This window comes from Benincasa hispida, chromosome 4 (assembly GCF_027475165.1).
Source record: "Benincasa hispida cultivar pf3 chromosome 4, pf3_genome.v1.1, whole genome shotgun sequence".
Lineage (NCBI taxonomy): Eukaryota > Viridiplantae > Streptophyta > Magnoliopsida > Cucurbitales > Cucurbitaceae > Benincasa > Benincasa hispida.
In genome coordinates this window covers 2,393,008-2,465,096 of record NC_143481.1, presented here as the reverse complement: position 1 = coordinate 2,465,096, position 72,089 = coordinate 2,393,008, and the positions used below count along the sequence as shown (strand labels likewise).

Sequence of the window (72,089 nt, the reverse complement as noted above, 5' to 3'; positions counted from 1 at the left end):
ACATCCCATCTTCTATGCGTCCAAAACATTAAATGACTCTCAGGAACACTACACCACTACTGAAAAAGAAATGTTGGCTATAGTGTTTGGCATTGAAAAGTTTCGATCTTACTTAGTTGGTGCGTCAACCACCATATACACCAACCACCCAGCCATAAAATTCCTGATGAGTAAAAAAGACGCGAAGTCAAGGTTGATAAAATGGTGTTGCTGCTATAGGAGTTTGATATTGATATCCAGAACAGAAAGGGAATAGAAAATCAGGTGGCTGACCACCTGTCCAGGCTAGAGAATCAAGAAATGCAAGCCCAAGAAGGTGAAATCAAGGACGCATTTCCTGATGAAAGCCTATTTAGAGTTGAAGGCAGTGAACCTTGATATGTAAACATAGTTAATTATTTAACCACCAAGCAATTCCCTGGAAACTTCAACTCTCAGCAAAAGAAGCGGTTAATTCATGACAGCAAGTTTTATTTTTGGGATGAACCATTTCTATATAAACAAGGCCCTGACTCCATAATGCGTCATGCGTTTCGGATGAGGAGATACAACGCATCTTAGCTGAGTGTCATGACTCCCCTTACGGAGGGCATTTCGACGAGCAAAGAACCGCAGCCAAGGTCCTTCAAAGAGGATAGTTTTGGCTCACCCTCTTTAAAGATGCGAGGGTGTTTGTTCGAAAATGTGACCCCTGTCAATGCACCGGGAATATTTCTTCAAGGGATGCAATGCGTTTGAACAATATTCTCGAAGTTGAGCTGTTTGATGTTTGGGGCATAGATTTTATGGGACCTTTTCACAAGTCCTGTGGCCAACAGTACATCCTGCTTGCAGTAGATTATGTATCTAAGTGGGTAGAAGTAGTAGCCTGTGCTAGGAATGATGCATCCACTGTATCTAAATTTCTTACTAGGAACATCTTTACACGCTATGGAACGCTAAAAGCCCTGATAAGCGACAAAGGTATGCACTTCATTAATCGCATCATTTCCAAATTACTTGCAAAATATAATGTCAGGCACAAGATAGCCACTGCCTACCACCCATAAACAAAAGGTCAAGCACAAGTATCAAATCGAGAAATCAAGTCTATCGTGGAGAAAGTCATCAATACAACGTGGAAGGATTGGGCACAGAGGCTGGATGAAGCGCTCTGGGTCTACAGAACTGCTTACAAAACTCCTATAGGTGTATCTTCATACTTTCTTGTATTTGCAAAAGCTTGTCACTTAACTTTAGAGTTGGAGCACAAGGCAGTTTGGGCAGTTAAAAAGCTAAACATGAACTTGGACGCCGCGGGTGCTCAACGCAAATTTTAGCTCAATGAGCTCGAGGAGTGGCGATTGAATGAGTACGAGAACAACAAGCTGTACAAAGAAAAGACAAAGCGTTGGCATGACCAACACATCAGTAAGAAAGAATTTGTTGTTGGCCAAAAAGTTCTATTGTTCAATTCACGTCTGCATTTGTTTCCAGGAAAACTAAAATCAGGTGGTCAGGACCCTTTATCATTAAGACAATCTTTCCATATGGAGATGTGGAAATAACGCGAGAAGATGGCACCAACGCATTCAAAGTAAACGGCCAGAGAGTGAAGCCTTACTTTGAAGATGGACTGGAACGCCAAAAGTCATCTCTCGCACTACGCGAAGCCAATTGAGGCCCGCGTCGAAGTATCCCTGCGTTTGCATCGCCATATATTCCAGGGATGCTTCATTTGTCCTTATCCTTTTGCATTCTGTATTTTAAAATGCGTTTGAGTTTGTTGATTTATTTGTTTAGTTGTTTTAAGATTGTTTTTTGTTTTTGCTTTTATAAAAGTTGGAAACTTGTTTGTTTTTCTTTAAAAGTTGTGTATAATCGAGTTGGGAATAACGGACGCGTTAGACGTAAGTCTAACGCATGATCCAGTTGAAGGGTCGCATCTTGAGAACACAAACACACTCGAGTATTTAGAAATCCGAGACGTTTCTTCAGCTTTACATTTATTACGAATGTCAGGCGCCGCCTGACGTCAGCCACTAATTCTCTCTTAGCCTATAAAAGGACCCAACGATTCAAAGCCTTCTTCTTCTTCATTTTCATTACCCCTCAACCAAAACCCAACACTGCCCCCAAGCCAAGGGCCAAAACACTTGCAAAACCAAAGACGCGTTCGTCATCTACGGCCGCTTCCAAACCCTACACCAAGCCTGCCCCACCACCAGTCATTCCTAACATCACTATGGTGGGTGCAATGCATAATCCACTCCTAGCCTACGTCCACAACGCACCGTTACCAGTCGTGCATCCACCACCTCCACTTTCAATCCAGCCCTTAGCCATCATTTATCCAGTTGAATCAGACGTGTCGAGCTTGTTGGATCGATATGGCAACCCTAGAGGGGGGGGGGGGGAGGAGGGATGAATAGGGTTTAATTAAACCTTTTTTTTCTTTCTAAATTAACCCAATTAAACTAATTAATACACTTTTTATAAATAATAAGAAAAAATCAATTTATACAACAAATAAGATGACAAAAATGTGATAATTTAATTTTATCAAATTTTAGCAAATAAATAAGAACAAACTAAAACATACAATAAATTGCTTAAATTAATTGCAAAAATAAAAAGAAAAGAGTTAGAGAAGAAGACACTGTAATTTTTATAGTGGTTCGATCAAACTCGACCTACTCCACTCCCCAAGCGCCTCTTGAAAATTTGAATAAACTCTATTCGACTCTTTCTACGGATTAGAGCCCAACCGTTACACCACCACTCCTTTTACGGGTTCAAGAGAAAACCCGATCCTTTCCACGGTTTAGGATCAAACCGTTACAAATGTTGGAATTTTTAAAGAACATAATACAACTCTCACTAGAGTGGATTTACAAGTTTAAGCACTCAACAAGTTTATCCTCATAATATAATAACACTCTCTTAAGAATAAGATGAAAAGAAAAATTGGGAACTTAGAGAGAGCAACAATGGAACTTTGGAATTTTGGAGGATTATGAAATGTAAAATTTATTGGTTTAAAATTTGGAGAGGAAGATGATTTATATATGGATGAAATTTTTTTTAGAAACCACAATTAATTTGGACCATTGGATTTTGAAAAAAAAAATCAATGGTGGAGATTTTAAACTAAACTAGTCGTTAGATACAAACAAAATATAATATTAAATTCCTTTTCTTTTAAAATTCATTTTCTTTTTAAAATTAATCCACAAAATAAAAAAACATACCATGTGTAAAAAACTAACCGTTAGACACAAACATAAAATAATATTAAATTTATTTTCCTTTTAATTCATTTTCTTTTTAAATTCATTCTTTTTAAAGTCAATTCAAAAATAAAAAAACATACTATGTGTAAAAAACTAGCCATTAGACACAAACATAAAATAATATTAAATTTATTTTCCTTTTAAATTTCTTTTAAATTTAAATTTTTTTATTTTAAATCAATTCAAAAATCAAAAGTCCATCATATGTTAATCTCTTAATGATCCACCATTCAACCAATATGCTGCCTCATGTCTACATGCAAATGGTCTGGTTATGCCACATCATCCACCACAGTATTTTCTCTATAGATTTGTTTCGGTCATATCGTCTTCGTTTTAGCTCCGATTTGAGTGATTCAAGAGGTGTTGGAATCGTTGTTCCGAGCTCTACGCTATGGGCATATTAAAATACTAAGATTTTTCAGTAATTAAAAATTGAGTTTGTTATCATCAAAACATTGATTAATTAATTAATTTGAGATTAAGGGCCAAAAAGCCAACAGAGCCAACCACCTCATTCTCCCATCATCATATCCTCTCCAGGGACGCCTCATACCCCAGTAAGCACCCCTCCATTTACTCCACCTATACCACCCTCTAATAGTCCTACGTCAGAGCGCAATCTTGAAGAGTTGGCAGAACTGGCTCGACTGGACGAGTAAGAGGTTTTTGGTGCAATCTTGGCGTCCCTTAATCAAAACCAAGAGGAAGAGCAGGTGATGCGTTCAGACCTACCTAACGCATCACTTGAATTAGATGAAGCGGAGCGGTATGCTGTGATGCTTGAAGAGGAACTAAAAGAAGAATTAAGAGAAGAAAGGGAAGAAGAAGATAAAGAAGAAGGGAGAATTGGCCCTGACGCGTCGCAATCACGCCCATCTGAGGCGAATGAAGGGCCTTTAAAATCAAAAAGAGTAACAAGGAAAAGAAGGTTAATATTGGAGGAAGAAGAAGATGAGCAATCTGCATCCGGCCCTGAGGATGCAACGCATGGAAATAGCTCAAGGCATGACGTACTAGAGCAGGAATTGGAAGACTATCAGCCCGCAAGGCAAGGGCAAAGGAAGACGGCTCTCCAAAGGGAATTGGAGAATGAACTAAGAGAGCTGGAAAGGGAAGCCAAAGAGCACACGACAAGAAAATGCAAGGTAACCAACGTGTTACCTAAGAAGACCTCGGGAAGAAGGCGTCAATTTAGTGACATACTCGTAGAAAAGGCTTCTTTCCCGAGCGCCACCCTCTACCAATATACATAACAAAAACAACAAACGCATTGGGGTGGAATCAGTTCTGCATTGGGCTCACCCATATTTGACCCAACCTCGTCCGCATGTTCTACAACAGTGAGTTTGATATGGAGAAGAACACAACTTTTGTTGATGGGGTGCTAGTGCGCATCTCAGCTGACAAGATAAACGAAGTGTTCAACATTGACAGTAATCCGGACGCAGAAGGAAATCGCATCTTAGAGCAGCCAACGCCAAGCCAATTAGAAGATGCGTTAAGGACGGTATCCAAACCTGGAAGCAAATGGCAAACATCGAGAAACGGGGCAAAAATGTTAACTTCCAGGAATTTAACTCCAGACGCGAATTTGTGGTATTACTTGATCAAACGGAGCATCATGCCTACAACGCATGATGAGACATTATCAAAGGAACGCGTCCTGGCTACCTATTGCGTCATGCAGTGCATCCCTTTAGACGTTAGAAGAATTATAAGGGATCAGATCAAGGCCATCAAGACTAAGCCACGAGGGCAACTCTACTTTCCATGGCTGATTTGTGCACTATGCGAACGCGGGGGCATCCCTCTGGGGGATGATCATGAAGATATCGATGGCTTGATAGACATAAAGTTTGAGACGTTTACTTCGCGGTCGCCGCATCAACCTGCCTTACTTGCCAAGGAAATGGCAACCAAGCCTCGATTATCCAACTTATATAGATTACTTGCCAAGTTTGAGACGTTTACTTCGCGGTCGCCGCATCAACGTTCAGATTGTTGAACATAGTGATGAAGCTTCAGAGCACGAAGAACATGAAGTTGAGCTTGAACTTCTGGCTGAAGAAGCGCAACTAACCCTCAATCTTACTTTCTATGACTCATCATTGGCCCCGCCAGAAGGGAGTCCTGATCAAACGCATCAAGAACCAACTCATATAGATTAGGAAATCCCTTATTCCCTACATTCGCCTCCACCAAGTCCAATTCCCAACTTTGTGCCTCCTCCAATAATTTTTTAACCAACTAGGCTAGGGTCAAGCAACGCAGCAAATTTTGAAGACCCAGTTGGAAGAAATGAAGAACCGACACCACCTCAACGCAACACAAACTTAGAAGGGTTGAAAATTTTTATCAGTGACCAGCTCAGACCACTGGCTGTGTCTATCGAAGGTCTTCAGCAACAGAATCGGGTTCTAAGGAATTATCTAAGGCAACAAACAAGACGATGCTAGACCAATTTGTTTACACAATGCAATACATCAATCAGGTCTTGGTTGAAATGTTTGCTCTACCTCCACTGCCTGTCCATCTTAGAAACCCCCTGCGTTTTATGGATGAAGACTCTGAGGAAGAACGCAGAGATGATGCGCCAGCACAATAGAGTTTTAGGGTGTTTGGTTATTTTTGTATTTTGATTTAATTGTTCTTTTGTATCTGCTTGACTTATTTGTTTACTTCATGTGAATTTATGAAAATGAATGAGAAAATTCCTATCATTTTGTTCCTTGCGTTTGACATTGGCATACATGATTTTTATTCTTTAGATATTTTCTAAGTCTTGTGGTTTGCCTGACCTCAATGATATTAACTATATGAAATCTATATGTATAGAGTAGGCGTTAGGAAAATCAACAAAGCTTGAACTTCTCTAAAAAGGTTATGTTTACCTTCTAACGCGTGCAAGCTTAAAGTCTTAAACTCCTTTCAGACTCTTAAAGCTTTTTGAAATTTTGTTTCTCTTTTAGCAATGAGGATTTAGCTCGTCTCCAAATTTGGGATGGGTATAACTCATCTCCAAATTTGGGGATGAGGGAAATTCGAGTCAAGACGCATCAAACGGGTACATCACAAATAAAAGGGAACAAAATAAGAAAAATGTTAAACGCAACTTCTCTGTTATTACTTCAAAAGAAAAACATTAAAATGACATGAGTTTAGTTGGAATAGGTACTTAGCCGTAGTTGGATGCTCGCATGACACCCGTGGGGGCAAGCCAAAACGAAGTTAAGTCTCCTAGACTAACGCGTCCCATATAACTCCTCTATCTAGTCTGAAGAAATTATATCTCGAAACGCATGAATATTAGATATGAGTTTAGTTGTGAAGGACTCTCACTCGTAGTTAGATGCTCGCATGACACCTGTGGGGGAAAGCCAAAACGAAAGTGGGATACCTGGAACAACGCATGGGTAAGTGGGTTCATAATTTTTTTTTTCTTTTTATCCGATATTTATTTTTTAAAAAAGAGCATCTAACGCATTGCTGGTTTAGAAAAAAAAAAAAGGGAATGTTTTGAGAAATAAAAGAAGTTGTGATAAAAGGCTTGCTGTACCTAAAACTAAACATTAGTCCTTTTAGAAAAGAGTCAATCTGAGTTATATTTTCCAAACTCTTATCTCAAGCTTATGGCTGAATATGATGTGAGGCGAACTTTGCACACTTAAGACAAAGGAGATAACAAAGAACTATTTTGGAATGCTTGAGGACAAACATTGTTCAAATTTGGGGGTGGTGATAACTTGTAGAAATACAAGTTATTTTTGCTTTTAAGTTGGAACAACTAAGGTTTTTAATGATAGATTCTCCTCATTTTTATAAGAAACGCATGTATTTATTCAAACATTAGCAAACTCATGAAAAAGAAGTTTTATTACTAAATATCTCGGCACTAACGCATTGTATTGTAGGATTTCAATGCAAGAATTAACGCTAACGCATTAGACAAGTGCCACAGGAAAAGCTCTAACGCATGGGCCATGCGTCGGAGGGAGTTCAACGCAGAGAAGATTCATTGCCCTAGGCTGATTGTGTCACATCACCACTTACAAGTATAGGCACCTACAACAGCAACGTCTGAAAAGCTTCCATGCAGCAGGTGACGTCTGAAAAGCTTCCACGCAGCAGGCGGCATCTGAAAAGCTTTCGAGAGTCAGGCGGCTAATCAGGGCATGGACTTTAATGCCAACCAGGGCATGGACTTTAATGCTGCCCATTCACCAAGTGGACATGACCAACGCCTATAAATAAATGAAGTCCCTCCAGAGTCAAAAAGTTTAGAAATTATCAAGATCCTTACTCTTTGTATATTGTAGTCGTAGTTTTTGTTCTTAGAAGCTGTGTTGTGGTGCCAGACGATCAGAAGGGTTGAGAACCACCACCACCGCCGGCCAGGGAGCGGAGAAAGCCACTCTTGAGAAAGACACTTCATCCAATTTCTATATAAGTGATTGCACACAATAAGATTGAGCCAAAGAAATACAAGAGATTGTATTCTTTGGCTTGACTTAGTTTCCTTCATCTTATTTATCGATTTCACTTCATTTGATTAAATATTGCTTTTGTAAAGACTCTCTGTTTCTTAATAAAATTCATATTTTTGATCCATCATAATTGCCATTGTTTATTTCTTGTTTATGTTGAACGCATTAATACTTTATGCCAAACTTCATTCCAACACTCAAGCCAACTTGACAAATTGGTAAAAAGCATCTTTAACTTAGATTGTTCGAAAGAATAACTAAGCTGCATCAAGTAGGACGCCTAGTACAACTAGAGATAGACTTACTAGTGTCTATTACATTCTGTGTTAGACGCATGCATCCTAGAGATAGGTTTTGTATGTTATTCGCATTGAGAAATGTTGAATGAAGTCTAACGCATGAACAAAAGATGAGCAAATCACTCCATCTCATCCATATCACATCCTGGTTTGTGTACATTCATCTTAGACCGACGCGTTCACTTACATTAAACTCCATCTCACATGATCCATCACTAACTACTAGACTCTTTTGCATTTCTTGCACAAGCACATCAATTTAGTGTAAATAACACATTTCTCACATTTATTTAGGAAAATCCCTACAGTAGATACAACGTAAGGTCTACGTTTGGTTAACTGAATCCCTGAGTTCGACCCTGGACTTACTAGGAACCTAAATTAAATTTATACTTGGGTCTGGTTTAGGAAAACTTGAACGTCATTAGAAGGAGTTGTGTGTGTTCTATTGCATATATCTGACGCCCCAACGCGTTACATTTACTTAAACGCATCAAAGCATAAACGCATCACTTACACTTAGAACTTATTCTTCCAATTTAGTTTATACAATACACTCCTAGAGCGAATCACGATAGCAACGAACAGTTATCACACTGTTGATTGGTTGATATGGATACAAAAATATATGTAGTAAAAAGAGTGCAGTTGTCGGTCTTTAGTGGAGTGCCCAAAAGTTAATGGATGATGAATCCCATGAATAAAGAGTTTAGTCAGTTATTCACATACCATTGGAGCTTGAAGCTACAGGTCCATAAGGTCCCCTTGGTAGCTCAATGGATTCAAGTTGAGAATCAGTTTTTGGGGTTAGTTTGAAGTGTTCAAATCAACAAGAGAAAATTCAATTATATATGATATAATTTGTGTGATGTATGAGATACATCAAGTGGAGGATTAATGTAAATATAATTTACATTAAGTATCATAAAATAGAAAAAGAACTATGATTCATATGTTTCATGAGATGAAATATTAAAACTATAGATTATAAATATAATATGGTAAGTTGATTATCATATTTATTTATAATATATTAATTATTTGATATTAAATCTTTTTCTCTAATAATCGATTGAGTGAGAGGTTATTGGTGGTTTTATGGTAACCGTGAGATAAAAGAAAAAATCTTTTCCTAAATTTAGAGAGTTGCCTCATTCGAAAAGTAACTCACGGAAAAGCTATTAAGTGAAAGTGTTTCACTAAGCAATAGTTGTGTAGAGATTAGACGATCTGAAGCTTTGACCATGCGATAGTCATTCAGCTGGTCGTAGCTAAACGATCGCGTGACTTTGTTTATACGATAGGCTGTTATTTACTATAAGATCGAGCACATCGTCTATACGATAGACAGCTTTCTATCTCCCACTTGTTCGATTGTCTACACGATCGTTGTTCTCCAGGCTCTTCCTCAAGCAGAGCCCACAACTCTTGGATTCTTGCACTGAGAATACCAAGGTAACCATTGTGGTGGTGTCCTCACTCACATCGTGAATTGAGTGTGACTCGATTGGTTTCGTGGATGTTGTTCGTTGTGGTCGTGTTGTTGCTCGTGTTGTACCAGTCATTGTGTTCGAGCGTTGCTGTTCTTGGACGCTTGGAGATTGATCGAGGGATTCGTGAAGAATGTTTCTTCAAAGGTATGCATACTCTATCCCTTGATACTCTTGTTAACATGCTATAATTCGTGTTGACCTGTTAGTTTCTGTTCTTGTATTGTAATTGATTATATTCAATTTCGAATGGAACTTGGAACGATCCTTCCGTTGCTCATGGAAATCCTCATGCTTGATTTCCTTCAGTCTTGGCTAAGAAGCATGAGCCCATGGTCACAGCTCGTGAGATCATGGAGTCTCTAAGGGGAATGTTCGGACAACCATCTTCATAACCCAGGTATGACACACTGAAATACATCTTCAATGCCCGTATGCAAGAAGAGGCATCTATTCGAGAACATGTTCTCAACATGATGATCCACTTCAACGTGGTGGAGATGAATGGGTCAAACATCGATGAAGCCAGTCAAGTTAGCTTCATATTGGAAACTTTACCTGAAAGTTTCCTGTATTTCTGTAGCAATGTCGTTTTGAACAAAATTGACTACAACCTGACCACCCTGCTCAATGTGCAACAGACCTTCCAATTCTTGTTGAAAAGCAAGGAGAAGAAGGGTGAAGCAAATGTTGTTTCATCTTCCAAAAAGTTCCATAAAGTTTCAACCTTTGGAACTAAGTCTGTACCTTCTTCCTTCGGCATAAAAAACTGAAAGAAGAATAAGGTTAGAAAGGGGAAGGCTAACCCCGTAGTTGCTGCAAATATGGGTAGACAACCCATCAAGAATGAAAAAGGAAAATGTTTCCATTGCAACCAAGATGGACATTGGAAGAGAAACTGCCCTAAATAGGCCAAACAAGGTAAACGTGATTTGTTTGTATTGGAAATCTGTTTAGTAGAGAATGATGATTCTGCCTGGATTATTGACTCTGGGGCCACTAACCATGTTTGTTTTTCATTTCAGGGAATTAGTTCCTGGTGGCAACTAGATGCTGGCGAGATAACGATGCGAGTTGAAACCAGATACGTCGTCTCGGTTGTGGTAGTGGGAAATCTCTAGTTAACTTTATAGAACAAATTTCTTGTATTAAAAGATGTATTTGTAGTTCCTAACTTAAAAAGGAACTTAGCTTCTGTAAAGTGTTTGCTAGAACATTTTTATAATACCAACTTTCTTTCCAATAAAGTGTTTATTTCTAAGAATGGCGTTGATATTTGTTCTGCAAAACTGGAAAATAATCTTTATGTGCTAAGACCATTGGTAACTAATGCCCTCCATAACATTGAGTTGTTTAAAACTATTGTAACTCAATATAAAAAACTTAAAATTTCTCCTAAGGAAAATGCCTAACTTTGGCACCTAAGATTAAGACATATCAATCTCAATAGGATTGAAAGGTTGGTAAAGAATGGACTTCAAAGCGAGTTAGAAAAAAAATATTTACTTGTGTGTGAGTCATGCCTTGAAGGCAAGATGACTAAGAGACCTTTTACTAGAAAAGATCACAGGGCCAAAGAACCTTTAGAGCTAATATATTCAGACCTTTGTGGTCCGATGAATATAAAAGCTAGGGGAGGTTATGAATTTTTCATCACTTTTACTAATGATTATTCAAGATATGGGTACGTTTATGCAACATAAGTCTGAATCTTTTGAAAAGTTCAAAGAATTCAAGGCTGAAGTTGAAAATGCATTAAATAGAACGATTAAAACATTTCAATCTGATCGAGGTGAAGAGTTTATGGATTTATCATTCCAAAACTATATGATAGTGAAGGATCTCTTATTCAAGAGAACTAGTGAGCAGAAGCAAGATCTTTCCAAGTCCATTTGTGAAAGAATAAACGCATTCACGAACATAAAAGAACAGTTATGCATTATAGAGAAAATTACAGCACGCTTTCTTACTAAAACAAAGGGAATTGAGAGACGTACCTTTGAAGAACTCTTCTTCACGTATTCCCTTGATCTACACTAGTCAGAGGCAAAGACACGAGGAGCAATCGTCTGGAAAACACTCGCTCTTGCTATGCAATCGTCTAGCAAAATCTCCCTATTGTTACAATCACGAACTGTTGATCCTTGAACGACAACCTTTGACACTACCACTCAGTAACCTTGGTATTCTCGGAGTGAGAATCCAGGAGGTGTGGTCTCTGTGTGAATTTGGTAGATGGAAAGAGGATGTATACGATCAAGCTACACGATCAAGTAAGTGGGAGAAAGGTATGGTCTATCATATAGATAGTGGGTACTCAATCGTCTAGCAATCTCTCGCTCTCGTGAGCAATCGTCTAGCAATTTCTCGCTCTTGTGAGTAATCATCTAGCAATATCTCGCTCCTGTGAGCAATCGTCAAGGAATCTCTTTAGCAAATCTTACTCGATCGTTTAGTCCCTCAAATGGGCTATCATATAGCCTCTCGTGAGCGATCGATTAGTAATGCAAGAATGAAGCGATCATTCATAAAATGGAAACTCTTTTCATTTTATTCTTCAGTTATTAAAACTGAAAATAACTTCCCACTTTCACGGTTAATGGAGAAAATAAATAACCAACTAAACAATTATCTTATAATTTTTTTTTATTATAAATAAATATAATAACTAACTTATCATATTATATTTATAACCAATAGTTTTAATATCACATCATATGTAATATTTAAACCATAGTTTTTTTCTCCTTTATTCAATATAAATCATATTTATATCAATTCCTCCAATTAATGTATATAATACATCAAATCAATTATATCATATATAATTGAACCAATTTAATTATATCATATATAATCAAATTCCCTATTGTTAATTTGACCAGTTCAAACTAATCAAAAAATTGATTGTCAACTTGAATCCATTGAGCTACCAAGGGGACCTTATAGACCTGCAGTTTGAAGCTCCAACAGAATGTGAATAACTGACTAAACTCTTTAATAATGATATCCACCATATGTTAACTATCAGACACTTTACTAAAGATCGACAACTGCACTCTTCTCACTACATATATATTTCTGTGTCTATTGGATATAACCAATCAACAGTACGATAACCCTTCACAGATCGCTCGAAGTACAGTTGAGCCAATTTACCGTTTTGCCCCTATAGTTACATCTAACTTCTTAAGTACCACTAATTTCTCTAATGAAAAATACATCATTGTCCTACTATGAGTGAACACTTCTTGGGCCATGAGAAAATGTGTGGCACCACATCATTCAAGCCCCGGAATCAACCCTTAAGAGAACAATCTATCTACTTACCCCTGCTTCGGAGAAGGAGTGAATTCCATCTTGTGTACTTGAGTTCCCAGCTCCCGAATCCCCAAAGTGGTAGGTTTGAGTTGGCAATCTGGCCATTCGCACCCATGCAAATCAAAGGACCGCCCTCATAGGCAGGAGTTCCCAACTCACTCAAGATTAAGGTCAATGTTACCTATGGTCATTCTAGTGAAATGAAAGTCTCTGTCATGAACAACATTATATAACGAGACTAAACATTTCGTGGTCCGGTCTTATACAAACTCTTTTGTATAGGATACCCTCGCTTGCATGTCTCCATATGAATCATCAAGATCAAACCATCTGTAGCACTTTACAACACTTGTAACATCTACAAAGTAGGCCGTACCCGAAGTGTCACCAGGATAAGGTTTCCCTCCTTTATCCATATACTATAGACAATTTAGGTTATCACCTAGGCATGATCCATGTCTCCACATATATGCTTAAGTTACAACGATAACCAGGGATCTTAGTTTATTGGTTTGTAGTTAATGCAATTAAAATATCCCATATTTTATAGACAACAATGAAGAAAATATTTCATATTATTACATCATAAATGTTTGTTCATACACGTGTTTACAAACTACAAAACCCTACGAGATTTAAGACATCAACCCCAACAATTTCCCATTTGTCCTAAAGCAAGTGGGTGTACAGGATAAAACAAGTACAAAACAATAAACTAGGGTACTAAGGCCTAATACAAAATCTCTCACTTGCCCTAGTCCAGCCGTGGACGGTACCGTAGACCCATGCTCTGTAGGTGACCCTAAAGAACTGTAGCCATGAGAGACTTCGTAAACGGGTCAGCAATGTTGTGCTCTAAAGCTATCTTCGTGACTATCATGTCCCCTCGATGCATAATCTCACGGATGAGATGATACTTTTTCTCTATATGTTTGATGCGCTTATGACTTCTAAGTTCCCTGGAGTTCGTCACAGCCTCACTATTATCACAATAAAGAGTGATGGGCCTAGATATGTCTGGAACAACTTCCAGATCAGTTAGAAACTCCTTGAGCCAAACGACCTCCTTAGCAACTTCACAAGCTGCTACATACTCGGTCTCCATCGTGGAGTTAGCGATGCACCCTGCTTAAGGCATCACCAAACTACAGCCCCTCCGTTAAGAGTGAACACTGATCCTGAAGTGGATTTTCGAGAATCCTTATCAGTCTGAAAATCAGAGTTCGTGTATCCAGTAAGGATCAAATCCTTAGATCTATACACAAGCATGTAGTCCCTCATTCTCCGAAGATACTTGAGGATGTTCTTAACGGCAGTCCAGTGACCTTGTCCTGGATTAGACTTATATCTACTGACTACCCCCACAGTGAGGAGATGTCAGGTCGAGTACATAACATCGCATACATCAAACTGCCAACGACAGATGCATAGGGGACCCGTTTCATTTTCTCAATCTCTTGAGGTGTCTTAGGACACTGTTTCTTAGACAATGTAACTCCATGTCGAAAAGGCAGTAGGCACCTTTTAGAGTTCTGCATCGAATACTTGATCAACATCTTGTCAATGTACGATGCTTGAGACAACGCTAGCACTTTGTTCTTTCGATCCCAAAAGATCTAAATACCAAAAACAAACTGAGCCTCTCCCAAATGTTTCATTAGAATTGGGTCGCTAGTCAGTTCTTAACTGAAGTCAGTAAACCTACATCATTCCCAATGAGTAGGATATCATCTACATACAACACTAGGAAAACTACTAAATTATTGATGATTTTCTTGTTGACACAAGATTCATTAACGTTTTGGTGAAAGCCGTAAGATTTTATTGCAGTATCAAACCTTATATTTCAAGATTGAGACGCCTGTTTCAGTCCACAAATGGACCGATTGAGCTTGCAAACCTGTTGCTCTTGACCTTGGGCGATGAATCCCTCGGGCCGCACCATATAAATGGTCTCCTCAAGATTACCCTTCAAAAAGGCAGTCTTGACATCCATTTTCCATATCTCATAGTCATAATATGAGGCAATGGACAAGAGAATGCGGATAGACTTAAGCATTGCAATAGGTGAGAAAGTTTCCTCATAGTCAACTCCCTCCACCTGGGTATAACCCTTTGCCACAAGTCTAGCCTCGAAGATTTGCACCTTCCCAGCAGCACCCTGTTTTCTCTTGTAGATCCATTTACAACCTATAGGTTTAATCCCATCAGGTTAATCTACAAGATCCCATATTGAGTTGAAGCACATAGACTCCATCTTGAGATCCATGGCTTTGACCCATTCATCCCGGTCAATGATAACGGGCAGAAATGCACGTTATTACAGTACTAAGTTCTTAAACAATGTCGGTTTGCGTTGATAAAATATGTTAGATTGCGTCTAAAAAGCATTAAGTTTATAACATTGCGGTCGCATGCGTTCATTGCATAGGAATAATTAATTTTTGTGTTTTTATGCAGAATATGTGTTGACGCAAGGCGAAAAGAGCGATCACAAGAGATCAACGGATGAACATAGCATTACCGCTTTGCGGTGATTTATGTTCGCAAACATCTGCTCAAAAAGGATTGCCACATAGAGCCGACGCAACTTGGTGGGCGCATCTGTGTGAAAGGCATAATTAATCACGATGGGAAAGAAAGTTGATGATGGTCGAATCCGAATTAAGTTGATGGCCGCTAACAATAACAAGTACATTCAGCTTTTCGGTGACAACTATTCGGTGCATCAGTAAAGGAATTAAAGCCATCCCATCTGTGCAATCATAAGAGAGAAGCTGCCTTTCATCCCGGAAGCTCTATAAATACCGAAGGCATCCTTCAGAAAAGGAGTTCGGAGAGTTAGAGAATTTTCCCTGAGAGAGTTTAGCCTTGTCCTTAGATTTTCTTTCATTTTTACGGCGGAGTAAGGGAAGAAGAGAGACGCTGGAAGATCGCTCAGGAAAACTCAAGAGAGAACCCGGAGGTGTAGAAGCAGAGAGCGGGCCGACTCTCGTGAGAGCGAAATTATCTTTTGAACACGAGTAGAAGGACAGTGTAAAAGGCTGGGCAACAAGAGATTACTACCGGGCTCTTTATTCTCTTCTTACATTGTTATTTTGTACTTCAACTTTATATTTATACAATGGAAGTTCTTATTCTACATCTGTTCACTCTCTTAGCACACATGAGTAGTTAAACTTGTCGAATGGGTTGAGAAGAATTAAGCTAACATGACCTAGGAAGTTCATTGCTTGTGATTATCTTGTATTATGTTATGCCAAACATCCCTTTAGAGCTACTCGAGAGAGAGTCTAAAGAAAGAACCTAAGACTTAAGAGAGCTAGGTTAGAATCTAGACTCGAGAGAGCAAGATTAGAACTGCATAAAAAAGAGATAGAGACTTAGAGATAAGCTCTATTTGCCAACCTGCATCGCATGCAACCTCGAGATGGGTATGATATTATGTGGTCACCTTATTTGTGTATATGTCATTTTGTCAACGCATAAATGAGAATAGAGGCTTATGTGTAGGTCCTATAGACTTATCGCATATATCGCATGCGTTCTAGCCTTAGAAGTCGTGGCATTCGCACCGAGAAGTGGTTTACTGTTGTATGCATGTTGCATGATCGCATAGCATGAACGCATCCTAGGAAGTGTTAATCGAAACTTTTCTCAACCCGTTCACTGCATACTCATCGCATCTTTCGTTTTATCAACTCTTTTCGAACTCCACCACATTTGTTTATTTTCATTACTGCAACAAACAAAACCAACATTTATTTGTGTTATTAGTTATCGCAAAGTTTTCCTAAAAATTACCACCATAACCTGTTTTTCCAAGTCCCTGAGTTCGACCCTGGACTTACCAGGAAACTCAGTGGGGTTTACACTTGGATTCCACTAAGAAAACTTGACTGCTCAACGCATTTTCATCATCGTATTTCATCCATAATTCCACATCATAAAATAACACATCAAGGTTTTGGCGCTATTGTCGGGGACTTCGACAAAATAGTGTACTAACGATAATTTTTCTGATTTCTTTGCAGACTCTCAATCTCTGGTGAATTATGACCCGAAGATTGAGAGAACATTTCGACGCAGACTACTAACAACAAGAGAGAACACCAAGAATAGCGGAACAATCGGAAGCAAGGGCCACAAACGCGAACAATATAATGGCCAACCCCATCCTTCTGGCGAATGACCACAATAGACCCATTCGGGACTATGCATTGCCCAACCTCTATGATTTCTCTCCAGGAATCATGAGACCAGTGTTAAATGGATCGAGGTTTGAAATGAAGCTGGTAATGTTGCAGATGATTGAGGCTACTGGGCAGTTTGGAGGGAGGCGTGGCGAAGACCCGCACACCCACCTCCGGAGCTTCATAGAAATTTACAACACTTTTGTGTTCCCGAATATCTCCACCGAGGAAGTCCGACTCACTTTGTTCCCATTCTCTTTATTCAATCAAGCAAGAAAATGGGCATATTCTCTCGAACTGGTGGAAATAACCTTGTGGGAACAAGTCGTCGAAAATTTTATGAAGAAGTATTTCCCACCAACCGAGAATGCTAGGAGAAGGAAATTAATAACAAATTTTGAACAAGAAGATGATGAATCGCTCAGCGATGCCTGGGCGAGGTTCAAGCGACTGGTAAGAAACTGTCCACATAATGGCTTACCAGACTGCCTACAAATGAAGATTTTTTACCAGGGACTGGATCCCTCTTCACAGACCGTTGCCAATGCGGCAGCCGTTGGTGGTCTGCTAGACAAAACATATGAGGAGACAAAGAGTATACTTGATCGCATTTCGAAAAACCACGAGGATTGGCGGGAAAGCGATCAAAGATTAAGAATTAAAGATAATGATACAAACAACGAGGCCATCGCATCCTTGCAAAATCAAATGACTGCAATGATGAGTTTGATACAAGGCATCACCATTAATAACACAGGAACGAAGAAAGGGTAAGTCAACGCAATTGCTCAAACGACTGCAAGTTGTGTCATTTGCGAAGAAACTCACTCGATGGAAGAATGGCCAGCAAACCTGCAATCAATATGCTTCATAAAGAATAATCCCTATTTCGATAATATAACCTCGGGTGGAGAAACCGCTCAAATTTTACGTGGAAAAATCAATAACAAAGCTTCCAACCAGTGGCGCAAAAAAGAGGGCCACCCAGATTTTTTTTGCAAAACAACGGTCCAACGCATAGTCAAGCTAGCAACTCGCAAACACCGCAATCTTCGTCCTTAGAGAGCTTGTTGAAGCAGTTCATTGTGAAAAACAAATCAGTGCTTCAGAATCAAGCAACATCCATTTGAAATCTAGAAATTCAACCAGGACAAATTGTAGGCGAGCTGAAAAATAGACCGCAAGGAGCATTGCCGAGCTTAACTGAGTCCCCTGCAATGCTGGGGGTACCGGGAAGGAACAATGCTTAGCAGTCTCCTTGCTAAGTAATAACATGACTGTGGAAGTAGGGGAGGAGCCCATCGAAACCAACTTGAATATGGTGACAACCGAAGACCCGTTGACCTATAGTTCAGAAAAGCCCAAGAAAATGAATCCCGAAGTTGCATCCATCCTCAAGCCTTCAGAACATGAGACAGAAGAAGTCCAGCTACTACCATCTCCGCAAAGATTGAAAGAAAACAAAATGATGAAGAAAAGATCGCAATAGTGGCCGCAACGCAAAATGTTATGATCCCACTAAAAATGGGCGACCCAGCAATCTTCACGATACCATGCTCCATTGGAGGGGTCTACAGTGGCCAAGCAATATGCGATCTTGGGGCAAGCATAAACATAATGTCATTATCAATCTTCAAACCATTGAGTATTTGGACACTCACACTCACAATAGAGACTATCCTGCTTATGGACAGATCCCGAATACATCCTGAAGGAGAACTGAAAAATGTTGCAATCTCAATTGATAAGTTCATCTTGCTAGCAGACTTCCTCATTTTGGATTATAAAGCAGACAAAGATGCGCCCATAATATTGGGACGACCATTCCTTTCGATCGGTCGTGCTCAAATTGATGTATGCAAGGGTGAGATTGTAATGAACATTCATGGGGAAAAGCTCCAGATTAAGGCAATCAAGATCTCAGAGGACAAAGAAAAGAGGGAAAAGCCACCATGGACGTGAAAAGACCAGCTTCGAATAAGCAGTCCCTGAGTTATTATATAACTCAACCTCACTAGGGACGCAAACTTTTGAATATCCTTTCTCTACATCAATACTTCATGAACTTTTAGCATCTTAATTTTGTCTATTATCGCATATCTATTCTTTCTTTATATTCTAAAAAAAAAAAACAATCGTGTTGAACGATTGCGGTAAAAGATTTTGTTTTGTTTAAAATCATTTGACCCTCTCACTGTTTTTCTTGAAAACGATCGAGGTGTAGGATTGCAGAGGTATTACATGAAAAAGCAACTTATCTTATTTCGTCACCGCAATCCATAGAAGACAGATCGCCGCAAAGAAGGATGCATCAGCACACAATGCGAGCGACAGTGCAAATTTGGGAGTTGTATTCTTCGTTAACTTTATTTCAAATTTTGCACCATCGCATCGCATTTTGATTTTAAAAGTTTTATCACCGTATCTTCTTTGACTACCACAATCATTTAATATTGATAAATTTAATAAGTCGCCGCATGCTGTTTCTTTGCCAATTACGATTTCAATGATGAAACACATGCTTCTATTTTTCGTATATACTAGAGTCAAGTTAATCTTAGAAAAGTCACCTCATGAAATATTTCTAGAAGTTAGGGGTCTGCTAGCTTTCTTTCAAACTCTCTTTACGAAGCTTTCTAAGAACATCGCATGACTTCTTTCAATCTTTTGGCAATGAGGACATTGCCGCGTTTTAAATTTGGGGGTGAGGTATTTATTTTCGACCTTGCTATTTTGAAAAAAAAAATTGAGAATAACAACTCCATTGTCAACGCAATAGGGAAACCGATGTTGATAAGAGTTAAGTTGTGAAGGGCACTTATCTGTAGTTAGATGTCCGTATGACACACGTGGGGGTAAGCCAAAATGAAATTAAGTCGCCAGGATCAACGCATAAATACAATGATCACAACTCCGCTGCCAAGAATGTGTGATTTTAGTCTGAGAAAGAGCGCATTGCTCGTGGTTGGATGTCCGCATGACACATGTGGGGGCAAGCCAAAATGAAGGCAAGGCACTTGGATTAGCGCAAGGTCAGAAAAAAATAATAATATCAAGAAATATGCAAGGATAAAAATCATTTGACACCTCAGTGGAAAAGTTTTCTTTTTGAAATAATCATGCGATATCCCAGAAGTTAGTAAAGTCCTTTTGAAGGTTAAGCTTGCGATCCCTAGGTCTTAGAAATATTTTCAGAGGAGACTTGAATAAGACTTGAGGAAATTTTGGTGATAAGATTGGAATGAAGTATCTTTGAGAAATCTAGAAAAAGAGAATTGCGGTCGACTTGCTAAAGGAAATCTTTAGCTTATGCTTGAGGAAAAACATTGTTTAAATTTGGAGGTGTGATAACGGGCAGAAATGCACGTTATTATAGTGCTAAGTTCTTAAACAATGCTAGCTTGCGTTGATAAAATATGTTAGATTGCATCTAAAAAGCATTAAGTTTATAACATTGCGGTTGCATGCGTTCATTACATAGGAACTGTTAATTTTTGTGTTTTTATGCAAAATATGCATTGACGCAAGGCGAAAAGAGCGATCACAAGAGATCAACGAACGAACATAGCATTACCGCAAGGCTTTGTGGTGATTTATGTTCGCAAACATATGCTCAAGAAGGATTGACACATAGAGCCGACGCAACTTGGTGGGCACATCTGAGTGAAAGGCATAATTAACCACGATGGGACAGAAAGCTGATGACTATCGAATCCGAATTAAGTTGACAGCCGCTAATGATAATAAGTACATTCAGCTTTTCGGCACATCAGTCAAGGAATTAAAGCCATCCCATCTGTGCAATCATAAGAGCGAAGCTGCCTTTCACCCCGGAAGCTCTATAAATACCAAAGGCATCCATCAGACAAGGAGTTCGGAGAGTTAGAGACTTTTCCCTTAGATAGTTTAGCCTTGTTCTTAGATTTTATTTTATTTTTAAGGCGAAACAAGGGAAGAGTAGAGACACCGGAAGATCGCTCAGGGCAACTCGAGAGAGAACCCGGAGGTGTAGAAGTAGAGAGCGGGCCGACTCTCGCGAGAGCGAGATTATCTTTTGAACACGAGTAGAAATACAGTGTAAAAGCCTGGGCAGCAAGAGATTGCTATCAGGCTCTTTATTCTCTTCTTGCATTGTTATTTTGTACTTCAACTTTATATTTATACAATGGAAGTTCTTATTCTACATCTGTTCACTCTTTTAGCACGCATGAGTAGCTAAACTTGTCGAATGGGTTGAGAAGAACTAAGCTCACATGACCTAGGAAGTTCATTGTTTGCGATTATTTTGTGTTATGTTATGCCAAACATCCCTTTAGAGCTACTCAAGAGAGAGTCTAAAGAAAGAACCTAAGAGAGAGAGCAAGGTTAGAATCTAGACTCAAGAAAGCAAGATTAGAACTGCATAAACAAGAGATAGAGACTTAGAGATAAGCTCTGTTTGCCAACCTACATCGCATGCACCCTAGAGATAGGTATGATATTATGTGGTCACCTTATTTGTGTATGTGTCATTTTGTCAACGCATAAATGAGAATAGAGGCTTATGTGTAGGTTCTATAGACTTATCGCATATATCGCATGCGTTCTAGCCTTAGAAGCCGTGGCATTCACACCGAGAGGTGGTTTACTGTTGTATGCATGTTGCATGATCGCATAGAATGAATGCATCCTTGGAAGTGTTAGCCGAAACTTTTCTCAACCCGTTCACCGCATACTCATAGCATCTTCCATTTTATCAACTTTTTTCGAACTCCGCCGCATTTGTTTGTTTTCATTACCGCAACAAACAAAACCAACACTTATTTGAGTTACCAGTTACCGCAAAGTTTTCCTAAAAATTACCACCACAACCTGTTTTCCTAAGTCCCTGAGTTCGACCCTGGACTTACCAGGAAACTCAGTGGGTTTACACTTGGATTCCACTGAGAAAACTTGAGTGCTCAACGTATTTTCATCATTGCATTTCATCCATAATTCCACATCATAAAATAACGCATCAAACAACATCCTCCATTGCTTTCTTATAAGACAATGGATTCTTAACCTCGCCATTGGCTACCATAGCCAAGATTTCAATGAAACCTATATAGCGAACAGGTGGGTTTGTAACCCTCCCACTACGTTGAGGTTCTTTCAACGCTACTAGATGAACTTCTATCAACAACTCTTGTTGAAGTTTTCAGTAGTTTCGTTGGAAAGTTCACGCAACATGATTTTACTATGTGGATTGTGCTCCCTCATATGATCCTCCTCAACCCTTAAGGGAGTAATCTATCTACTTACCCCTGTTTCAGGGAAGGAGTGAATTCCATCTTGTGTAGATGAGTTTCCAGCTCCTCAATCAGATGAATCCCCAAAGTGGTAGATTTGAGTTGGCAATCTGGCCACCCGTACCCATATAAATCAAAGGACTGCCCTCATAGGCAGGAGTTTCCCAACTCACTCAGGATTAAGGTCATGTTACCTATGGTCATCTTAGGTAAATTAAAGTATCTATCATGAACGATGTTATATAACAAAACTAAACATTTCATGGTCCGATCATATACAAACTCCTTTGTATAGGATAACTTCGCTCGCATGTCTCCACATGAATGATCAAGTTCAGACCATCTGTAGCACTTTACAATACTTGTAACATCTACAAAGCAGGCCGTATCCGTAGTATCACAAGGATAAGGTTTTCCTCCTTTATTCATATATTACAAACCATTGAGGTTATCACTTAAGGCATGATCCACTTGTATGTCTCCACATACATGCTTAAGTTACAACAATAACCAGAGATCTTAGTTCATTGGTTTGTGGTTAATGCAATTAAAATATCCCATATTTCATGGACAATAGTGAAGAAAATATCTCATATTATTACATCACAAATGTCTATTCATACACGTGTTTACAAACTACAAGACCCTATGAGATTTAGAGCATCAACTCAATCTCCAACTTGTTCTAAAGTGAGTGGGTGTACAAGATAAAACAAGTAGAAAATAATAAACTAGGGCCCTAAGGCCCAGTATAAAATCTCCCACTTGCTCTAGTCTAGCGCAGACGGTCCCATATACCCATGCTCTGTAGGTGACCCTAAAAAATGTAGCCGTGAGAGCCTTCATAATTATCTTCGTGACTATCACGTCCCCTCGATGTAGAATCTCACGGATGATATGATACTTCTGCTTTATACGTTTTTCGCGCTTGTGACTTCTAGGCTCCCTGGAGTTCGCCATAGACCATTATTATCACAATAAAAGATGATGGGCCTAGACATGTTTGGAACAACTTTCAGATTAGTCGGGAACTTTTTAAGCCAAACGACCTCCTTAGCAGCTTCACGAACCGCTACATACTCAGTCTTCATCGTGGAGTCAACGATGCACCCCTGCTTAATGATTCGTCAAACTACAACCCCTCCGTTAATAGTGAACATTGATCCTGGAGTGGATTTCTGAGAATCCTTATCAGGCTGAAAATTAGAGTTTGTGTATCCACTAAGGATCAAATCCTTAGATTTATACATAAGCATGTAGTCCCTCGTTCTCCAAAGATACATGAGGATGTTCTTGATGGCAGTCCAGTGGGCCTGTCCTGGATTAAACTGATATCTATTAACTATCCCCACAACGTAGCAGATGTCAGGTCGAGTACATAACATTGCATACATTAAACTGCCAAAGCCAGATGCATGGGATCCATTTCATTTCCTCAACCTCTTGAGGTGTCTAAGGACACTATTCCTTAGATAATGTAACTCCATACCGGAAAGGCAGTAGGCCCCTTTTGGAGTTCTACATCGAGTACTTGATCAACATCTTGTCAATGTATGATACCTGAGACAATGCTAGCACTTTGTTCTTTCGATCCTAAAAGATCTAAATACCAAGAACAAATTGAGTCTCTCCCAAATCTTCAGACTGACTTTTTTACTAGCACTTTGTACTTGATCAACTCTTACTTTATAATGTTGTTTACTGTTTAAGATCGACTATTTTATAGTGATTACCTAGGTAACTTAACCTTAATCCTGAGCTAACTACGAACTCCTGTTTATTCAGGATTATCCTTAGATTTTCATAAGTGAGGGTTGACTCAACAGCACCAGCTCAATAAGCCTCCCATTTCAGGGGTATGACTGGGTAGATTGCTGGAGACATAGGGTGCAAGATGGAATTCGCTCCTACCCACTTTTAGGGATAGTAGAGAGGTTGTTCCCTTAAGTACTGACTCCGGATCTTGAACAAGGGGCCCTACCCACTAATTGGCCTGAGAGGGACTCGATTTGTTGATCGGATCACAAACCAATTGTTCATTAGAGGATTAGTGGGACTTAAGGAACAAGAGGTAATCTCGGGGGGTAAAACAGCCTTTTGACCCAACCGTTATTACAAACAACCTGTGAATGGTTAACTTACTAATTATGGTTATATCGAGTGGACACAATATACCTATAGTGAGGGGAGTGAAACTACTGGGCTTTAGTGGAGTGACCCAGTAGTTAATGAATGGGGGTTAATTTGGTGTAAAGAATTTAGCCAATTAATCTCGATCGTTGGAGTCCATGATCTATAGGTCCATTAGGTCCCCCTACTAGTTCATAAATAGATTAGTCTTAGAATAGAGTGATAAGTTGATTTGAAACGTTTAAATTCGAATTAAGGGAATTAGTAATTATATGTGATATAATTACACATTTAATTTTGGAATTAAACGTAATTGGAGAATCGATTAATATATAAATATGATTTAAATATTAATTTCACGAGTAGGGATTCATGGTAATGGAATTGATGATTTAATATTTGATATTAAATTAATAGAATTAATTAAATTATTTAATTAATTATTAATTATTAATTTTATTAGAAAATTGATTATTGAATTAATTTTTGTAAAATGAAATTTTAATTTTAATTAAAGAATTAAAATTTTAAAAAGTATTGATTTTGAAAATCAATTTCAAAATAAAAAAGGGAATTTGAAAATTAAGAAAAATCCCAATGTGGGATTTTCTCACTTTCAAGCAAGAAGGTTAGTCACCTTCTTACACATAATTCCACCACCAAATTCAAAGAGTACCTGGAATCACTTCAAGTGATCAGCTTTGCATGAGAGTCATGTAATAAAATCACTATTGATTGAATGGAAAAGAAGATCCAATTGTTGAATTGTTGAGTTTTTGAAGGTTGAAGAAGTTGTTCTTCAACAAACTTAAAAACCAGAAAACCTCTCCTTCGATTTCCCTAAGTTCAAGCTTGTTTTGAGTCCCACAACTCAATCTAAGGCTCCTAGAGACTAGTAGGGAAGCTCCAGTGGTGGTCCACAGCAAGATTGGGAGAAGATTGCAGTTAAATATCGAGTTTGAAGAGGATCTTCAAAGGTATGTAATGAAACCCTCTTAATACCCCATGAATATGCTTAATTTGATGTCAAAATTGAGGAATTAGAATGCTTAATGATCCTGTTTTCTTCTGTTGCATGTTTCTGTAAACTAACACTAAGAAGTAACTACCTCTTGTTCCTTTGCGGTAGCCTACAAAAAGGCATAGTTCTGAACGAGATTCTAATTTATAAGGATTTGCCTCAAGCACATGTGCTAGGCAACCCAAATTCTAAAATGATGTAAACTAGCTTTACAAACATTCCATAATTCCAAAGGTGTTCTGGCAACACTTTTGGATGGAACACAATTCATAATGTATGCTGCAGTCTGTACTGCAAAACCCCAAAACAAATTAGGTAAGGAAGCGTAACTCATAATAGACCGAACCATGTCCAACAGGTTTCGATTTCTCCTTTCTGATACACCATTTTATTGAGGTGTGTCAAGTGTTGAGAGTTAAGATACAATTCCATATTCTATTAAATAGTTCTTGAATGTTAGATCCAAAAACTCTCCACCTCGATCAGATCAAAGTGTCTTAATTATTTTATTTAATGCATTTTCAACTTCTTCCTTGAACACTTTGAACTTTTCAAAGGATTTAGACTTATGTTGCATTAAATAAACATACCCATATCTTGAATAATCATCAGTAAAGATGATGAAATATTCAAACCCACCTCTTTCTTTTACATTTATCGGACCACAAAGGTTTGAACTAGCTCTAAGGATTCTTTGGCCTTATGACCTTTTCCAGTAAAAGGTCTTTTAGTCATTTTGCATTCAAGGCATGACTCACACATAAGTAAAGAATTTTCGTTTAACTCGCTTAGAAGTCCATTCTTCACCAACCTCTCAATCCTATTGAGATTTATGTGCCATAATCTCAGGTGCCAAAGTTGGACATTTTCTTTAAGAGAAATTTTAAGTCTTTTATGTTGAGTTACCACAGTTTTAAATATTTAAGTGTTATGGAGGGATTTAGTTGCTAACGGTCTTAGTACATATAAATTATTTTCCAGTTCAGTTGAATAAATACTGACACCATTCTTAGAAATAAACACTTTATTTACAAAGAAGTTTATACAATATGATTGTTCAAGTAAACACTTTACAGAAATTAGGTTCCTTTTCAAACCAAGAACTACATATACATTTTCTAACAAAATATATCTATTATGTAAAGGTAATTGGAGACCTCTTACTGCCACAGCTGAGACAACGTGGCCAGTTCCAACCTGCATCGTCATCTCCCCAGCTTTCAGTTGACACCAGAAACTAATTTCCTAAAATGAAGAACAAACGTGGTTAGTGGCATCCAAATAAATTATCCAGGCTGAATCATCATTCTCCACCAAACAGGTTTCCAAAACAAGCAAATCATATTCACCTTGCTTGGCCTTCTTCTTTTCTGCCAAGTCTTTGGGACAGTTCCTCTTTCAATGTCTCTCCTGGTTGCAATGGAAATAGATTCCCTTTGCAACCTTGGTTTTCTTGCCTTTTTGGGTAGCAGCTGGTGGGTTGCATTCCCTTTTCCACCTTTATTCTTCTTCCACTTTTTGGTATCGAAAGAAAAAGGCACAAACTTTGTCCCAGAGGTCGAACCTCTATGGAACTTTGGTGACGAAAAATTAGCCGTCAAAGACTTGATGACTAAAATTAAGTAAACGCAATATGCGATGCATGTCTTAAGGTATGTGTTGATTCTCATGCGTTGGTGGTCATGCATTGAAGTGATACTATGCGTTAACGAATGTATGCGATGACCATGCATTCCTGTCACAAGTTTTCTTACGCTCACGCTAAGTATAATGCAAACGCAAGTTTATCGGGTGATCTGAGGTCGAACTCAGGGACTTGTAACTAAATGCTATGCCGTAATGTGTTTGTGGCGGTTGAATAAAAGAATGATGGGGTTTTATGCTACAACTACTCCTACTCATATCTAACAGACAACGCAATGAGAAGTACAATGAGAGGTAGAGACACGACAACTATTGACGTGAAGTAAATGGATGAAAAATAGATAAAATGTGAAGATGTCTTCATCGCAACCCTTAAGAGTGACCGTAAGGGCAACCTCAGCCAACGCAAGCTATGCAATCATGCTACACACACTTGTGCCTAAATCTAGGATGTATGCGGTGTGTGTGTGAAATGTCGAGATGACCGCATATCGCCACCATATCCTACTTTTTTGGACGCATGCAATATCCTCTCCGTAGGGTGCATATGCTGTGTAATAGCAAACAAAGCTTATTCCTAGGTTCCCCATTCTTGCTTATGCGTTCCAGTTCGCTCTCTCGAGTCTTAGATTTGGGTTTTAGACTACTCTTCCAAGTATGCCTAAATGATGAATGATGCGCTCATAAGACAAGGTAACCGCATACACTTGGCTGATTCAAGATTATTCCTATCTCTAGTGAACAATAGCTTACATTGCTTGATGCGACCAGCCACTTACTCTCTCGGGAAATTAGTTGTTGCTGACTTTACTCATAGACAAGCATTATGTTCGTCTATAGACAGGCGTTGCTATAGCTTCACACCAAGCAAATAAGGTTTTCTCACACACTCACGCAACGCATACCTCTCGGTAGTTTGCTACATGCTTCATATCTCTAATCTGCATGACTAAGTATGTGATACTCTAGCAATCTCATTAATGCAATGAAAGTTAAGGATGCTGAGTAAAGAAAGATGAAGATGGAATCGAAGGAAACATAGAAATGCATTGAACACACAATGTATTAATTTCTTAATCCAAAATGTAATACAATACAATATAGGAAAAGAAGAGAAAAGGGAAGGACCAGCTGGAAGCAATGTCTTACTTCCAGCAGATGTGTGTCAAGGCTGCCGGTGGTGTCATGGAAGGACGATGGAGTTGACTTTCTCGAGATCTAACTCCAGCGAAGGCTTCAGTTGTCACTCGGAATGGATGAAAGAGATGAAGAACTCTCAAGCTTTCTTCCAACGTGCTTGTCTAGATCACAAGGATCTGCCCAAAGGCCGGAACTTGAATGAATTGAAATTCTACTCAGCGGCTTCTATTTATAGAGCTTGATCGCCGACAGCATTAATGAACCTGCTCTGATTTTGACATTCGTGGTGTGTTGGTCCTTTTCTGAATCTCTATTACTAACGGCATGGTAGGTGAAATGTCAACATCATCTTTTGGATTTCCCGAGATATGTGTTGATACCTTCATTCCACCAACCTTGCATTCATCCCACTATTATGGTTATTGTGTAGCCACAATCGTGCAGTGACCGCATTCGCTTAATTACCGTAACTTCTACACGATGAATGCAATCGCTTGACGATCACAACTCCTATGCGATGGATGCATGCGGTTGATTACCGTAATACCCATGCATTGATCGTATGCGTTCACCTTTGCGATGGAGAGTTTCTCCGCATGCGGTCATCTATGCGGTAGCCCAGCTTCCGTGTTTGCGTCCACTTCCTGCGTTAGCTACAAAAATAGACAATTGAATGCAGAATAATGCATAATAATGGGTTAGCTGAGATTCTAAATGTTGAACGCCGCAAACTCATTTTCTCATGAATTCCTAACATAATTGCTGCATATTCTGCTTAACAACCCTCATGATTCTAAATAAAAGGTCTAAGATGACATGCATTTCTGCATGTCATCAAACTTCTTAGAGGATGAAGCAAAATTTGCTTCACCCTTCTCTTCTTTGGTTTTCATCAAGGACTGGAAGGTCTGTAGCTCATTGAACAAGGTGGTCAGGTTGTAGTCAATCTTGTTCATGATAGCACTGCTACGAAACTATAGGAAACTTTCAGATAAAAATTCCAGAATGAAGGTAACCTGACTGGCTTCATCAATACAGACCCATTCATCTCTGCCATGTTGAAGTGGACCATCATGTTGAGAACATGTTCTCAAACAAATACCCCTTCTTGCATAAGGGCATTGAAGATGTGTTTGAGAGCGTCGTGGCTGAGCTGTGCGGACGGTTTTCTGAATATTCTCCTCAAGGACTCTATAATCTCAAGAGCCATTAGTATGGGCTAATGCTTCTTGGCCAAGAATTCGAAAAGGATTGTCAAGATCTATGCTCGGGCCTTCTCGTTTGCCCGTATCCATTGCTCGTATGCTTCCCGAACTTTTTGAGCAGCACTGAGAGCTAGAATAGGAGAACAATCCTCCATGAGGACAAAATAAAGGTCATCGATGATAAGGATGTGTTGATCATATTTTTTTCAAGAAGTGTAGTTTTTGCCTGTTAATTTGTTAGCAGCGAGTAAATTTAGTGTAGCGGAAGTCATATTGAAAATATTGTTGAAACCATACAAATTATTTATAATTAGTCTATTTGCATTAACCATCAAGACAACCAATCAATTTTTTAGCAAAATAGTTTAATGTACCTAAGTAACATCTATTTGCAATGATGTTTCAGTAAGACAGGACAAAAGTCACCGTAGGATGATCATGTGCCCCTTCACTGAAATAAGATAATCTCAACAAATAGACAGAACAACTCTTTGTTACTATAACTATCAGCCACCATTGTCCGGTCCATAATTTGTTAAACTCACTTAACAAATCTTGTAAGTGTAACCCTCCATTTTAGGTCCTAGAGTTTCGCCCCAATGAGCCAACCATAGGGAAAAATTGATTGAGACATGAAAGTAAAGTAACCCTAATCGTTGCTGGAGTTTGAATAAAGCATCATGCAAAAATGTCATCCTATAGGGGACACTCAGTGCCACAAAGCCATGCATGAAACTTTACTTCAAACTAATGAGAGACCGAGGGATATGTTGTCAAACATCCTGCTCCATCTTACTATAAACACTCTCTCTATTCATCTTGATATTGATCTATACAAATGCCATCCGTAGGGGACATTTAAGGTGCCTCGAGGTCGTGTATAGATTTCACGGTGTGAACTTTAAGGGAGAAATGTGAAGATGATAAAATGAAGTATCATGTACCCTATTTTCCTCTCACTGAGCGTTTTACTTAGGGTTAATTAACTTAGAAAAAATCGGCTACTGATTTTTAACTAAGTGAAAGTTTAATTTGCCCAAAAACAATACTTGTCTTTGAATAGTTAAACAATTTTGAATAAGGTCTATTAAACTCTTTAACAAACTTTAATCAAACTTGCATGCTTATAACAAATCTATCTAATTCACCTTTCTAGGTAAGTTCACAGGTAGGGGTGTTACGTTTCCATCAGCTTAAATACCCTAGCCTAGACAAAACTAGCATTAGACAAAAAGTCCCTTATAGATACATTTGTAACAAAGTTAATCTTTTATTATGAATCAATTTAAACATATTAAACCGATAAAAAGATTAAACTTAAATTTCTAATCTCATTAGAAATATGATCTTAGGTCTATTTAAATCATGTTTTAAAACAATTTTAAAAGATGATTTTAGCCTAAGGTTTGCATGCAACTCTGAATTATTGCTTTTAATTTCTAATTTCATTTTATTATAACAATTATAAACAAAAGAAATAAATTAAAACCATACATTACATGCTTTGACATGCTTTAGTAAATTATAACATTTATAAATTATCTAAGGTAGTGTCATACATCATGCAATTTTATTTCATTACTAACATATATGACATTTATATAAATAGTTAATGAAACAAACCATAGCATACATCCATACATACATTGAACTATATATTATAACAATTATAATATAAATGATGTATGAATATGCTATTAATTCATGCATGCACATATTATAACATTTATATTATATGATACATGAGCATGCTATAAAATTAAATCATGCATCTAAAATTATAACATTTGTAATATGATGCATGAAATTAATGAATAACCTATGGTGGGATTGTATACTATATGACATACGATATGCCATATAAATATAAATAAAAATCATACATCAAATGCATAATTAATAAATAAAAAGATTATTGGACCTCGATTGGACACTAAACAAATTAATTAAATTAATATAACTCTTATATATATTAATTTAATTAACCAAAGAATCTAATTGTTACAAGAATAAGTGTCAACCAATTCAAAAATAAGTGAATCGGGCTTTGAACCGCTCGAACCAGACTAGAAACCGGTCTAGATGAACCCAAACTGCTAGAACCGGAGAACCCACGAACCGAACTGGACTAGCAGACTACGAACCACGCGTGAACTGGAGCTGAAACGCGTGAAAACACCATCTCGGAGCATCGCGACGCCGTGCCCTAGCGTCACGACACTACAAAGTTTTCCTTCGTTTGCCACATTGCAGCATCATGATGATAGGACATAGCGTCACAACACTACGAAGTTTTCCTTTGTTTGCTACATTGCAGCGTCATGATGACAGGACATAGCGTCACGACACTACTGTACAATCATCCACTGTACAGTTTCGAATAGGTTCGAAACTCCATCATTTTTTGTCTCGTTTTCTCCAGAATTCGGGCAGGAACATCACGATCGACTCAATGACGATTAATACAGATTCAATAGTGAAATTATGCCAAAAAAACATGGGCCTTTACATACCAAAAGTAAATACAAAGTAATTAAACATAGTATCAATCCAGAAATTATCCAACAATTTCAAAAACAACCATCAAAACAACATCACATGAATAAATTGACAGATTGTTAAATCCCAACATAAACTGTAAAAACAATTTCGAAATTTTGGAAAAATTGGGTCATCAACCTGGCTCTGATACCAATTAAAGGATCCAATTAAGGGTCATCGAGCAAAAGCAGATCGTCCCAATTCTCTAAAATTTTCCAGAATGTAGAATTTTATAGTAACATACATTATGCATCTAAAATAGAAACTTACAGCATGCTAGAAAAAGAATTATAGAAAATTAAAATAGGGTTCATAACCCATATCTTTGAAGAATGATCTTTAATAGATTCCCTTGAACTGAAGAACACCACCACAAAGAAAACTCTGTATTATCTAGGTGAGAATCCAGGAGTTTGTGTGTGCTCTGGCTATTTTGGAAGTGGGAGATTCAGAGAGTAGAGAGGAGGAGATTGGGAAAATAGTACATAACGTTTTTATATCCCTTTCTTTTTCTCTGTAAAGGCCTCTGTGAAAAACAAAGAAAAATGATGAAGATCAACAACCACCCAATTCTTTGAGAGAAAGAGGGGGAGGGAGTTACAACTCCCTCCCAAAAAATGTTCTTTTAAAAAAATTAAAAAAATTAAAAAAAATTAATTTTAACAAAAAAATTTAATATATATTTATATGATAACAACTTTATCATATAATATATATTAAACTATATGTTATATCAAATATAACATATAAACTATAGTTTAATATTGTATCCAATACAATATAACCTATAGTTAATTCTCTCAATAACGATATTTAATATAAATCCCATTTATATTAAATTTAATTATATGAATCAAATTCACATAGTTCAACTATGACCAAACACCTCTTAGGCCAGGAGAGGATGTGACGTCACATTGTTCAAACCCTAGAATCAGCTTTTAAGAGAGCAATTTATCTATTTACAACATTGGGGAAAGAGTGGATTCCTTCTTGTGTAGTTGTGTTCCCAACTCCTCGATTAGACGAATCCCCAAAATGGAGGCTTGTTGAGTCCGCGATCTGGCGACTCCCACCCATACAAATCAAAAGACCACCTTCACAGGCAAGAGTTCACAACTCATTTAGGATTCAGGTCATGTTACCTATGGTCATCCTGGTGAAATTTAAGTCTCTATTATGAACGACATTATATAATAAGACTAAACATTTCGTGGTCCAATCTTATACAAACTTCTTTGTATAGAATATCCCCCTCACATGCCTCTACGTGAATGATTAGGATCAGATCATTTGTAGCACTTTACAACAATTGTAACATCTATAAAGTGGGTCATACTCTAGATATATGTTTAAGCTACAAGATAACCTTTACAGAGAAAAAGAAAGGGATACAAAAATCTTTTCAACAATTGTAACGTTTTTGTATCCATCTACTACAAACCATTTAGGTTATCACTTAAACATGATCCACTCATATGTCTCTACATATATGTTTAAGCTACAAGATAACCTTGGATGTTGGTTTATTGGTTTGTGGTTAATACAACTAATTTTAACATAATATATTAAATATTGTATTACATAAATAAATAAAATATTTGTACAATCAATTAAAATTATAGGACCCTACGAGATTTAGGGCATCAACCCTAACACTACATTGCTCATCAACATGGTCGAGGTGATAAGGCTTCAATTACTTATGTGGATGATAGGATGAATTTCCATCTACAATGGTAATTGCACCCAATAAGAGGCTTTCCCAACCTTTTCGATGATTTCCACCGGTTCTTCATAGCTCCTCACAGTGTGTCATTCTCTTTGGTCTTGCAATCGAAATGTTCTTGGCGTAATCTTACCCGAACTGCCCCTGGTAGGAACTCTCGGCATCTTAGCTTCATTTTCCTCCTTTTTGGAGGCAGAGACTTGTTTTAGTTGTCCGACTCGACAATGTGATACTTTTCCAAGACACGAAGAATGTCTTGAGGGGCTTTCCCTTCCATGGTTTCAACTGACTCGTGGATAAGCTCCTTCTCCAATTGGAGGGTTGAGATCATCTTTATCACATTTGGCTATTTCCTGGCATGCACAACAATGACATAGACCCTGTGATCACTAAGCATTTAGCGAGGGGTATCAGTATTATCTTGTGCTCGAGTTAAGAATTCCATCCCCAATACCATGTCAAAGTCATCCATCTTAACTATCACGAAATCGATAGGGTCACTCCAATCCCCCAATTTTACGTATGTTCACTTTACCATTCCTGTAATAGGCATGGTCGCAGAGTTCACTGCTTTCATTTTCCTTACGCCTCCTTTCCAACGAAGATTCAACCATCTGACTTCTGTTTCAGACATAAAGTTATGGATGGCTCTAGAGTCAATTTTGGTACTCTTGGCCGATTTATGGTTGACCCAAGCATCTATGTACATCAATCCGTCCTTTTGGGGTTCCTTTATTTCTCTCATTTTCTTCTGGAGGGCAGCTAAGAATCTGGCCCCAACTCGTGGGGTTTCATCTTCCTCTTCTTGTATATTATCGTTCTCTATATGAACAACTTTTCCTTTCGAGTTTGAGGCTAATGAGGCTTGAAAGACGTTAAAGGCTGCTCGTTTCAGACATTTGCTTGCCTTGTGCTACCCCTTGCATATATAACAGGATAGAGAGCAATAAAAATTCTGTTGATTTGGTCCCCACCATGTATTTCTAGTCTTATGTTGAAGTGGTTTACCATCCCCAGTAGTGTCTCTATCTCCCTCACTATTTCTCGATGGGCTTGAGCAGTTGCTCTTATTCCCTCTAGTTGGGGATCTCGAATGTTTCCGCATCTCTTGAGATTCATCAGTTAAGTCGAACAATCGTTTAGTCGCTGTGTACGCGACTAGGAGATCATGTATTCTTTGTTCATATAATTTTGTTTTCGCCCACAATTTCAGACCTTCGACAAAATAGAAAACTTTTTCTTTTTCGGACATATCTTGTATGTCCAACATCAGCCTGAAAAATTATTTCACATAGTCCCTAATAGTGTCAGTATGTTTCAATTCTCATAGCTTACGTCTTGCCAAAATTTCAACATTTTCGGGAAAGAACTAAGAACACAATTCCTGTTTTAGTTTCTCTCACATGGTGCATCGACCCTCTCGGATGTCCATGAAACGGGACCTTCACCATAACTTGGCATCCTCTGCTAGATGCATCGTCGCCAAAGTGATCTTTGACTCTTCAGTAGTTGTGTTCGTAGCTTTGAAATCCCACTCCATATCAGAGATAAAATTTTCTAGCACTTTCGCATCACGAGCCCTACAGAAGGTCTTAGGCTCAAGTACTTTTGCTCTATTGAACTGCACCCTCAGCTGGGGCTTGGTTTCTCACCGCTCTCATGGTGAGGTTAACTCTTGCACTGATGTCCACAATCTCTACCTGGACAACATTGAGAGTGGCTCGAAAGTCTTTGGATAACTCCATCTGAATTTTCGCTTTCTGTGAGCTGTCTAGTTCTTTGACATGCTCTTCCATAAGGGCAACATAGGCAGACGAGCCATCCCCACGCTTGAAATTACCAATTCTCATAGCTTTTGCTTCTAAGGTCTCAACCCTTGTTAACAATTCCTTGATGAACATCCCGTTCAAGTGACCAGCCACCTTGTCGATTCCATTAGCCTTGTAAGAGATTTCTTGTAATCGAGTTTCTAGGAATCGAACTTGATTAAAGACTTCTATTAGATAGAGCATTTACTCTTCTATCTCGATCAATCGGTCAACATGGGACTTGTCCAACTGCTCTGTAATAGACATTATCACATCTTCTCAACTTAGCCAACTTGACTCTAATGCCAATTGTCACAATCGCACTATCGTAAAAGTCTCAAGGAAATTGTGTGGCACTTTTATTCGCCCTCGAACAAGTTAACTGATCCAAATTCGAATAGTCGATGGCATAATGAGTATCGCAACCTCTACCCCCGTTCTTGAGAAAATATTTTAGAAAACGGGTTGAAAGAAAAACGTTTTTGCAAATGTTTGATAGCATGATTGCGCAATGAAGATTAGTCGTATAGCTAGAAAGCAATAAAAGGGTCAACAACGCTTTATAACATTCAACTCTCAGATGTGAAGATAAGACAACTAGTCATACGTCTACATAGTGCATTCTGAACAAAAAAACATCTACCACCCATGTATATGGAAATGGACGAGCAGTCATACACTAAGAAAAGTACATAGAAAGTAAACTAACTAGCAAAATAAAATACATAGGATGGAAGCATGGTAAAAAGAGGTGGAGGCGGACATGCGACCATGGGCAACACGCCTTGGGCAAGTATGACCGTGACATATGACATCCAATTAATCTGAAAAAAAAAAAATTGACACCTAAAAAGTTTATAATATTTATTTGTATATTATTTGTTACTTGATTGTGCATGAGTCGATCAAATATTTTTCAGTATATTAGCAACTTATTTGCCGACTGTTCAAAGACAGCTAATACACCACTCCATCTAAAATTAAAAAATATACAATTAATTTATTTTATTATATAAAAAGATAACAAAATAAATATATAAATAAAATAATACCTAACATTGAGTGGACGATGATTTGGGACCTGTAACTGGACTTATGGTGCTATAATTTTAAATCTTTCATAAGTCTATACTTGTAGCAGTATCAAGGCTCCGCTATTTCCAACGCTTGTGTATTATAGCTTGACAAAGTTCTCTATAAAGCCATACAAGATAGGCCCCACCCCACGAGTACGTACCAATACGCTCGAAATTAGACAGCGGTGGGAGAAACATAAGATGTACCAGAGTGTTCGACCTGTACACGATTTAGGGTAGTCGTGGACCCTGTCCATGATTACTAGACAATGCTGCATGCTTGTAGACGTGGCAGTTTATGAGTGTTGTCACTACTAGATGTGGCAGATTCACGTGGTGTGAAGAAAGTCGTGGACCTTATCCACGATTTAGGGCTAATCGTGTACAAGATCCACGATTACACTACCCCATTTTTGTCAATAATTTCAGTTCAGCTCTATTTTTGTTAATAATTATTAAAATAACGTTATTTTAAAAAATATTCCTTGGTTTGAAAATTGAAAACACTTCTAAAATTTAGACAACGATACAAAGAAATCAATAGGTGGATGTAGTGTTTATGATCTTAATTTTCAAAAACTAAAAACTAATTTCGTTTTTTGTTTTTGGTTTTTGAAAATTAAGACTATAGACACTACTTCTACCTCTAAATTTCTTTTTTGTTATCTAGTTATTACCAATGGTTTAGAAAACTAAACTAAAATTTAAAAACTAAAAAAAGTAATTATTAAAAACTTGTTTTTGTTTTTGAAATTTGGTTAAGAATTCAACTATTATACTTAACAAATATGCAAATTATTGTAAAAAAAAAAAAAAAAAAAGAGAGAGAAAATAAGCTTAATTTTAAAAAACTAAAAATGAAAAATGAAATGATTACCAATAGAGACCCAAATAATTATTACATATGGCTTAAATGATTTATCAAACAAGATCTATATAATTTTTTTTTTTTTTTGGATAACATGTGAGGTAAGGATTAAATCTCTACCTTCAAGATTGATAATGTTTGTCAATTGAGTTATACTCATGTTATCAAGGACACCTATTTAATTAAAATATAAAATAATATTATATAACATAACAATTTTTAATGTGGAATATGAAGGGGATAGTTATGGGTGTGATGTCGCTGAAGTTAAGAACGAAGATCGAAATTCATGACACCCTTTGTTTTTTTTTTTTTTTTATAATTATTTTACCACTTATTTTAAGCGTGTGTCAGAAACTTCCATCCCACAGTATACGTGGCCCACGTTCCAAACCGTCTGTCACTTTATCTTACCCGCAAATTCTTCCTATTATTATTATTATTATTTTGCAACTATCAATGTATACTTATAAATTTTGATGATTAATTGTTGTATTAATTTAAACAAGATTAGTAGTATCAATTTAAACCTCGAAATTGTATCAACTTGGAGTTCATAAACATATTAATTTAAATCCTAAACTTTCATAACTTTATTTAAGTAAAATATAATAGATGATTTAAATTGATATAATTATTAATTTGAGATTTAAGTTGATACATTTATGAAAATTTATGATTTAAATTGATGTAATTATTAGTTTAGTGTTTAAATTGATACAGTCCAAAATTCAAAAGTGTAAATTGATACTTATTTATTTTTACAAAATAGTTTGTTTTAATAGTAGATCGTGAACCCTTTTCAATTATTTTGTTAGTTAAAATATCATTTTCAACCCCTCTAAATTTCTTTCTATTCTATTTATTTTAAATACTTATCTTTAGAATTGTATTATTAACCCGTCGTAGATTTAGTACATATAATTATGGGGTGTTTGGATTGACTAGAGAATAAAGTAATTTTTAAAAAGATCATTTTTATTTAAATTCTAAAATAAATTTTGAAAATGTTTTAAAAGTTATTTCAAGTAATACACTTTTTTTTAAATGATTTATTTTTAAAATTAAATATTTGAAAAGTTAATCCAAATATATGGTTAGTTTATTATTAATATTTTCAAAACAAATTAATTTGTACAAGCATTTTTTTTTAATTTTAGAAATATATTTTTCAAGGTTATTTTCTTTCAAAAAATATTATTAATATTACTTAATCAATTTTTTTTAAAAAATGACTTTTATAAATTATGTTTAAAATTTATGAAAAATCTAATTATTAAATTAAAGTTTTATTGAAAATATAGAGAGTAAATTTGGATTATTGAAAATTTCAAACCACAAGATGTAGACTAAAATCAAGGTATATAAAGAGCAAAATTTTATTTTGGTATTTTTTTTTTTTAAAAAAAAATCCTACTTTGATCATAAATTTACATTTTAGTCTAAACATTCAAAATAACTATTTTAATCCTTAAATTAAAGAAAAAAACAATTATTTTTTCACCAGTTTTCATAATTACTATTTTAGTCTTTGAAAAATCATTTTGGTTATCATTATAGTACTCTTTAATTAAAAAAAAAAAAAATAGAATTACCAAATACTCTTATTGTCTATGTGGTTTAAATACATGCCCATATTAACACGAAGCCATGCTATCAATTTAAAACTAATGCATTTATTTCAATTACATTTATCAAACTCTCTTTTATTTATTATTATTATTATTATTGTGTTCTATAATTATACACGTACCTACTAAAAGTCTAAAACTAATTAAAATTGAAGAATTTAATAAACATGTGAACGTATATAAATATGTAGCTCAACAAAACTTTCCTTTTTCCAATGAAACCTATATATTTGAAACTATTTAGCCATATTTCAAATAGGCCGGTGAAGAGAGTGGAAAAAGAGGAAGGAAAAAATAAAAAATAAAAAATCAATTTGATAATGTGCTTTTTCAATTTAGTCGGTGTAATTTTAAAGGTTATTTTCAAATAAAAAAAATGAATCAACTTATTTATAAATATAACAAGACGTGACTGATCATGATAGACTGTGATAGACTACTATAATCTATAACTTAGTGATAGAAGTCTATAATAGTCTATTACGGTAAACATTGAAAATGTTTTTAATAGTTTTACCATTTAAAATAATTACCATAATTTTAAATATCCAAATCTAATCTTCATATTTTTAATAAATCTTAAATTTAACTAGATTGTTCTTTGGATTTTTTCAAATATAGAAAAATGAATAAAAATATTTATAAAATATATCAAAATTTCGTAATCGATAAATGATAGACAATGATATATGTTGATAAACTTCTAGCATTATCCATAAGTGACATTGATATACACTTATTTATAAGTATCTGAAATTTTGTTATATTACTTAAATATTTTAAGCAACTTTGTCATTTAAAATAATTTCCCTCATTTATTTATTATACATTTTAAAAACATATTTTATACATGATATTGTTAATACTATTTAAATAATTTCGATAACATTAACTGTGAGTAAATAAAACTAAAATAACGAGACAAGAATGATTTTTAATTTTAAAAAAATATTAAACCAATTAAATAATAAGATTTCAGAAACAAAATAGGCAGTTTGATTCAGATCGGATTCGAGCCACGTGTCGGATCTTTAAATAGCATTTCAAAATCGACGCCCCTAAAGTTTTCACCTTCAAACCCCCAACTCCTTCCCCGTTTTTCTATAATCATTTTTTCCCTCGTTTTTCTCTGCTCCGCCCTTTGCCGTTGGCTGTGTCGGAGACCACCGGAGGACCGCCGTCTCTGCCTCTTAACACACGCCGCCTCCCCCATTCCGCTTTACGCCATCGTGTTTCTCCGGTGTTAGCCAACGGCTTGTATTCTCAATATCCTCTCAACGCCCTCCATTTTTTGATTTCCGATTATATTAACTCAATTCGCTCTCTACGATTGCTGAATTTCTTCATTTGCATTTTGGTTGATTCATCTTCATTTTTTTTTCGTTTCTGGGATTGGTGTTTAGTTTTTGTTCGGCAATAATGAACGGTCATGATACGGAGCCGTTGGTGTACGTTCACGGCGACCTCGATTTGAAGATCATTGAGGCGCGCCGTTTGCCTAATATGGATTTGCTATCGGAACGTATTAGGCGGTTTTTTACTGTTTTTAGTTCTTGTCAGAAACCGTTTTCCAAGAAGAAGGATAAGGAGGATCACCAGCACCACCGGAAGATTATTACTAGTGATCCTTACGTCACCGTCTGTCTTGCTGGAGCGACGGTTGCTCGGACACGAGTTATTTCGAACTCGCAGAACCCTATCTGGAATGAGCACTTCAAAATCCCTCTTGCTCATCCGGTCTCGCAGGTGGAGTTTCATGTCAAGGATAACGATGTGTTTGGTGCGGATTTGATTGGTATTGCAACAGTCCCTGCGCGCAGAGTTCTTTCTGGCGAAACCATAGATGATTGGTTTCCGATTATCGGTTCATTTGGGAAACCGCCGAAGCCGGATTCGGCTGTGCGTTTGGAAATGAAATTCACAAAGTGCGAGGACAATCCTCTGTACCGTTATGGCATTGCGGCCGATCCCGAACATTTTGGCGTTCGGAATTGCTATTTTCCGATACGGCATGGGGGTTCAATAACGCTTTATCAGGACGCACACATTCCTGATTCCATGTTGGAGAAGATTGAATTGGAAAATGGATTGTATCAGCATGAGAATTGCTGGGAGGATATATGCCATGCAATTTTGGAGGCTCACCATTTAGTATACATCGCCGGTTGGTCCATATATCATAAGGTGAAGCTGGTGAGAGAGCCTTCAAAGCCGTTGCCTAATGGTGGGAATTTGAACTTGGGAGAGTTGCTCAAGTACAAGTCACAAGAAGGGGTGCGAGTCTTGTTATTGGTTTGGGATGACAAGACTTCCCACAGCAAATTCTTCATTAATACGGTGCGCGTTCTATTAAATCCATGCCTTTTTTTTTCCTCTTATTTTGGTGGCATTGTTCAAAATGAAGGAACTCTGCTTTGCGAGATGCCATCCTTCTGTTTTCTCTGTTATGTATGAGCGTAGTTAGTATCATCTCCAAGTCAATCTGGGCTACGCATGAGATGCAATTATGGAACTTAGGTGTGCGTGCATGCGTATGTTTTTTTGAGAATGCAACGGAAAACTGGGCGAGACCAGTACATTTTAGGTGGGTTTGTGCTCTGTATGGCATCTGGCTTGTGAAATTTCTCAAATTTGCCAGTTTATAAGTAAGACACTAGTCACAAATTCCAATCATGTTCCCTTGTAACATTTATTGGACAGTAAAAAACGAGATTCATGTTATTAATTTTAGTCCTAGAAGTTGTGCATGCAGTTCTAATGTTTCAGGTATTAACTGATGTCTCGGTTAGCACATTCCTTACTATCAGGGATCCCGATAAAGAGTTTGTGGCTAATGCTGATGGTAGCTAATATGAATCTTTTATGTAGAACTAAAGATGAATAACAGCTGTGTTCTTTAACAACAAAGGAAAAATAATCCATGAAGAAATTCCTTGGTGGTAAAGGACGAATATCAGTCATATGTGAAGAAGCTCAGCGTCTTCTAGTTTCTTGTATTTCCCTTTTGTGGATTATTTGACATCATCATACCATGTTAATGCCTTGTAAGATGGTTGTTCTGATGGTTTTTAAATTTGAATTTTAATTGCAGACAGGAGTGATGCAAACTCATGATGAGGAGACCCGGAAGTTTTTCAAGCACTCTTCTGTGTCATGTGTGCTGTCACCCCGATATGCCAGCAGTAAGCTTAGCATTTTTAAGCAACAGGCACGCTTTATACCATGGTTCAGTTACATGTTGGTCTTCACCAATTTCCCCCCGCTTTGAATCATATTAAATTGTTGTCCTATGGTAGTCTCACTTTGTTTAATGTAAAAATCATTGAATTTCTTGAGGAAAATGATTCATTAGTTGTAGTTCACTCTCCCTCTTGCCAGTTGCACCATTTAGATTTAAAATTTTAGTAATACCCCTCTTAATGGATTTATTTGGAAGGTTGATAAAATAAATATCTGATGCAGATTTTGATTATTTGTTTTAACTTACTGCTTTGAGGAATGTACTCTTGGGTCACATCACAATAGTGAGGACTTTGTGGTATGCTCATACTTAACCTAGTTTCTCCTTTCGTGCAATGTCTGGCTGAGAAAGTAAGCTTTTCTATCTCACTGAAGAAAGAGAATCGTCATAAGAGCTTGGTGACACAATTTGTAGATCTTTCAGGAGGCATTATATAATGATGAAAACACCATTTATGAGTTATGTATTTTCACTTGCCTTGGAATATCGAGTAGTTTTATATCAACCTATTGAGTGCATTTTCGATAGAGAAGGGTTGCCATGCTTTCTTGTGAACTTAGGTTGACTTGGGTGTGGGTTGGATCATTTCAGGGAGGTGGGGGATCCCTGAAGTAGTTTTAATCCTTACCTTGTGAATTCATCGATTTTTCTCCTCCCTCCATGCCATATCCCCTCCTACTTTTTACCGCTTTGACTTTGTTATGTTATCAACTCAGGGGTGGGGTGGATTGGATGATGGGAGTGGGACACACTGATCTTTTTTGCCTTCCCCATGCCATATCCCTTCTCTATACATTTCCTGCCTCAATTTGAAATCTAGTCATTATAACTGGTGGACTTTCTTCTGTCCACTATTATTTATTTAATTATTATTATTATTCTTTTGGGGGGTGGGGGGTAAATCTCTTCTCTATTGACTTGGATCTTTGAAATTTTATGGGGGAAAAGTTTCTGGAGATGATGTACATTATTATGAGCAATGCACTGAACTTCTTTATCTCATTCTTCAGGTTGTTGGAACGCTTTTCACCCATCACCAGAAGTGCGTGATTGTGGATACACAAGCATCTGGAAATTACCGGAAGATAAGTTCTTTTATTGGAGGACTTGACCTTTGTGATGGCCGTTACGATACTCCCGAGCATCGGTTGCTAAAAGATCTTGACACTGTATTTGATAATGATTATCATAATCCAACTTTTTCTGTGAGTGCCTGCTGTAATTAGAGCATTTGTTAGTTTAGTCCTCAAGTTGTGCAACCTACGAAAAGTAATTGATGCTCTTGCAGACTTAACTAATTTCTCTTGTAAATCATCTGACAGGGAGGTACTAAGGGTCCTCGGCAGCCATGGCATGATTTACATTGCAAAATTGAAGGGCCTGCGGCATATGATGTGCTTACTAACTTTGAACAACGATGGCGGAAAGCCACAAAATGGTCTGAATTAGGTCAGCGGTTCAAAAGAGTATCACATTGGCATGAAGATGCTTTAATAAAGTTGGAACGCATATCTTGGATACTTAGTCCATCTCAGTCAGTCCCCAATGATGATCCTATGTTATGGGTTTCCAAGGAAAATGATCCTGACCATTGGCATGTTCAGGTTGATGATTGTAAATTCTGACGTGGATCTTATGCAACTTCTGGATTTTAATAATAATGACCGGGTGAACAATTCTTCATTTGATAGGTTTTCCGATCCATAGATTCAGGATCTTTGAAAGGATTTCCCAAAGATGTTTTTCAAGCTGAGTTGCAGGTCTGCTGTTTTCTTGTTTGAGTAAATTAACAAATGTATTTTTCACATTGATTGCTCTAGAGTACTCGACTGCCTTTACTTCTGAATTATGTCTAAATTGTTTGTGCTGTATATTTTCGTTTTGGTTATTAATCGTGATGTTCTCTCTTTGCAGAATCTGGTTTGTGCAAAAAATTTGGTTATTGACAAGAGTATTCAAACAGCATATATTCAAGCAATAAGATCTGCCCAACACTTCATATACATTGAGAATCAGTATTTTCTTGGATCATCGTTTGCCTGGCCTTCGTACAAAGAAGCAGGTTTTACTACCACCAATAAAGCATATACTTTAGTTTGGGTAACGTGTCTTAGTCTGACATATACATTGATACTTTTGACACTTTGACGCATAGTGGATTTTAAAACTAGTGTGTGCGATCTTTTATTTTTATGATCGTCAGAAACACTTTCTTTCGAACATGGATATGCAGAAGTATATAAGAGAATAAAATGTTAATGAGCAAAAACTTGGTAGTTAAGTGACATAATTATTTGTTGAATTATTTTTCTTACTCGATGAAACTCTTTCTGACAGAGTTTGCATTGATTTTCAAGGGGTCTAAATAACTTTTTTCCTTTTTCCTTTTCATTAAATTATCTGGGATGCAGGTGCTGATAATCTTATTCCTATGGAGTTGGCGTTGAAGATTGCTAGTAAGATAAGAGCCAATGAGAGGTTTGCTGTCTACATTGTGATACCAATGTGGCCTGAAGGGGCTCCCACTTCTGTTTCTGTGCAAGAAATCCTGTTTTGGCAGGTAATGAGGTTAGATGTCATTGTTTTGTATTATAATCTTGCAATAGTCGTACCCTTTTGTAAGAAGCGAATAGATTTGTGAATTTTGAGGACACCTTCATGCTGTTGAATTTTTGGTTGCCTCGAGTTTGCTCATCTAGTATAAAAAGTAAACTTCAACAAGCTGGTTTGACCTCCTTAAATTTGAAATTACTGTCATATTTCCAGGGTCAGACAATCCAAATGATGTATGAAGTCATTGGACGAGAGTTGAAATACAAGAATCTTGAGAACGCTCATCCCTCAGACTACTTAAACTTTTACTGTCTTGGCAATAGGGAACCACACGAGGACTTAACATGTTCCTCTGGTCATTGTTCCAAGAGCGAAGACATGGTAATCACGTGTTCTGAAACTTCTGTGTTTTTCATATGAGTACATAGAGATGAACTTAGAAACTCATTCATTTCTATGCTGGCTAAGTTAACCAAACATGTCGAGTTGGCATATTAAACAAATGCTTCTCTGATTTCATAAATGGTCAAATGGTCTAGCCTCGGCCTAATTGGCGTGCCATGCTGCAGGGAATATAAATTTTAGTTCTACAGTCACTGCAAACTAGTTTATTGTGTCCTGAGAACATATAATTCTCAATTTTCAGGTTTCAGACTCGCAAAAGTTCCGTAGATTCATGATATATGTGCATGCGAAAGGAATGATTGTTGACGATGAGTATGTAATAGTAGGGTCAGCAAATATAAATCAAAGATCAATGGCTGGTTCAAGGGACACTGAGATTGCCATGGGTGCATATCAACCCACTTACACATGGGGTAAGAAGAAACAACATCCACGAGGCCAGGTTTGCTCACAACTCTGTCTGAAAATTCAATGGATAAAGACCATCCCAAGTATTTCGAATGACATTTAACTAAATTGATGTCTATGTCACAGATTTATGGCTATAGAATGTCGCTCTGGGCTGAACATTTGGGAAACATAGACGATTGCTTCAAGGAGCCAGAAAGTTTGACTTGTGTGAACGCAGTCAACAAGATAGCTGAAGATAACTGGAAGAAATACACAGCAACAGAATATACGCCATTGCAAGGGCACCTCCTTAAGTACCCGATCGAGGTCAGCAAAAGTGGGAAGATAGGTCCGTTAACTGGACACGAGACCTTCCCTGACTTTGGTGGTAAGGTCCTTGGAGCTCGATCTAACCTCCCTGATGCTCTTACTACATAAGCTTTTACTCTTCTCGTGGCTTCTTATCAATTTGACTTCTATTTTGAGTTCAATTCTCTTCACTTTCAAGCATGGGAAAGAGAGGCGTATTTGTTCAAGGATGGAGCAGAAACAAAGCCCTAGTAAATTCTTCAACCAATTCTCATAACTTCTCTTTGTTATTAACATTGTTTATAACCATCAAAGGGTCAATTATTCACTTCCCTGATTTGTTTAATTGTATTCAAAGGTATCCCTACGTTCATTCCTTCATAACCTTGGGGGAAAATGTATCTAATTTTATTTATTTTAAGCTATACTCTTTTTAGGGTCTGTTTGGGGTTTTGTTAAAAAATATAATATTTTTTCAAACTATTGACAAAAATAGGGTATATGAGAAAGTATTTTTAAAAATAGGTGGATCTTGAAACTTTTGACAAAAGTAGGGTAGTGAAATGGTGTACGGGGTAATTGCCATGTGGCAAAATCGTGTACGGGGTACACGATTACCGTTTAATTCAGTCAGTACCACGTCAACTGACTTAGTTGACCGGTCACATGGAAACACGTGGACCGGGTCCACGGTTGTCATAATTGTGGTCTCAGTCCACGCTTTTTTTTTAAATAGTTTGACTAATTATTATTTTTTAATTGGAGATGTACAACAATATTAAAACTTTAGGAACGGGTCCACAAATTCCTTCATTATTAAACATAATTATATATTTAATTTACAATTAAAAATATAATTATTTTGCATTCATATTAAAAAAAAAATGTCATGATATTAAAGAAGATTTACAATTAGTTTTTTAATTTACAATTTGAAAATGAAAGTTTACATGAAATTTAAAAACGACCCTCTGGCCCTTACTCCTCATGGGGTTGTCTTCGTGTCCCTCTAAATTAGGTTCTGTTGTCATTTACGATGAATACGTCGTCTTGTTTGTTGAATAATACCTTCTATGTTGACCAATGTTTGGGGTAAGTTGTGTTGGACTGAATATTGTTGTACATAAAATTATTCTGTACAATGAAAAAAATAAATATTAAACAATATTCATATCATATATATAGAAAATGTCTGATTTTAAATCTCTTACCATGCAGTAATAGTAAGTGCCGTCAAGATAAATCGTCTCGTGATTGAATTGTACCCGAAAAAGTAGTCATCTGATACAGTTGACCCATTTGTTAATTCTCTTTGTGCACAACGATCATGTCGTCCATGCTAGTAAGAATATATTCCGTGTGGATTCGATGCCAGTTTACCTCTCAAATCAATATGGTGTAGTGCTAAGAGTATATAGGACAACGAAGGTATTGTTTGTCGCAGACCGACTGTCTCAACACTATCTAGATGATGTTACTCTACTATATGGAAGCATATAAGATGGCTAACGGTCAACTAGATGTTTCACCATCACGACAGTAATTAGGTAGAGATGACCAAATCTGTTGTGTATGGCGTCCAAATAATTTGATTAAAAAAAAAAAAAAAGATAAGTGTACATCCAAAATGTTTTAAATATTCATTTATATATATATATATTTGTTACCTGATTATGGATTAGTTTGTCAAATATTTTTCAGTACACTAGCAACATATTCACTGACTGTTCAGAGGCAGCTAATACATCACTCCATCTAAAATTATAAAAAATACAATTAATTTATATTCTTACATAAAATGATAATGAAATAAATATATAAATGAAATAATACCGTGGACGATGATCTGGAGTTTGTAACTGGATTTGTGGTGCTATAATTGGAAATCTATCATAAACACATGTAGTAGTATCAGTGGCCCTGCTATTTCCAATGCTTGTGCATTGGTAGCCCGACAAAGTTCTCTATACAACCATGCAAAACATGTACCACCCCACGAGTATGTACATTCGAAATCAGACAGTAGTGGGAGGAACATGAGATGCACTAGAGTATTTAACTTGTCAGTGAACAAAAATCCTCTAATAAGTTGTATGATGTATGCTCGTGCATACCTACGTCTGCTGATGTTGTCGGCATCGGGAGGTAATTCTGGAAACTGGGACGCCAACTAGGGGATACTCAATCTTGATCCTTTCAGATCATCTGGTAGAACGTCTAAGAGATTTTCACAAACGTTCTTCTAGTCATATTGTAGTAAACCTGTCAATGGTTGCCCATCCATTCGTAACCTAAACTGTATGGCTACATCCTGCAGCGTGATTGTACATTCCCCACAAGGCAGGTGAAATGTATGGGTTTCAGATCTCTAACGCTCAACTAAAGCAGTAATAAGGTGCCAATCAAGTTGTGGATAAAACCGATTTGTGCAACCCCAAGAAAACCTGCCTGTTCAACGTAGGGAATAATGCGGTGATCAAAAGGGATAGTATATTATGCAGACGCCTCCCTTCTCCGATAACTCAAAACTACTGTGGAAGAACTATCCCATACTGATTGTGAACGATGCTTATTTTGTTGATATAATTGTATAGAATTAGAAGGACCAGACTCCATTACCTAAGAAGTTCAAATTACATTACATAATAAAATCCATCTCATAAAAGATACATAAAAAGTACATAAAAAGATACAATTACATAAAAAATATAAGTACGTAAAAGATACAATCACATGAAAAATATAAGTACATAAAAAATACGATTACATAAAAAATACAAGTAAAAAAAAAAGATACACCTAATGACTCGAAGACAAAGCACCTAATGTACGTTGTGGACAAGTACGTCTGTTATATCATTCTCTCTTGAAAATTGTACGTCGAACTTTTTGGCCTGCCTCTCTCCAATCCATTTCATATTTTTTGGCCGATCCTGTTCTCTTAATAAGTCCGCATTTGGACGAACTTCTGTAAATGATAATTCTAGTCAATAATCTGGGTATTCTATTGGATGGAAGCGGCCTTCATAACGTCGCTTGAAATTGGACAATTTGTAGCATTCATCAATAAGTGGTATGTATATCATACGCATGTAATTACAAACTGCAATTACAAAAGAGCATGGAATCTTGAATGACTGCCACTTATTACAAGAACATGTTCCTTCTTTCAAGCTCAAAACTTGGGTATGTTGTCCTTTATAGAGGAAATCATACTCATGCCAATTTGTACTTCAAAAGTTTGACTTTCCCTGTCAATAGATGTCATCATATGCACAGATGCTCGTTTTTCCCACCTCTTAAGTTTTCTTGGGGCATTTTCTGTATACATGTCCCCACGATCGAGTGTTTCACTGATTTCTTGTCTTCGACATTCAAAATACAGTATTGTGTGATAAAATATTAGCCTAACCAAAGAAATAATGGTAACATTTTAGCACTTTTGAAAACACCATTCATGCATTCAGATGCATTGCTTGTCATCCACATATAGCGATACCCACCGTCATGTGATTGGGTCCATTTTTCCAAGTTAATATCTGAAAAATATTCAAGGCATTCAGGGTGCAATTGTTTCAATTCTTTCATGCACCGAATGAACTTGCGCCTTTGGTGTTGATTTTCTGCCTTAAATACCAAATCTTTTAGTTGCTTTAATTTATATTTCGTATTGAAATTGTTGGCAACATGGCGAAGACAATATCGATGGTACGCTCTAGATTCACTCCAATCAATTTTCTCATTATTAATTGCAGTAAGAATGCCCTTATGTCTTTCAGAAATCAAGCAAATACTATATATTTGGGTAACATATTCACACAATGCCTACAAAAAACATGAACAACTGGATGAATTTTCACCTTCAACAATAGCAAAAGCAAGGGGAATTATATACCCGTTTGCATCAATACATAAGGCGGTCAATAATTTTCCCTTATACTTTCCGTAGAGATGAGTTCCATCGATATGGATTAATGACCTACAATGTTTGAACTCTTCTCTTGTAGGACCAAAAAACTCGACCAAAAATAGTCATACCTGGCACATCAAAGGGAAGGAAAAACCAATATGTTCATGTTCCTAGATTGTAATGAACAAGAGCACTCAACCAATACGAAAGCTTTGAATATGATTTCTCCCAATCACCAAACACAACAATCAAACGCTTTTCTCTTGGCTTGCCACACCCGTCTATAATTAACATCATATCCATATTGTTTTTTTAATTGCTTCTTGGAGTAGGGCCACAGGTACTCCAGAATCAACTATAACCAAATTTTGGATTTCAATACTCATAAAATTTAAACCAAGCTGTGAATGATCCTGTGTCAATTCTGAAAACAAACATGAGTGTTCCCCTTGAAGTTTGTTGATTTCAAACATCCCATGAGTTTTACGCCGACATGCCCGTAACCGCACAATCATCACTCCATGATTTACATCTAACATACCAAAGATCTTGATTTGATTCCACTACAATAATTTTGTAGTGTTCTGTCACACAATATTTTTTTACAGCAAGCTGTAAATCTTCTTTAGTATTAAACAATTCTTTTTGTATTAAACTACAATTATCTACACCTATATTCCTTTCTTCCAAAGTAGACCCTAGTTCACATGTTGAATTTGTAATTCCGACGATACCAACTCAAGATCATGTTCGTTTCCAAATAATTCATCAACTTCTCATTTCCAAGTTCAAGAATAACTAAATCTCGACATATTTATATACATTTAAATCAGCAAAAATCTAAGATTCATAAACTATACATTTAAATCAGCCAAAATCTAAAATCCATAAACTATTCATTTAAATCAGCCAAAATAAAAACAAAATAATATATCCATGAATCATACATTAATTCAACCCAAATGCAAACAAAATAATATATATATCAACCAATCTTCATTTTTATAAACATATACATATATTTCTAGATTCAATCCAACAAATAAATCATGGATCCATAAATTACATATTAAGTTCAGCTAAAATGCAAACAAAATGATATATATGTGAAGATTATATATTGGAAAACAACGTAGGAAATTTTTTTACCACAATCAAAGAGAGGCAGAAGCTTTTGGACGAACGATTGGACGATTTATCAAGTACACGATTTAAAAACCTATTTTCTTTAATCCTTTCAATCCTACCTATTTTTGTCAACATATATTAAAATAACATTATTTAAAAAAATTCTCTGTTTGGAAATGATTTATTAGATGCTTGAGAACTTTTTTTTATTATATTTTGTTTGCATTTTGAAACTTTTTTGTTTTTGTTTGAAAAACTTGGACGTTGAACGTTGTCCAATGCAGTAAACCAGGTTGTCCAAGGCCGTAAACCAAGATTGTTGCTGGCTAGTTGAGAAGTCTGATCAGATGATTAGAATCAGTCTGGGTATGTACAACGTTGGAGGTCCTAATCTCTCTCCATTCTTCGCAACTTCTTACTTAATGCTCATAAATATTATTTAAACATTTCATTATCCAAAACCTTTTACTTTGCTTCTTCTTTTCAATTTCCTCTTTTGATGCAACTGGACAATTAAGATCAAAGGGAAGGATTTGAAACAATTTTCTACATCCATTTCTATTATGAGACTTTTCGAAATCATTAATCATGTATCTACGAATTTTAACACAGTCTAAATTATTTAAAAAATATAGGATTTCGATTTTGAATTAAACAGTAAAGCCATTTTCTATAGGTGATCTCAATTCAAAATTTTGGTCGGTCACTATTTTGGCATGTTGGTTGGTAATATTTTACTTTACTTTCATCTTGCTCAACTTAATGCTGGATCAAATTTCATCCTTTAATAAATTTAAAACATTAACATAATCTTAATAGCAGATACTAAAATAAAAAAATAGAAAGATTAAATCATTACAAATTAAAATATATCTAAATGGTAAACGGTTACAAATGGACAAGTTGTATAGCAAGATTAAGTCGTTGCGGACAAAAGTTCACTTAACCTATTTAGTTTTTTCTACCATTTAAAATGCTACTTACCTCTATTAAAATAGTTAGATCAACATTTTTTTTCTGTTTTTTCCACGAGAAAAAGTAACATCATTATAATCTAGAAATTGACTACAACCTTCTTATCACCCACACCCATGACATAACGACATAAAGATTCAATGCAATACGGCGCCGTTTCCCTGTTCGGAGTACACAATATAAGTCTCAATCGCCGCCGTGTTAAACCCATTGAAGTTGGATCCCGCTGCCGCCGTGTAAGCTCCCATCTTCGGAAAAACCAGCCAATCTCCCACCTCCAACTCCGGCAGCTGCTGTCCGGTCAAAACAGTGTCCAAAGCGTCGCACGTGGGGCCGAACACGGTGGACTCGTACATTCTCCCTCCGCCGCACGTGGGATTTTTCCAGTTCGATTTCATTGCCAACGGCCTGCAAGTCACCGTCGCATGATCATATAGTATACAGTTCATTGACCCATAAATCCCGTCGTTAATCCAATACTCCCTTAGATCTCCCCTCACTCGTTTTCCGATGATGCTCACGGCCAGAGTGAACGCCGATTCCGCAAAAAATCGCCCTGGTTCAGCCATGAGAGTGACATTCAGTTCCGCCGGAAAATACTCTTTGAGGGCCGAATTTACTGTCACAGCTGCTTCTTCGAATTGGGGTCCGGCGGTGAATCCGCCGCCTATGTTAAGCACATTCATTGGCGGCAGACCAAGTCGGACCGCTGTCTCGAAAACACCTCTCGCAGCGGAGATGGCGGCTGAATAAGCCCCTGTTTCAGTAGCCCCACTTCCAATGTGAAATGACACGCCAACGACGGGGAGTTCAGCCGATTTAGCAGCTTCAAGAAGAGGGATAATTTCTTCCGGTAGCGCGCCGTATTTGTTTCCCAATGGGCACCGAGCGCCGCCGTCGTCGGATGGTTTGATCCGAATCAACAAAGCAGATTTCGGGTGGCAGCGACGAATCTTCTCGATCTCGTCGACAGAATCAAAAGTTGTGAGGTTAACACCGACGGCGGCGGCAAATTCGATGTGGGATTCGGGTTTGCAAGGATTGGCAAAGACGACTCGGTCAGGGGAGACGCCGAGGGCTAAAACAGATTGGATTTCGGCCCGACTGGCGCAGTCGAAATTGGAGCCAAGGGCGGCCATGGCGGCGAGGAGGGCCGGGTTGGGGTTGCATTTAACGGCATAGAAAGGGCGGACGGTGGGAAGGGACTGAGACCAGTGGTCGAAGAGGGTGGCGACGACGGCCAAGTCGAAGACGTAGAAAGGTTCATTGGGACTTTTGAGAGCATTGGATTGGAGGAAATGGAGGAGGCCATGTTGGGAAATGGGAGTGATGGATTTAGGGTTTAGGCCTGGTGCGTTTTGGAGAAGGTGGAGCTTCTTTTTTGGGTTCGCCGGAGCGGCGAGAAGCTGGTCGACGGCCATGGCGCCGGGGGAAGAAGCAGAGTCTGGGACTTTGAAACAGAGGAGGGAAGAAGGAAATATATATAAATAAGGAATTTTGAATGAGTTTCAAAATTGTCGGCTTATTTTATTATTTTTTTTAAGAGATATTGGAATTAACGGTGAGGTTGATAATATGAACATTATGTCATTTGAGTTATGCTTTTGTTGATAATTATAGACTTATTTTTTTGAGAAAGTTTGATTCAAATAAAACTTGCCTCCCACGTTGACTAATTTTTACCAATTCTTACCCTTCAAACCCAATTACTCCATGATCAAACCCTAATCCATAGTCCTAGGGGCATTTGGGACAAAAAGTGGGTTATGAATTGTGATAAGTTGTGAACTCCTCGGCCATCCTAAGGGTGTGATAGATCAAAAAATCGAACTGACCAACTAGTCGATTGATTGGAAAAGAAGAGAGGTTGGTTGGTGTTGGTTTGGAAAAATTCCAAACAAAAAAGATTAAAAAAAAATTAGAGAATAAAACTAACCAAATCGATCAGTCGACTGACTTTTACTCCTCGACGGTCGATGTCAGGTTGAACATTTACTAAATTGACCATAGTCGATCACCGAACTGTGTTCACCCGTAGACCACTCTAATAAAGCATAAAAATAAATTTTTTTAAAAAAAATTTAAAATTGTGAGTCCGTGAACTCCTAATTCAAATTAAGAATTAGTACATAATTTCACTTCTCTCTCACCCTTGGATCAAACATCTATTTTTCTATCCTATTAATCTACTTTGATTAGTAAGATTATTTTGTTAGGTTAAATTATAAGTAAATGTATCCAAATTCAATTTCATGTCAAATAGTTCAATGATTCAAGTTATAATTTACTCTACATGTTACTTCTATTAAGTAAATGGCAAGTTTAGTTTCTAAATGTTTATATGTCTATTTTGTCTCTAAACTTTAAAAAATATCTTATATGTCATTGAATTTTTATGTGTTTCTACTGAGTTTTTGAACCTTAAAGTCTCTAAACTTTCGATTTTGCCCACATCTATAAATTTTCAATTTGGTGTCTAATAATTTTTTGACCTATTCGATATAATTTTCTTTTAAATTTACGTTTCTACTAAACACAAAAGTTTATTATATGAACGAGAAATCAAATTGAAAGCTCAAGATTTATTAGACACCAAATTAAAAGTTCAGGGATCCATTATACACACTTTAAAATTCAGAGAACTTTATGCACAAACTTTAAAATTTGGTGTATGTTTCGTAGACAATTTGAAAAAATATGAGATTATGAAAAGAGAGTTATATTTCATGTTTTAAAATATTTGTTTGGTAGCAGATTTAGAAATTGATCCTAATTTTAATTATTATTCAAAATGTGTTTGTTATAATATATTTATAAATCGTAAAACTAATCATAGTAGGTTGAATATAAATTAACTATTATCAATTAAGTTATGAAGATGGTTTATGTTAACAATTTTATATATTTTTTTATTTTGTAATATTGTATAATTTATAATACATATATTTTAATTCAATGGTCAAATAAAGCTTCACTCTCCATGAATTTTTCTAGTAGTACCATACTCACATTGTTTACACTATAAACATTTCTTCATTAATATTAATGGATCCCACATTAATGACAGCATGTCCACCCTATTATCAAAAGAATTTTAAATTGTCCATTCCTCTCAACTTTTATACAGCCAAACATGTCTTAATGTCTTAGTCAAAGACACATGTTAACTAATTGACTTATGGTTGAATGATAAAACTGTAGAAACATGAAAATAAAAGAACAAAAGAATATATGCTATTGGAAGGACTCTCCATCTTCAAAATAAAAATACAAAAAATGTTTATAAACTTTGAGTAAAATATATACTTTCCATTGAACATAAATGTATTAAGGAGAATACATTTCAATAGAAAAATGATACAAAAAAGTTTCGTGTTAGACTGGTTGGCAGCGGCATGTGGTTTGAGACTTTTGGTCTTTTTAGTTCTATTTTTCTCCCTTCTCTCCCAATTTTTCTACCTTTGTTCAAAATTGAATATATTGTTCACTTTATGAATAAAATGGCATACAACTTTGAACCTCTTTATAGTCTTACCATCCATTAAAGCCTCTTGGATTCATCCTATTGATTGAAGAAAAATTGAAGGGTTGGTATTACAGATAAAAAAAAGATCATTAGGTCCATTAAAAATTCGTTCTTGGTTAAAAAATATTATTTTAGTTCGCATATTTTGAAATCTTTTTCAATTATAGTCTCAAAGGAAGAATGAGCCTATATCATCAGTCAGCACATCTAAGTCATCGAAGTCTATCACAATCAGTGAGCCTATATCATCAGTGCTTGGGAATAATCCAATAACAAACTCTGTTATGAAAGATTCCTCGTGGTTATAGGTTGTCCAATTATATTGTGCCATCTCCTTCTCTTCAATCAATAAGATTATGAAGAAATCATTGAGCAATTCTCTTCTTCACAAAGATTAATTCCTTGATTGAAAATGTTGTCATATGAATTCAAGTAGACACCCTAGAAATCGTGTAGGAAATTAAATTGAAATCAATTATACAATCATCTAATCTTTTGAAAATTGAAAAAAAAAATTGAAAACGGTAAGGATTGTGGAGACAAAACTCCCCATTGATGATACACATGCATACACTAATTATTTCTGATCAAAGTCAAAATTGAAGAAGGTTTTTCTTTATTTTTTATTTTTTTAAATTTTGGCGTGAGTCACCAAATTGGGCAGGGCTCATTTTGTTTCACTCAAGTCTTCTTATATATATATGACGAGAGAAATAACGAATTTTAAAGTTTCATTTGTAAAAATGCAAAAATATTTCAAAATTATAAAAATAGCAAAACAAATTTATATAATAGAAAATACTAATTAGTAAATGAAAAAACTGAAAAAACTAACCTACCACAACAAAATTTAAGTACAAACGAGAATGCAAAGATACACTAATAAAGTCTAGCTAAATAAATTTAAAATCACCCAATATGGGCCTTTAACGCTTCCAGCTGCCTATAGAACGAGGGAAGATGACGACCAGATGAGATGATGGAGGCCACTAGAAACAATGTTGGACTTCCTCCAAGGTGAGAAAGAGCAAAGTTGATTGTACTAGTAAAAGGAAGAGTAAAGTTGATTGTACTAGTGAAGTTGTGGTTGACAAGTGAGTATTTGAAGGAATTACAACTTCATGACGATGAAACTATTGAAAATATGATTGCGTTTGACATCAAACCGGTTGTAGGGAGTTTCATCATCTTCATTCCCTAGGACAATTTTGCTCGTAAGATCTTGAAAGCCAACTTTAAACACTATCAATCCATAAACGATATTCAAAGTAGAAACAAAAGCAGGAAACGTATATGCGAACGAAAAAGGTCGACTATCTGGCGAGAGTGATCATCAAAAGCTAGCCAAAATAATGGAATTTAAGAAAGTTGTTGAACCAAAAATTGCGGACATGAGATTGAGAAGATGAAAAAGAGATTATGGGGGCGACTAAAGATGAAGAAAATGAGATTTAGAGTTTTTTGTTATCTTATTTTAATAATAATAATAATGCTAATAATAATAATAATAATAATAATAATAACAATAATAATAACATTAATAATAAACTGAACGATATATATATATATATATATATATATATGCACATGTTTTAAACATTTAAAATTTCATTCCCATTTATATGTTTCTTTTTAAGTACAACAAGCCATTTTTACGTGTTTTATATGAAAAATTGAAACAATCGAAAATATGAAAAAAAAATCAAATTAATTTAATAACAATATGTATAAAATAATGAAAAAAAAAATTTAGATATAATTGAATTTGTAACAAATATTTAAACAAACCGAAAGTTGGTTTGATAAAATCAAATTTGATAATAAAAAACAAATTCAAATAGAGAGACAATTTGGAAGCTTTTATTTATTATGATTAATTCGATAAGTTGTTAGATAAAATCTAATTTGATAATAAAACACAAATTCAAATATAATTTAGGGGAGAAAAAAATCAGGAAGGGAGTTTGTTTATCTTCAATTACAATGTATTCATATTTTCATTTTCATTTAAGCTTCAACAATTACACTGTATTTATAATCCATCAACCACAAAACCTGCGAAAGAAGTCATCGTAGAGACATAGCAAAAATAGCAAGTTTGCAAGAGCAAATACTTATTTGTTTGTCAAAAAGATAAATCAATGGTATAATAATATAATAAGATAATGAAAAAAGTGATTAAAAATTCGAAAAATGATAAATTTTAGATGAAATACAATTTGTTTGATGATATTATGTAGAATATTAAGTAAAATCCTAATAGGATAAAAAAAAATTAATCCAAATTTAAAATAGTAAAAAATGAATAAAATAATGTAAAATTTAAAGATATATTATAAATTAATATCAAAATAGTGACAAACAAATTAAAGATTGATTAAGTTTGAATATTTTCGAAAAATAGTTAAATCAAATCAAAATAGATAGCTAATTTAAATTAATTAGGGGAGAAAAAAAGAAAGATATTGGTTTATTTTAAATCAATTCGTAGTTATCAAAATCTAATTTGAATATTAAAAATAAATTCAAATTTCAAAAGAGGGTGACTGAACGACGTTTATTTTCAATTTTGAAATTGGATATATTAGATTATAATATGATTAATTTGGTTATTAATCAAGCTCTCCAATTACATTATATTTATTTTCTGATTATTAATCAAGCTCTTCACTTACACTGTATTTATATCTTAGTTATTAATAAAGCTCTACATTTACACTGTATTTAAGATTCTAGACATACGAACCAACTAAGGGCAAGTACGGTATTATCAAAATGTTAGCTAAAATAGTGACCAAATATGAAATATGTAAAATTGAATCTAATAACATAGACAAAAATAATTTAAACTTTAAAAAATATGAAAGAAAATATACAATTAATTTATTAAGAATATGTATAAAATAATGAAAAATAATTAAAACATTTGAGTAAATTTAAAATTTGATAATATATGAATATTTAAAATATAAATTTAGTAGAAAAATTTGGATATTTAATTCAAGTGAGTTAATTCGAAAAATGGTTAAGCAGAATCTAAATTAATAATAAAATCTAAATTGAAACGTTAACAACGTGAGAAAAATCAAGAAAGGCGATTATTTTGAGGAAGATGGTTATTTTTAGTTTTTCAAATGAATCGATTAAAGAGAAAATAGAGAACTAAGACATCAACAATTTCCAGGTATACAAAACCTCGTCATTGTTTATGATTCTACACTTACCATGTATTTGTAGTTTCATCAATAATAAGTTACGAACTAGACAAGGGTAAAATAGAGATTTGAAAATTCTTGGTAGTGTGCATGTCATGTGAGTTGCCATAAATCTTATTATTTGTTGGTTTTTCCATTTTTCAAAACCAAACCTTAAAAGCTACCATAAGCTCCAATTTCACACAAATAACTCAAAATATTTAGGCACAAGTGTAACGACCTGACTTTTCTACATTTATTAAGTAGGACGTTATCACATGCTTTGCTCCAATAAAAATAAAATGATCTCATATGTCAGATAAAAACTATAAAATTCCACTAAGACAACTCAAAACATTTGTTCGGAGTCCCCCTAAAAACATAAATTTAAAACTGAAAAACATTGAAGAACTTGAAATTTTAACATAAAAAGTTGTACAATATCAAATACCAAGACTCGTTTCAAACATGAAAACATGCGCAGAAGCTTCTACTTGGTCCCAATGGCACGATTATAGATTCTTCTAGTCATTCTCCTGGTCCGTCCTTACCCTTACTTGAAAAACTCATAAGAAAGGGTGAATATGAAATTGTTGGGTTGATGCCCTAAATCTCGTAAGGTTCTGTAGTTTGTAAACAGGTGTATGAACAAACATTTGTGATGTAATAATATGAGATATTTTTTTCAATGTTGTCTATGAAATATGAGATATTTTAGTTGCAACCTACCAATAACCTAAGTTCCCTGGTTATCGTTGTAACTTAAGCATGTTGTGGAGACATACAAGTGGATCATGCCTTAAGTGATAACCTAAATGGTCTGTAGTATATGGATAAAGGAGGGAAACCTTATCATTGTGACATTACGGATACAACCTACTTTGTAGATGTTACAAGTATTGTAAAGTGCTACAAATAGTCTGATCCTGATCATTCATGTGAAGACATGCGAGTGGGGGTATCCTATACATAGGAGTTTGTATAAGATCGGACGACAAAATGTTTAGTCTCGTTATATAATGTTGTTCATGACATAGATGTTCTTTTGATTTGCATGACCTTAATCCTAAGTGAATTGAGAACTCCTGCCTATGAGGGCGGTCCTTTGATTTTCATGGGTGCGAGTGGCTAGATCGCCGACTCAAACCTACCACTTTGGGATTTGTCTGATTGGGGAGCTGAGAACTCAGCTACACAAGAAGAAATTCACTCTTTCCCCGAAGCAATAGTAAGTAGATAGATTGCTCCCTTAAGGGCTGCTTCTAGGGCTTGAACAATGTGGCGCCACACCTTTTCATAGCCCAAGAAATGATGATGTATTGTTAATTAGAGGATTCAGTGGTATTTAAGGAGTTAGATGTAACTACAGGGGAAAAACGGTAAATTGACCCAACTGTACTTACGAGTGATTTGTGAAGGGTCATCGTACTGTTGATTGGTTATATCTAATGGACATATAAATATATCTGTAGTGCGAAGAGTGCAGTTGTCGGTCTTTAGTGAAGTGCCCGACAGTTAACGGATGGTGGATATTGTGATTAAATAGTTTAGTCAATTATTTACGTACTATTGGAGCTTCAAGCTACAGGTCCCATAAGGTCCCTTTGGTAGCTCAATGGATTCAAATTGAGAATCCGTTTTTGGTTTAGTTTGAAGTGTTCAAATTAACAAGAGGGAATTTGATTATATATGATATAATTAAATTAGTTCAATTATATGTGATATAATTGATTTGATGTATTAGATACATTAATTAGAGGAATTAATATAAATATGATTTATATTAAATAAAGGAGAAAAGAACTATGGTTTAAATATTACATATGATGTGATATTAAAACTATAAGTTATAAATATAATATAATAAATTAGTTATTATATTTATTTATAATAAAAACAATTATGAGATAATTGTTTGGTTGGTTATTTTCTCCTTTAACCGTTGCAGGTGGGAAGTTACTATCAGTTTTTATTAACTGATGGATAAAAGTGAAATTTATTCATTTTTTTAAAGAATGGCTTAACATTTGATCGAGTGAAAGAAAGAGTTATACGATAGCCTTTGAAAGAGTGAACGGCGAGCGAGTTTACTAGACGAAAGCTTCTCGTTTACTAAACGATTGAGTACCCAGTCTATGCGATAGGCTTAAGACTTTCTCCCACTTACTCGATCGTTTAACTCGTTTGTATACTTCATCCTTCCTTCTACCAAATTCACATAGAGCCTACACCTCATGGATTCTCACACTGAGAATACCAAGGCAACCGAGTGATAGTGTCAAGTGTTGCTGTTCGAGGGACAAGGATTGAGTCTTACTCGATTGAGTTTAGGGATCTGACAGTTCGTGAGTTGCACTGGTCGTTCGTTGCATTTGTGCTCGTGATCGAGTTTACTAGGACATGTGACTGGTGTAGATCGAGGGAATACTTGAAGAAGAGTTCTTTGTCACTCGATTCCCTTTGTTTTAATTGAATACATGTTGTAATTTACTCTGTAATGCATCTGTGATTGTATGTTTGTAAATCCTTTATTCTTTCACAATGGTTTTTTTGGAACGATCTTGCTTTCGCTTAATGGTTCTCTTGAATAAGAGTTTATTTAGAAATACTCAGTAAGTGACCCACTAGGTAAATTAGTTAGCCTTTCTATTTGGGCATCATTGTACATTTTATAGCATAGTAATTGTGGTGATCCCGTAGGAACACAAATCATGGCAGTCTAATGAACCCGAAGGAACACATATCATGATAGTCTAGTGAATCCGAAGGAACACATATCATGGCAGTCTAGTGAACTTGAAGGAACACAAATCATAGCAATAGTGGAGATCTCTTAGGAACACTGAATAAGTCATAAATGGTGAATTCGAGGGTTCACAAACCTAAGATGTATACTGTTCAATATGAAGGATCCCAATGAAGGATCCTTGAGCGGAAGCAATGAATTGTCCTAAATCCCAAATTTTCAAATTCATAATTTTACAAAGAAATGTATAGATCATGCAATTAATTATAAGACAATACAACATGCTAATAAGAAATTACAGAAGAATTAAAAGAGTTTAAAAAACCCTTACAGAATTAAAAGAGTTTCAAAAACCCTTACCTTTGAAGACATTCTTTAAGCGAAATCTCAAAAACTGAAATAGCCACGACCACAAGAATGACCTCGGTATTCTCTAGTAAGAATTCAGGAGTGTGTGGTGCTTTGGTGATTTTGGTGAGGGAAGAGAATTTTTAGAAAGGAGGAAGGAGCAGGGGATTTTTCTTTTACACCACCCTTCTATGTTTTCTGTATTTTTCTTTTTGCAGGATGGACAAGAAGAAGCAGGAGCAAAACTTCCCACTTACGTGAAGTGGAGAGAAAAGTGGAGGGAGGGTGTTACAATTCCCTCCCATTAATTAATTTTAAATAAATAAATATATATAATTTATTTATTTATTTAATAAAGAATTTAATATATATTAATATGATAACCACCTTATCATATAATATATATTAAACTATATGTTATATTAAATATAACATATAATCTATAGTTTAATATTGTATCATATACAATATAACCTATAGTTTCTTTTCTCTCATTAATGACATTTAATATAAATCACATTTACATTAAATTTAATAATATGAATCCAATTCATAAAATTAATATTTGAATCATATTTATTTCCTCTCATAAATAGTTAATAATGCATCAAATACATTATAGTGATTATATCGCATTTAATTAAAACTTAATTAATTATATCATATATAATTAATTCTATAATTAATTCGCCCAATTAATTTGAACCATTCAAATTAATCCAAAAACTTATTCTCATTTAATCCCATTGAGCTATTGAGAAGATCTCATGGACCTGTAGCTTGAAGCTCTAACAGTATGTGAATAATTAATTAAACTCCTTAATTAAATTATTCACCAAATTATTCACCATCTGATAACTGAACACTCCACTAAAGACCGAAAATTGCACTCTTCGCACTATAGATATATTTCTATGTCATTGAATATAACCAATCAATAGTACAATAACCCTTCACAAATTGCTCGTAAGTACAATTAGGCCAAAATTACTGTTTTTCCCCTATAGTTACATATAACTTCTTAAGTACCACTGATCCCTCTAATGAACAATAGATCATAGTCTAACGATGATTAAACCTTTCTCGAGCCAGGAGAGGGTGTGGCACCACATTGTTTAAGCCCCGAAATCATCCCTCAAAGGAGCAATTTATCTACTTGCCTTGACATTAGGGAATGAGTGAATTTCTTCTTGTGTAGCCGTGTTCCCAGCTCCCCAATCAGACGAATCCCCAAAATGGTAGGCTTGTTGAGTCAGCGATCTGTCCACTCCCACCCATTCAAATCAAAGGACCGCCTTCATAGGCAAAACTTCATAACTCATTCAGGATTCAGGTCATGTTACCTATGGTCATCCTGGTGAAATATAAGTCTCTACATAATGAGACTAAATATTTTGTGGTTCGGCCTTATACAAAACTCCTTTGTATAGAATATCCCCGCTCACATGTCTCTACATGATTGATCAGGATCAGGTTATTTGTAGCACTTTACAACAATTGTATCATCTACAAAGTGGGACATACTCGTAGTGTCACTAGGATAAGGTATCCAGCCTTATCCATCTACTACAGACCATTTAGGTTATCACTTAAACATGATCCACCCGTATGTCTCTACATACATATTTAAGCTACAAGATAACCTTAGATGTTAGTTTCTTAGTTTGTGCTTAACGCAACTAATTTTGAAATAAAACATCACATATTTTATTACATAAATAAAATGTTTGTACATTACAATTACAAACTATGGGACCCTACGAGATTTAGGGTATCAACTGCAACACAAAAGAAGTGCTAACAGTCACCATCAGTCCAAAATGCAACATACAACATACAAATTTCGTATCAAACTATAAACATGTTATCATGATCCTAGTAGCATAATTCATAGGTTTTTAGAACATCATCAACAATCCATCCATTCCATAGCAAATCATTCCATCACAATAATATCATGCTTTCACGTGTATACACAATCTTAACATCAACTTTGGTTAGGGTGCCTGGTTCAAGGGCGAACTAGTAGTAAACCACTTACCTTGGAATTAAGTCCAAATAGCTAGCAATTTAACTTCGCGAAACCTTGAATTCTGAATAAATCCAAAAACATAAACCGAAATTAAATCCAACATTTAAGGCACAATTCCAACCACAACTTAACCCAAATGTCTTCAAACAACTTACCCAACACGTGGTTTGATCCAAAACCACTTCGAAGCTTCAGAATCAACATGATCCAACAACTATATCATAAAAATCATTCTTTAGCTCTAATGGACAACAACTTTAGACCTTCTAATCCAACCTCCAAAAATCACAATTAAAACAAAAGTTAAGCCAACACTTAGTATGTATCCAAAAATTTTCAACAAAGACCCTAGACCTTACAAGAAAGGACGCTGAACAATTTTAATCTTTTCGGAAAGTACCTTGAGAGTCTGTAACACCCAATTTCAATATCAAAACAATATGGGTAAGCCAAAACTTAAATAAAAATTTGATGGGCATTCAAGATTTTCCAAGAAACCCCATTTAACACCAAATAACTTACACAAAATATCAGTTCTGGCGACAATGGCGCTAGCAGCGGTGGACAAGTCAGAGCTCTAAACAGCAATCCAACTGTTCAAAACAAGACCCTATATGTCCCAAATAGACTGACCAAATTTCAATATGATCCAACGATTCAAACTTTGGCAATCTACAATTTTGTAGAAGTTGTCATTGAAAAATTGAATTAATGTATTTCTCTCCGATGTTCTGTCTCTTTTCACTCTCCTTTAATTTCAAATATCCAAATTCTTTCATTTTTCAAAATTTAAAAATATAAATAAAATATTTTTATCACAATATCTCTAAAATCTCCAAAGATTCTATCAAAATAGTAAATCAATTAACTTCTCAAATTACCTTAATTTAAGCTTTAAAGACCAAAATTAAAAGACATAAAATCCATCAATTTGATATAAATTAAACCCTTCCAAATATTTAAATCAATTCAAAACCACATAAAATTAATTATCTCCTTTAAGTTGGCTCCAAAATCCAAAAATTAAAGGAAATTAAAGCAACAATTTAAGATAATAAACTCCAATTTATCTGAACTCGAGATGTTACAATAAGTAAATATCATGTATTCAAAATAATAATTGAATGAAGTCGACTTCATATGGAGCTAAGAAAATACCTTCTACCTTTAAACTAAACCGTTAAAATCTTCATTGTATGTTGTTAGTTGTCACACACATTTTTAAAACAGCTTCAATCTTCATTAGTATGAGTCATACAATTATCTTGTATTAGCTAAAATCTAAGTCATATTTTGTCACATTTTTTTATACTAAACGTAACTTAAATCACTCATAAATACTTTGTAATAGCTAAAAAGCTATGTAATTTATTCAGAAATCTCCGAGCACATAAAAATTACAAAGTGTACGATTTTAAAATACTATTTAAATCTTTTTACTTTGGAAATCATTTCATTTCAGTGAAGAGGAATTTTTCATCTGCCAAATTTATCTACATTTGGCTTTTCTAAACGATATCAAGCATTTTAAGAATTACTATGCATACTGACGAATCGTTTTTTTTTTTTTAAAAAAAAAAAAACAATTTCAGCTTACGCGATCTGATTTATGTATAATTACTTGATGCATTTTTTTCTCTAAAACGCATAAGGTCATGCAAATAAAAATAGTATGTACTAAAAAATTGTAACTGAACCACAGACATACTTCTCTGCAGAGCAGGTTCTTGACGTAGAGCTATCGGTCATAGAAAAAAAAATAACATACTAAAGGGCATGGGCTCTGGTTGCCGCCCATTCCTCTTGCAAAACAATTGAGGCTTTTGGCGAGGGGGTCGAAAAATTGGGGTCCAACAATCATGACCCATGATTTGAAACTGGTGTATGCGATCGTCATTATCGTAGGTGAGGAAGATAGAGATTGGAAAATTTTTCAGGCAGAAGCTTTTTTTAGAGAAAAAGAATTGCATTTTAAAGTTGTTTTTAAGTTGCCCCAGGAATATCAGTAACAAGATCTCCATAAAATCTTCTTGAAAATTTTAAAAAACTGTCGATAGAACTACCTAGATTTATGAGGGAGATATACACATTTGAATCCAGAGAGAGATAAAATAGGAAAATTAAGAACCCTCCATGTAACCTAGTGGCCATAAATCAAAAGATTAAAAACCTAACCTTTAACAAAACTAGTTTTCTATTTTGGCCATTCTGTATAATTTTCCTATATATAAATGGTTCATGAGGGTTTTTGGGGTGGGGTGATAGTTCAGAACGACATATTTTTAATGATAGAAGCACACTTGAGCAGTCTCGTGTGTGTGGCGGTGAGAAGAGAAAAATGAAGTGTGTATTTTTCTTTAGTTTTGGTGTTTCTCTTTATTGTTAATTCCAAGATATCGAGTAGTGTTATAGGACATCAAATAGTTCGCATTGAACTATTTGGGGAGAGTTTTTGGTGCAAGTTTCGGAACTTTGCAATCTTCATTATAGTAGAACCTAAGTTGCAGAAGATTGAACGTAGTCTCGAGTTTGGGGTGAACTAGTATATTTTTTGTGTCGTTCTCTTCTTTCTTACTATTTAATTATTTCGGTAATTTTATGATTATTAATCTTTTTTGCTCTAACTTATGGCAGTGAGAATTTTATATATAATTTAGTTTCCGCATTTTATTTATATTTAAATATAAATTCCCAACTAGGGTGTCGAGTTTTTTGGTTTAGAAGTAAGGGATTATCAGAGCCAAGAGGTTTGAGAGAATCATGAAATTTGATGGAAAAAAGATTTCTTAACTTACAAGAAATTGCATAAAGTATTGAAGGAGAGACTGAAAGCGATGTCCGAAGAATGGGAGAACCTGAATGAAGAAGCAGTTGCAATCATTAGGATGTGTTTGTTAATGAATGCTGCTAGTCTTGTAGCTTATGAGACTAATGCATTGAAGTTGATGGAAGAGCTTACAAATAGGTATGAGAAACCATTTGCCAATAGTAAGGCTTATCTTCTTAAGAAGTATTTCAACATGCAAATGGTTGAGGATACTTTTGTTAATTTCTATATTAATGAGGTTACCACTTTAATTAATCAGTTAAAATCTGTTAAGATAGAATTTACTTATGAGGTGTATGTTATTCAGTTATTGATGTCTTTACCTGATAGATAGGACCATGAAAACTGCAATATCTAATTCAATTGGGGATAAACCTTTAAAGTTTTCAAGGATTTAGCTATATCTAAAGAAATTCATAGGAAGGACAATAGTAAAGAATTTGTTGTAGGTTTAGTTTTAGTAGTGACTAAAGGTAATTGCATGATAGACTCTGAAAATGATGGGTCGAGTAGCAGTATTAAAAGTGGAAGAATATAAATAAGAAGATAGAATGTTTTTATTGTTGCAAGAAAGGTCACTTCAAAAATCAGTGTGGAAACTAGAAGAGGATCAAAAAAGAAAATGGAAGGTAAATTAGGTTGAAACTGAATAAGTAACGATAAATCTGGTTGAAATTGATGAAATAATTAGTGATATCTATGCTGGTGTTGAGAGTAACATACAAAATAGTAACCATTCATCCAAATGGATAATTAATAGTGCAGCTTCTGTACATATAGCTTCAGGTAGGAGTCTATTCACATCTTTCACATCAGGACACGTGGTCTAGTGAGGAAGGGGAATGGTAGAGTTTTCAAGATCGTTGGGATTGGGAACATTAATTTGAAGACAAAATTTAGAGAAAAATTAATACTACGAGATGTCAGGTTTGTGCCTAGAATGAAAATAAATCTCATATCTATTAGAAAATTGGATGATGAGGGTTATAGATGTAAGTTTGGCAGTTTCGAGTTTAAACTCAAGTTAGGATCAGATAGTGGCAATTGACCATAGAAATTCCACACTGTACAGATGTCGATGTAGTATAGTCAAAGAAGCAGTGAGATGGTGGATGCAAGTTAAAGTTGCAGATGGCAGGTATAGAGGAACAGTTAAGTGATGGTGGGAAATTGGAAGTTAATTTTACTCGGCAACCAAAATCCCGTGGATGCGTTATGCGATGCATGTTCCTAAGATATGAATTGATAGTCATGCGTCGATGGTCATGCGTTAGACTGATATTGCGTTAATGAATGTATGTGATGACCATGCGTCCTGCCACAAATTTTCTTGCAATGGAACCAGGTATAATTCCAACGCAAGTTTCTCGAGTAATCCAAGGTCGAACACAAGGACTTGTAACTATATGTTTGCGGTGATGTGCATACGGCGGTATAAATAAAATAATGGAGGGGATGTTGCTAAGTTAATCCTACTCCTACTCCTATCTAACAAACAACACAATGAGAATATGCATGAAAGGTAGAGATGCGACAAACCTTGACATGAAATAATGTGTGGGAAAATAAATAAAATGCGGAGATGATTTCATTGCAATACTTAAGAATGACCGCAAGGGCAACCTTAGTCAACACAAGCCATGCGATCATGCAACCCACATACAATAGTAAACCACCTCTCGGTGCGAATGCTACAGCTTCTAATGCTAGAACATATGCGATGTATGTGCAGAGGTGTCTATAGGGCCTACACATAAGCCTTTAATTCTTGTCTATGCGATAATACACAAACAAGGCGACCACATATCATCATTCCTATTCCTAAGGTGCATGTATGCAGTGTTGACAAACAGAGCTTATCTCTAAGTCCCTATCTCTTGCTTATGTCGATCTAATCTCGCTCTCTCGAGTCTAGATTCTAACCTAGCTCTCTCGAGTCATTAGGTTCTTTCTTTAGACTCTCTCTCGAGTAGCTCTAAAGGGGTATTGGGCACGACATAAAACAAGACAAACGCATGAATTTGGTTGACGCAAGGTTGTTACTATCCCTAGTGAACAATGCATACCTTGCTTAATGTGTCCAACCACTTATCCTCCTAGGCAATTGATTGTTGTTGACTTTACTCATAGATAAGCAATGTGTTAGCCTATAGATAGGCGTTGCAACATCTTCACACTAAGCAAATAAGGTTACTTACACACTCGCACAACGCACACCTCTCGGTGGGTTGCTACATGCTTCATATTCCTAATCCACATGACTAAGTATGCAATACCAAACACTCCCACTAAGTGTTGCAATGAAATTAAAGATGCTAAGCAAAGAAGATGGAGATGGAGTTGAAGGAAATAGAGAAGTGCATTGAAAACAAGTTGTATTAATTCCTTAATCACAAAATGTCATACAATACAATATAGGAAAAGAAAGGAAAAAGAAATGACCAGTTGGAAGCAAAGATTTGCTCCCAGCGGATGTGTGTCAAGGCTGCCGGTGGTGCCATGGATGGGCGGAGGAGCTGACTTTCTCGAGATCTAGCTCCGGTCGAAGGCTCCGGTCGTCACTCGGAATGGATGAAGGAGGTGAAGAATTCTCAGCGTCTTCTCACGCATTTTTTCTGGATCACAAGGATCGGCCCTAGGAGAACCTCAGGCAAAAACCTTTGATGCCTTGAATTTCTGCTCATCGGATTCTATTTATAGAACTTGGATCGCCGACAGCATTAATTGGACTACTCTGAGTCTGACATTCGGCGCGTTAGTCCTTTCTGAACCTTTGCCACCAACGGCGTGGTAGGTGAAACGTCAACATCATCTTTTAGATTTTCTCGAGGTAGATGCGTTGATGCGTTCATTCCACCTACCTTGCATTGATCCCATTAGTTTGCATTTTCGTGTAGCTGCAATCATTTAATAGCCACATTCGCTTAATACCGCAACTCTACATGATGACCGCAATCGTTTGACGAGTGCAACTCCCATGCGATGGACGCATATGGATGATTACCACAACATCCATGCGTTGATCGACGCGTTCGACTTTGCGATGAAGTGTTTCTCTGCATGCGGTTGTCTATGCGGTGGTTTGGTTTCCACGTTTGCGTTCATTTCCTACATTGGCTACAAATATAGAATATTGATCGCATAATTAACGCAAAATAACGGTTAGCTGAGATTCGACATGCTGATCGATGCAAACTCTTTTTCTCGTGAATTCCTAACATGATTGTCGCATATTCTGCCTAACAACCTTTATAATTCTAAGTTAAATGACTAAGATGTCATGCATTTCTGCATGTCATCATTAAGCCAGCAGCAATGATAGTCAATGTTGATCAGTCAAATCAAGGTTCATCAGTTCAAAATTGAGAAGTTCGAGAGAGAAAGTTCATGGTGATCACAAACCCTTAGTTGTCAGACATTTGAATGGATTAATGAAGTCGCCTAGGCGAGTAAGGGCATTGAAGTGGAAAGCCAGAGCAATTTCTAAGGTCAAGGATAAAGTCTCCAACTTGCCAGAAGGTTTGAAGGAAGGAATTAAATCATTTAAAGAATTTGTCTTCTTCAAGAATAGGTGTTCATGATTGAAGAAGATATCAGTTGATACCACTTAGCTGAAGTGGAGTATGTGACTATCCATTATGTCTAGGGGATAGTTTTACCAAGTCCTTCTTGGGCTAGGAGAGGGTGTGGCCACATTGTTCAAGTCCCGGAATCAGTTCTTAAGGGAGCAATTTATCTACTTGCCTCGACATCAGGGAATGAGTGAATTCCATATTGTGTAGCTGTGATCCCAGTTCTCTAATAAGATGAATCCCCAAAATGGTAGGCATATTGAGTTGGAAATCTGGCCACTCTCATCCATATAAATCAAAGGACTGTCTTCATAAGTAGAAGTTCATAACTCACTCAGGATTCAGGTCATATCACCTATGGTCATCCTAGTGAAATGTAAGTCTCCATTATTAACAGTGTTATATAATGAGACTAATAATTTCGTGGTTCGATCTTATACATACTCTTTGTATAGGATACCCCCGCTCACATGTTTCCACATGAATGATCAGAATCAAATCATTCGTAGTACTTTACAATAATTATAACATCTACAAAGTGGGTTGTATCCTTAGTGTCACCAGGATAAGGTACCCAGCCTTATCCATATACTACAGACCGTTTAGGTTATCATTTAAACATGATCCACCTATATGTCTCTATATACATGTTTAAATTACATAAAATAACCTAGGATCTTAGTTTATTGGATTGAGTGTATGCTCATAAAATAACAATTATTTTATTAACAATTAGTTTATACAATGTTTAAAAACTACGAGAATACAAGAGATTTAGGACACCAATCCCAACAATCTCCCACTTTTCATAAAGCTTAGGGAGCCAAATGTACAATACAAATAATGTACAAAATATAATAAATTAACGCATACACTATACCCTAGTATCATATCCCACTTGCCCAAGACAATATTCCACATGTCCCTTAGACCCAAACTTTCTAGATGACCCTCAAACACTTTAGCCGTGAGAGTCTTTGTAAACGGATCAACAATGTTGTGCTCCGAAGCAATCTTTATGACAATCACGTCACCTCGATGCACAATCCCCCAAATCAAGTGATATTTCAGCTTAATGTGTTTACCTCTTCGATGACTTCTAGGATCCTTGGAATTTGTCACAACACCACTGTTATCACAATAAAGTGTGATGGGCAAAGACATATTTGGAGCAACTTCCAAATCAGTAAGAAACTTCTTAAGCTAAACAACTTCTTTAGCAGCTTCACAAGCAGCCATGTATTCGATTTCCATAGTGGAGTCTACGATCATTCTTGCTTGATGCTTCGCCAAACTATAGTTCATCCATTCAAAGTAAACACTGACCCTAATGTGGATTTTCGAGAATCCCGATCAAACGAAAAGTCAGAGTCCGTGTATCTTGTAAGGATCAAATCTTTATCTCGATACACAAGCATATAGTCCTTCGTTCTCTGAAGGTACTTGAGGATTTTATTTTGACCGTTGTCTAGTGATCTAATTTTGGATTGGATTGATATCAACTAACAATCCCTATTGCATAGAAAATGTCAGGTCTGGTACATAACATTGCATGCATAAGGCTACCAACAAGCAATGCACGGGAAATTCATCTCATTGCCTCAACCTCTTGAGGATTCTTAGGATATTGTTCCTTAGACAATACAATTCCATATCTGAAAGGTAACAAACCTTTCTTGGAATTATGCATCGAATATCTAACAAGTATGTTGTCAATATACGATGCCTGAGACAAGGCCAACCTTTTGTTCTTACGATCCCTAATGATCTGGATCCCTAGAACAAACTGCGCCTCTCCCAAATTTTTC

At 36.0% G+C, this 72,089-nt stretch overlaps 2 protein-coding genes and 1 non-coding gene across 3 annotated transcripts; 1 reads left to right on the top strand and 2 right to left on the bottom strand.

The window, feature by feature from the left end:
• Positions 1 to 17,434: 17,434 nt before the first annotated feature.
• On the bottom strand, positions 17,435 to 17,541 carry LOC120076959 (small nucleolar RNA R71). Its single transcript, XR_005481703.1, has one exon. It is a non-coding gene; the product is annotated as a small nucleolar RNA R71 (small nucleolar RNA).
• A 22,660-nt stretch (positions 17,542 to 40,201) lies between these two features.
• On the top strand, positions 40,202 to 46,464 carry LOC120075163 (phospholipase D delta-like). The gene is made up of 10 exons (XM_039028345.2): positions 40,202 to 41,462; positions 42,217 to 42,333; positions 43,377 to 43,571; positions 43,689 to 43,970; positions 44,058 to 44,126; positions 44,281 to 44,428; positions 44,778 to 44,926; positions 45,133 to 45,300; positions 45,566 to 45,766; positions 45,859 to 46,464. Exons 1-10 carry the CDS (start codon positions 40,545 to 40,547, stop codon positions 46,150 to 46,152), a joined length of 2,541 nt encoding a protein of 846 aa, XP_038884273.1. The 5' UTR covers positions 40,202 to 40,544; the 3' UTR covers positions 46,153 to 46,464.
• Positions 46,465 to 51,892: 5,428 nt separating this feature from the next.
• On the bottom strand, positions 51,893 to 53,509 carry LOC120076195 (ornithine decarboxylase-like). The gene has a single exon (XM_039029960.2). It carries the CDS (start codon positions 53,455 to 53,457, stop codon positions 52,174 to 52,176), a length of 1,284 nt encoding a protein of 427 aa, XP_038885888.1. The 5' UTR covers positions 53,458 to 53,509; the 3' UTR covers positions 51,893 to 52,173.
• Positions 53,510 to 72,089: the final 18,580 nt, after the last annotated feature.

Bases quoted from the DNA above. Each gene is read 5' to 3' on its own strand.
- LOC120075163 (XM_039028345.2), top strand. From the start codon at position 40,545: ATGAACGGTCATGATACGGAGCCGTTGGTGTACGTTCACGGCGACCTC. The intron at 41,463-42,216 runs GTGCGCGTTCTA...TTTTAATTGCAG, and splicing joins GCAAATTCTTCATTAATACG to ACAGGAGTGATGCAAACTCA. The intron at 43,572-43,688 runs GTGAGTGCCTGC...ATCATCTGACAG, and splicing joins ATCATAATCCAACTTTTTCT to GGAGGTACTAAGGGTCCTCG.
- LOC120076195 (XM_039029960.2), bottom strand. From the start codon at position 53,457: ATGGCCGTCGACCAGCTTCTCGCCGCTCCGGCGAACCCAAAAAAGAAG.